The following is a 67,472-nucleotide window of genomic DNA, read 5'->3' on the forward strand; positions in this document are numbered from 1 at the left end:
AGGCGAATTCTATCAAACATTTAGAGAAGAGCTAACACCGATCCTTCTCAAACTCTTCCAAAAAATTGCAGGGGGGAGAAACACTCCCAAATTCACTCTACAAATCCACCACCACCTTGATACCGAAACCAGATGAAGATTTCACAAAAAAGAAAACTACAGGCCAATATCACTGATGAACATAGATGCAAAAATCCTCAACAAAATACTAGCAAACAGAATCCAACAGCACGTTAAGAGGATCATACAACATGATCAAGTGGGATTTATCCCACGGATGCAAGGATTCTTCAATATATGCAAATCAATCAATGTGATATACCACATTAACAAATTAAGGAATAAAAACCAGATGATCATCTCAATAGATGCAGAAAAAGCTTTTGACAAAATTCAACACCAATTTTTGGTAAAAACTCTCCAGAAAATGGACATAGAGGGAATCTAGCTCAACATCATAAAGGTCATATATGACAGACCTGCAGCAAGCATCATACACAATGGTGAAAACTGCAAGCATTTCCACTAAGATCAGGAACAACACAAGGATGTCCACTCTCGCCACTCATACTCAACATAGTTTTGGAAGTCCTAGCCATGGCAGTCAGAGAAGAAAAAGAAATAAAAGGAATACAAATTGGAAAAGAAGAAGAAAAATTGTCACTGTTCGCTGATGACATGATATTATACATAGAAAATTCTAAAGATGCCACCAGAAAACTACTAGAACTAATCAATGAATTTGGTAAGGTTGCAGGATACAAAATTAATGCACAGAAATCTCTGGCATTCCTATACACTGATGATGAAAAATCTGAAAAAGAAATTAAGGAAACACTCCCATTTACCACTGCAACAAAAAGAATAAAATATCTAGGAATAAACCTGCCTAAGGAGGTGAAAGACTTGTACTCAGAAAACTATAAAACACTGATGAAAGAAATCAAAGATGACATAAACAGATGGAGAAATATACCATGTTCTTGGATTGGAAGAATCAATATTGTGAAAATTATACTACCCAAAGCAATCTACAGATTCAATGAAATCCCTATCAAACTACCAATGGCATTCTTCACAGAATTAGAACAAAAAATTTTACATTTCGTATGTAAACACAAAAGACCCCAAATAGCCAAAGCAGTCTTGAGAAAGAAAAACGAAGTTGGCGGAATCAAGCTCCCTGACTTCAAACTATACCACAAAGCTACAGTAATCAAGACAGTATGGTACTGGCACAAAAACAGAAATATCGATCAATGGACCAGGATAGACAGCCCAGAGATAAGCCCACACACATATGGTCACCTTATTTTTGATAAAGGAGGCAAGAATATACAATGGAGAAAAGACAGCCTCTTCAATAAGTGGTTCTGGGGAAACTGGACAGCTACATGTAAAAGAATGAAATTAGAACACTCCCTAATCCATACACAAAAATAAACTCAAGATGGATTAAAGACCTAAATATAAGGCCAGACACTATAAAACCCTTAGAGGAAAACATAGGCAGAACACACTATGACATAAATCACAGCAAGATCTTTTTTGACACATCTCCTAGAGAAATGGAAATAAAAAAAAATAAATGGGACATAATGAAACTTAAAAGCTTTTGCTTTTAAGCAAAGGAAACCATAAACAAGACAAAAAAACAACCCTCAGAATGGGAGAAGATAGTTGCAAACAAAGCAACTGACAAAGGATTAATCTCCAAAATATACAAGCAGCTCATGCAGCTCAATATCAAAAAACCAAACAACCCAATCCAAAAATGGGCAGAAGACCTAACTTCTTTGAAGACATTTCTTCAAAGACGATATAGAAACACATGAAAGGATGCTCAAGATCACTAATCATTAGAGAAATGCAAACTGCAATGAGGTATCACCTCACACCAGTCAGAATGGCCATTATCAAAAAACCTACAAACAATAAATGCTGGAGAGGGTATGGAGAAAAGGGGACCCTCTTGCACTCTTGGTGGGAATGTAAATTGATACAGCCACTTTGGAGAACAGTATGGAGGTTCCTTAGAAAACTAAAAATAGAACTGCCATACAACCCAGCAATCCCACTACTGGGCATATACCCTGAGAAAACCATAATTCAAAAAGAGTCATGTACCACAATGTTCATTTCAGCTCTGTTTACAATGGAAGCAACCTAAGTGTCCATGGACAGATAAGATGTGGCACATATATACAATGGAATATTACTCAGCCATAAAAAGAAACGTAATTGAGTTGTTTGTAGTGAGGTGGATTGACCTAGAGACTGTCATACAGAGTCAAGTAAGTCAGAAAGAGAAAAATAAATACTGTATGCTAACACATATAAAAGGAATCTTAAAAAAAATGGTTCTGGAGAATCTAGGGGCAGGGCAGGAATAAAAACATGGACATAGAGAATGGACTTGAGGATATGGGGAGGGGTAAGGGTAAGCTGGGACGAAGTGAGAGAGTGGCATGGACTTATATACCAAATGTAAAATAGATAGGTGGTGGGAAGCAGCCGCATAGCACAGGGAGATCAGCTCAGTGCTTTGTGACCACCTAGAGGGGTGGGATAGGGGGGGTGGGAGGGAGACGCAAGAGGGAGGAGATATGGGGATATATGTATATGTATAGCTGATTTACTTTGTTATAAAGCAGAAACTAACACACCATTGTAAATTAATTATACTCCAATAAAGATGTTTAAAAAATAAATAAAATGAAATAAAGTAAAATAGTTGGCTGGTGGGAAGCAGCACCACAGCACAGGGAGATCGACTCGGTGCTTTGCAATGACCTAGAGGGGTGGGATAGGGAGGGTAGGAGGGAGGCTCATGTGTATGCATATGGCTGATTCGCTTTGTTGTGCAACAGAAACTTTCACAGTACTGTGAAGCAATTATACTCCAATAAAGATCTATTTTAAAAAAGAAAAAGAAAAAAGAAATCCATAGTCCAAGGGTGGTTAGTTGAGACTGGAAGGATCTTTTTTTTTTAAGAGAAAATGCTTTTTTTTAAAAATTGAAGTATGGTTAATTTACAATGTTGTGTTAGTTTCGAGTGTACAACATAGTGATTCAGTTACATATATGTGTGTGTGTATATATATATATATATATATATATATGTATATATTCCTTTTCAGATTCTTTTCCATTATAGGTTATTACAAGATATTGGGTATAGCTCCCTGTGCTGTACAGTAGGTCTTTGTTGTTTACCTTTTTTATATATAGTAGTGTGTATATTTTAATCCCAAACTCCTAATTTATCTCTCACTGCCTCCCACTATTCATTTTGGTAACCATAAGTTTGTGTTCTGTGTTTCTGTTTTGTATATACATTCATTTGTGTTATTTTTTAGATTCCACATAAAAGTGATATCATATAGTATTTGCTTTCTCTGTCTCACTTATTTCACTAAGCATAATGATCTCTAGGTCCATCCATGTTGCTGCAAAAGGCCATATTTCATTCTTTTTATGGCTGAGAAACATTGCATTGTGCATATAAACCACATCTTCTTAAGCCAATCATCTGATGATGAGCATGTGGGTTACTTCCCCACCTTCCTCGGATTGAGGCTACGAACAGTGAGATTGTGAATGGCCAAGGTAGCTTAAGACATTTCACAAAACCTTCCTTTATCCTTCTTTTATGAGATAGTAAACCTTGGCATTATGTCTATCATTTATGACTGTTTGGGGTTGATAATAATTAACTATTCCAAAAATTGTCCATTAAATGATGCCATTTATCTCTTGCTGACACTCTCTTTGCACAGCCTATGCAAAGACCTTGTTCATGTATAGAGAAATACCTAAGCATGTAACCAGGAAGTGTGAATAGATGAGATCAGCCTTGGCTAAAAGGGCCTACAGAAAAAGTTTTGAGGTCCTAATGTCCCATTAAATGACTACAACAAACCAAGCAAATTCAAGCATTGTATGACAGATTTTCCAGGGTGCCGGCAGCCTTTCCAGGTTCCCTCCTCCTTTCTGAAAATACAAATTTGATAGTGGAGAACAAAAGGGGATAAATACAGCTCGACTTTTGCCCCCAGTTGAATAAATCCATATGGTCTTTGGGTACCCCCAGAGGATATCCAGAGGATATTAGCAGAAGCATCGCAATAAGCATCCTGCACCTCTGTGAAGGATTGCCATTAAAGCTATGCTAACTGAGGAAAAAGAAATCTACCACATTAGGCATTCACATAATAAAGAAGGTGATATCGGAATTCTGTTTTTCTGCCATTACTATTATATCTACCATTTGGCATGAATATTTCTGTAAGGCTGTTTATAGTTGTAGGATTGTTTTTGATTTAGGTACTTATTCCAGGGATAGGGATTTTAATAGTTTTTCTAAAAAAAAGATACTATAGGTTTTCAGTGCAATACTCAAATAAAAAAAAATCTACAGTGGTCTAATTACTGAATAGTTGTTTGAGAAATCCTTTAGGTCTTTCCTTTTGATGGGGAAAGGTTTTAGGGATTTATAACGCAAAATTTATTAAGCTTTCACACCTAAGAACTTGGGGATGGAAAAGACTGAGACTTCTTTGTCTCGCCCTTCTTTCTAAGTTCAAGTGTAAAACACTTAAGAGAGATTGTCATTGACGCTATCCTTAAATATCTGTGAAGTGGGAGATCTCACGTCACCCTTTCATAGCTGTGGAGAAACCACATTCCATCTCTATTTATAAGCTTCACTTTACTCCATTCAGTGTAAAATTTTTAGCTATGTCTCCATAAACTTGGTCTTACTCTCTGGCGTAAGTTAGGTGGCATCAGGAGGAGTTTCAAAGTACCTGGAGAACTATAGTAAGTTTACTAAGTAAATTTAAGCATTGTATGACTACGATAAGCTATCTGATCCAACATACGTTCATCAAATGCCTGCTAAGTCCCAGACACTGGCACACAAAGATAAATTAAGTGTGTCCCTGACCTTTCAGAGAACACCTCTATTGGCCACCAGGGAAAAGGTTAAAGCCTGAAGTAAGTGAATCTCACCAATAACAGTGGAATGACAACATTTTAGCCAAACCTGAGGGTTACATACCACTGTACTCAGGTTGCTCTCTACTTGCTTGTTTGTTTGTTTCTAGTTGGCCAAGAGGAGAAGGAAGACTAAAGGTATAGAGGTAAGACGTTGAGAGCAGAGAATTTAGAGTAAGGAGAGTCTTTCCTTCAGTCCCTAATAGGTGCCAGGTTAGAACACTCTCCTAGAAGTGATAACTAAAACTTAGTGTCAGCGTGCCTCCAGAAATATGCCACAGTTGGTATGTTTGATTTACAAGGAAACGAAAGCTAGGAAACAGGATTCCCAGCCCTGTGTTCCAACCATGTTGTAATTTTCGCATGAAAAAATGTAACTCTTTACACTTGAGCTTTCCCATATTGTAGCCACTAGCTATATGTGACCATTTAATTTCAAATTTAAAATTAAATAGTATAAAAAATTCAGTTCCTCCATCACATTATCCATATATCAAGTGTTCAATGGCCACATGGGGCTCATGGCTACCATACTGGAGAGCACAGATTCTAGTACATTCCCACTATCACAGAGAGAGCTCTGTTGGACAATGTGCTTTACATCAATCACTTCCCAGATTTCCTGAAGAACAAGGTGGCTCTGGCCTCCTCATTGCTCATTTGTGTGTATGAGAGTCTCATAGGACTAATGTTTCCCTTTATCATGTGTTCCTGGTGTTATGGAAAAGTGAGCAAGCGGAACATCTCTGGAAGCACTAATGCTGCCATTATTTCCTCCATGCTATAGTTATTGAGGAGAAGACATTCTTATATCACAATGGCCCCAAAAATGACCTTTCTCTCCAAGTCCCCAGTCAATAGAAACCCTAGATCCCAAGTCCACTCTGTGTCAAGGTGGCTCACAGGCCCAGCCTGATGGTCACCAAAGGTACCACTCTTGATGCTGCTCCCAGCATCACTCACCTGTTTCTACAGCTCCAGGTATTGGATGAACCATTGATGATTCCTCTTTGATGTCAGAGATATGGAAATAGTCCAATTATTAGAACCACTGGGAGAATGAATATTAATGATGCCCATAAACCTGGGTGACTGGAATATATTCTGAAGAAGATCTGTGGAATCTTTTGTTCTCATTAAAATTCATCTTTGTGTTTCAAATCCCCAGTGGTTCTGTCTGGTACCCTAGCAATACTATTCCTTGATCTATTTGGCAATCAAGCATAGCAACATTTCCTCAGCAAGATCTGTAAATATTCACTCCAAATATGATAGATAAAGATTATAAGTAACCTCCTTCAGATCAGGCTTTTCCACCAAATGTGTCAAGATAAAGTCAAATTTTATTACCAAATAATTTTCCCCAAAAAAACTTGGTTTTCAGGACTTATTGGATTTTGGAATTGCAGAGAAGGGACTGAAGACCAGTAGCTTATTCTTATTTCTTATTAAATATCTCATCCTCTAAGGAAGCTTTCTCTGACCTAGTAGGTTAGGACTGCATTTAAAAAGCTCCCCAGGGCAACCTGCCCTTTTTTTCTCATAGACTATCACAGTGCAAGTTCTTTGAAGCAGAAAGTCTGTCTCTTTTGTTTCCTGCTGTACCCCTAGTTACCAAGTTCAATGCTGGCAAGTACGGGGCAATCGAAAAAATTCTTGGTGAATGGCCGAGGGAGTGAGCGGGACACAGATGATTCCTGTTCAGCCTCCTAGACGTGGCCTCTTTCTTCCAGTATCTTTCTACTCAGAATTATCTGGGGCCAGGACTACTATGTATTTACTGGCGTCTGTTTCCTCCAGCCCATAGCGGTTCCATACAGCCAGCTACATTTTTTTGGCCTCTTTCGCAGTTAGGTTTGGCCAGGTGGCTCATTTCTCACCAGTGAAATGCGGGCAGAAGACGTCTATGCTCCTTCCATACCTGCCCCACAGAATTCCTGTGTACCCCTTCACATGCTCTCCTCCTTCCACTGGCCAAACACAGACTCCAGTAAAGAACAGTGAGGCTCTAGAGGATGGAAAAATGGCCCTATAGGGCCACGTATTAATGTGCTAGGGCTGCCATAACAAAATACCACAAACTGGGTGGGTTAAACAACAGACATTTGTCTCGCAGTTTGAAAGCCTAGAAGCCTCTGTTCAAGGTGTTGGCAGAGTGGGTAACTTCTGAGGGCTGTGAGGGAAGGCTCTGCCCTATGTATGACTCTCTTTTGGCTTGTAAGTGGCCGTTTGTCTTCATGTTCCCATGGCATTCTCCCTGTACGGGCACCTGTGTCTCATTTTATAAAGACACCAGACCAATTGGATTAGAGGCCCACCTTACTCATCTTAAATAATTATGTTTGCAACAGCTCTGTTTCCAAATAACATCATGTTCTGAGGTACTGGGGCTTAGGACTTCAACATATCAAGTTTTTCAACCCATAACAGGCCACAAAGAAGGCCACCTGCCAAAGAAGGATGTCTTCATTAGGCGTTGTGTAAGACACTTTTGTGTTAAGCCACCAAGATTTAGGGTTTGCTGTCACAGTAGCTACTGTGTCTTACCATAACTAAGACACCATCCCATCACACTAACCTTGGCCTTGAGAGTAACAAAGATAATTATCTACTTATATATTATGCTTCAGGAATTCTGCCTAGACTTCCCAACGCTGGGCTGGTCATTGTCTGAAGAGGGTCACTGTCAGTCATGTGATGGCAGGAGAATGAGCTTTGACCTTGGAGGACCTGAGCTTCAGCTCTGGCTCTGTCCCTAAAGAACAGCATGACCTTAGGTAAATCATGTTTTTCTCTAAGCCATTTTTATTCATTTGCAGAAAGAAAACAATACTTCCCTTCTGGGATTATTGGATTAATCAAATTAAAATCTTCACAATTAGCACAGAGTCTGGCATGGAGTAAATGTGTAATGTGGCTTTAAAAAAAAAGGTAAGAGGCAGATTCCTTATCTTTGAACTGTGCTCTCACCCTTTGACCCTGGCGTTCAATGTCTGAGGGACCTAGGATTCGGCAGCTGCACTAACAAAATAATTTGAAGATATTTGAAGGGGCAGATATTTGAAGAGATGGCCTGTAGAAGAATTATACTCTGAGAGGCATACGAGGATTTTAACCCAATAAGAAGAACTTTCTATCACCCGGGTCTATCCAAACCTAGGCTACTTTTTAAGGTAGTGAGTTTTCTGTCCCTGAATGTGTTCAAGATGACATGACCCTTTGGTGGAGGTATTATGGAGGCATTTAATCAGAGGACAAGTAGTTGGAATAGATTTATAACGTGCATATTTCATGATTATAAGAATGGTTGGGCCTATTAATATAGGATTAGACATAAAACAGGTATATTCTTATGGAGTACAGAGAGACAACAAGTTTGCATGAAAATATGCCCAGGAGAAACTCTAGAGGTAGGCCATGGCAGCACGGATAATGGAATCATGGGACAGAATAGAGACGAAGGCACCAAAGTGGAAGAAAGAGGGCGGTTTATAAACTTGAGAGTATACTTCCCTTGTGAAACAATTTTTCAGAGAACTGGAAAATTCTCACTTGGAAAGGGCAGAATACTTCTCAAGCCATTTTCACTGTCATTGCCCTGCTCACATGCCTTTTGATCTCCAGTAATCTCTCCATCAAAACCAAGCCCACAGCTCAATATTCTATGAGATATCCTACCTGTGTGTCAACTTGGGCCATGCTTGGCACTAGACCACCACCCACTAGGACCTGGCGGGACAACCCTGTATGCAGGGGCCAGGCTGCTGGGCGTGAGACTCCCTCTCAAGCAGCGTGGTTCTTAGCAACTGGAAAGCAGGGTTTTGACTGCAGACATTCTGGACTCAGAGTGGGGATTGCCAACTCCAACACACCCAGGGCTTCAAAGGGGGATGCTTTTGAAAACCTTGTGGTCAGTTAAACCCATCATGCCTGGCATTCCTCTTCCCTCAATTCCTAGCTGAGATAGAAACCTCCCTGGCTTCTGTGCTCAACCCCACTGTGCTTACTGCTTCTGTTCCCCTGCACATCCTCCCACTGCTCCCTTTTCCCTCACCAGTTGCCCCTCTGTACCGTATGGAACCTCTATACCATGGCAAATACACTTGCTACCGCCCACCCCATCGCCTGATTGAAACCTGGCAGTCTCCCTGGACCCAACACGTCTCTTGCAATTGTTCGTTCTTACACATGATGCACGAGCCCAGGGGAGGTGTGCCGGGGCACCAAGTACTCCCCCAGCATCACTTCCAGATCGTTACTCCTCTGCCATAGCAGAGGAAACCTGACTCCTCGGAAGCCTCCTGCCATCTGGATCTGCTTTCAACTGCATGCTTAACTGCTCCGCAAATGGTAGAAAGGACTAATTTTAGCATTTCTGTCATTTACCAAGTCATAAATTTTGCAGCATGAATTAATCCCACTTACTCTAGATTAGAATCCTTGCTCTGCCCCTTACTAGGTCTTTGACCTTTGGAAAGTTATTTAATCTTTCAGAGCTCCAATATCTTTATCTAGGAGATGGGGATAAAAATGCCTACCAAAGGAGACTGCTATGAATTAAATGACACAATATATATGAATTCATAATAGGCATACAATGTGAATTGAATCTGAATAGAAACATCTTCAATAGTGTGAATATAATTCCCTCTGTGGTGATTAAGAGTTAGTTATAGCTATTTTTAAATATTAGAAATTATTTGGTAAGATTATTCTGTATGATACAGTAATGGTAGGTAGATGTCATTATGTATTTGTTAAAACCATAAAATGTACAACCTAAAGAGTGAACCCTAAGGTGAACTGTGGACTTTAGTTCATAATAACGTATCAATATTGGCTTATCAGTTGTAACAAATGTACCACACTGATGCAAGAAGTTAATAATAGGGGAAACTGGGAGATGAGGGAAAAGAATATATGAGAATTCTATACTTTCCACTTAACTTTGTCTGTAAACCTGAAACTGCTCCAAAAGTAGTCTATTAGTTAAAAAGAGAAAACTACTTGTATGAAGCAGGTTTGCTCATGAGTTGAGAATTGTTGAAGCTGGTGATGGGAGCATGGGCTTCATCATACATCTTCTCTCTAAACTTTCCATCATGATAAAGTTTTAAAAAACGTATTTGTTCAAACTGAATTTCTTTTTTTTAATTTATTTTATTCAAGTATTGTTGATTTAAAATGTTGTGTTAATTTCTGCTGTATAGAAAAGTGATTCAATTATACATCTATATATATTCTTTTTCATATTCCTTTCCATTAAGTTTTCTTACAGGGTATTGAATATAGTTCCCTGTGCTGTACAGTAGGACCTTGTTGTTTATCCTTTCTATATATAATAGTTTGCATCTACTAACTCCAAACTCCCAATCCAACCTTCCCCACCCTCTTCCTCCTTGGTAACCACAAGTCTGTCCTCTATGTCTGTGAGTGTCAAACTGAATTTCTTAATCAACAGCTCCAATTATCAGGTATTCACTTTAATTCATCTAAACTTTATTGATGGTCTTTTAATCATCAAACTTAGTGGTAGACTTAGTGGGAGGTTTAAGAACACTTTAAGACATGGTGGATTCCTCCTTCAGGAAGTTGAAATCTTGTTGCAGAGGCAAGAGGACTACTTGTGAAATGAGTGAGTCACACCAGAAAACAACACAGTAGAGAAGTTAAATCCCCGGCACAGAATGTAAGTTCCATGAGAAACCTGGAGAAAACTGAATAAAAGTTCTATCAATAAATCTGAAGGTTTCTAAACATCTGAATGTCAGGAGTTCTACCAGGAAAAATATATGGGTTTTTGACTGCCTTTGTGGCACAGGAAGTCACATTCTGTTCAACCTGTTTTTTGTTTTGTTTTGTTTGTTTTTTAAATTCCAAAGTAAAGGATAGATGATGCTGAAACCAGGGAGTAAGATCTCACTCTTGAATTGGGCGTAAGGAAAAGATGAAACTATATATACAAAAGCATGCTTACAGGCTGAACTGTGCCCAAAGGGGGGCTGGATGCTGTTTTCTGAGCAGAGCGCAGTAAGCACTGAGTTATTGATGAAATGATCATTCAGGTGGTTGCTGGCCTTAGACTATTAGTGTGGCCTCTGTGAAGAGTTCAGATAGGCAGTTTTGTTTTAGACCAGTTTATTTATTTGGCTGTGAGGCATGGCTTGCAGGATCTTAGTTCCCCCCTAGGGATTGAACCCGTGCCCCCTGCAATGGAAGCGCAGAGTCCTAACCACTGGATGGCCAGGGAATTCCCAGTTTTAGACCAGTTTAAAATTAAAATGTCTATGTGCATATATGTTTTATAGATTTATTTTGGCCTTTGTAAGTATCATTGAGACCTTACAGAGTACTTATAGTATATTTTGCCTTATTGGAGATTAAATGATGGTTCTGCATAAGATTCTAACGTTGATTCCCACAGAATTTATATATTAAGTGATTTGGCCCCCCCCAAAAGAAGAAATAAAAGATTGTATATTTAGATTTTCATAGAGAAGCTCAGAAATTATAACCCCTTGGGAATCAGGAACATTTGAGACTCTCTGTGGAGAACTACTTGTTATTCTAAAATTAGATCTCAAAATCAAATTTCTTGAAACACAAAGTCAAGAGCGTTGTAAGTTTCAAGTTTTGGCAGCTTGGGCAGCACACAGGTATCTGTGAGGACTTTTCATTTAGAACCTGGAAAAGAGAGTGAGGATTTGGATCTAATGAATCTTTCTTTTTTTAACTTGTGTAGTCCTTTGAATAGTAAATAAACTTTTGAGGATGCAGAAGAGTATCTCTATTGAGGAATTGCTTTTTCTGACTTCTTAGGGGAGTTTCTAAATCATTCCCCATGTTCCTAACTGCTGCCAATTCCTAGAAATTTCCCTGGTTTTAAGAAATAAATCTAAGAGACTGCAGCTTTTTATCTGGAGAGGAGAAAGAAAGGAATTTGTGAGCACATTTTCATACTACAGGGATGGAGTAGCAACCATGTACAGAACGCAAAGTGCTAGCTAGGGTTGATGCTTTCCCTGTATCGGTTCATTTAATCCTGCAGCCACTTCTGCAAGGAGCTACCTGTATTTTTAGAGGAAGAAACTGAGGGTCATCTGTCAATGTGCCTAAGGACACATGGCTTGTATGTGGCTAAGAATGTGAATCTAGATTTGTCTGACCCCCAAAGCCTTGGCTTCCCATCATGATGTTTTTAAGTTTCAGTCTGTAGACTCTAGGGCAACACTGCAAACAGAAGAGAAAACGTGAGGTTCTTATCTCATTTTCTGAAGCCATTCAAATTATTATGTAAAAGATCATCTGTATATAAAACAAAGAAGTCAGCTCTTCTTAGGGTAATGTGAGGGACATCCTCTCCAGGACTAAAATAGCCCCCTTTCCCCCAGTCTATACAAGTGCTATTCACATACATTATTGGAAATTCCACCAGTACCTATTCAATCCTTTGCATTAAATATTTCTTTCTCTTGGTTCTTCTTTTTAAAAGGAAAATATACCCAAGAAAGGGATGGCATATTAATGATTAAGACTGAAGTCTTAATAGTCACCTAATTACATACCCTTTCCCTTCTCAGAAGGAACCAGGGTATTCCAGATTACGAGAAAAGGAAGCATATGCTCTGTGGGTTCACAGCTGGGATTGTAAGGCACCTAGGAAATTAGTTACTGACAAGAGGTTAGTAAATTCGTTCTGATATTAAAACAGAAATTGTATGTTCATTGGCAAAGGTTTTCACACTTCTAGAAAAAAACATTTAGTTTTTGCTTAGCCTTACATTGAAATAACAGCGTAATGAAATTTTGTCCTGGAATGCCAGGGAGGGGTCACTGGGTACCAGCTCACGCAGTTAAGCTCAGAAGACCTGCATGCAAGGAGCTCATACCGCCCAGACACCTGGAGGCTTACAGACCTCATCACATTCTACCTTCACAGTGACTCTGAAAGAGAGGTTAGTAGACCCTCTATGCAGATGTTACTAATAATAGCCATAAACATCCTCAATTTTTAAAAGATGCAAAAGCCAATTATTCCTTAATTACAGATCATTTTACAGACAAAAAAAACCAGTGTTAGCTTAGGCATCACGGGCATATGGAAACGTATGGAATTTTAAACCAGAAAACCTGTTTTCAAGTTCCGTGTTTGTCATTAATGAGTTGTGTAACTTTAAGCTAGGCATCTTACTTTAAGCCCCAGTCCTTATCTGTTATAAAAAAAAAGAGAGAGAATGTTAATAACCTAACACCCAGAGCTTTCAGATGAAATAGCTAGTCCAGTTTATTTGGGGTAATGATTCATCACGGGTACCCAGAGGAAGAGGTCAGGAAGGGGGAGGTAGATTGTTAATCCTTCAAAGAAACCCTGGGTCTATCTCACAATCTTGCTCAAGGCCATCTCTTCCCCCTAAATATATCTTCTTTACTCACCCACACCATAGTGGTTCTTTATCCAGCTTTAACTGTCAGATTTCTATAAAACTGCCACAGATTACAAGATTAAAAAATTTAAAGGCTTACATTCTCGGTATGACAGTCTCTAAAGTATGTGTGTCACTTACATATAAATAATTTTAAAATGACTCTATCTCCGGATTAGCTGGAGGGAACATCAGGTAAACACAAGCAGAACACCCGTGACGAGAAATCAAAACCATTCGTTTCAGTAGGCTGAGTAACTCACTTCCACTGAGTATCTTGATTCCTTACCAAATAAAAAATGGACGAAAACAGAGATCACCGAAAGAGACAAGCTGCAAGATGATCTTCTGAATGGTAGACACTTTCCTGGCACAGAACACTCAGTATTTGATAAAATTAGAAGTTATATTGAGACTAGCTCTTCCAATCCTAAATGTTTAAGGTTTAAAGCTCAAATCTTCTCCCCACCTCTTCCCCGTGACTAAATGGAGAAGTAAATTTTTCTGGAATATTTCCATAACCGTTTCTCATGGCAAGCTGCTCTCCATGGGAGATCAAGGTGGTCACAATGACATGAAGTGGCCCCCTTGAATGCAGACCTGGCAATTCTAAATGGCAGTTTAGAATGTCAGCACGTAACTAAGCAGCCACAATCTCCGTGTCAGCGGGGGCTGCAGATCTGAGGCTTAACTGGGGCTGAAGGATCCGCTTCCAAACTCACCCACAGGGCAGCTGGCTCATATTCCACTAAGTTGATTATGAACTGGCTCAAAAGAAATCTAGGAAAGTAAGTGATTGCCAGGCGAAGTAAGGAATTTAACAGAAAAAGGATTCTCCCACCTCTCATCCTCCCCCTATTTTGGGTGTTAAATTGTGATAGCACTGTGTCTTTTTGTGACTAAGGAGTGCTCTGAAATGCCGAGTGTCTTGCTAGAGCTGGTGTGGGGTTCATACCATGGCCTTCATTGCTCGAATGAAGGAGTCTAAATATTTAAAAAACCCTAATGTCCACCCCAACTAAACTGAAAACTGGGGTATACAATAACTAGTTAGTATCAAGGGTTCCAGCTCTTAGGAGAGCGAGTTCAAATTATTTAAAAGCACCAAAAGGGTGAAGCACGGTGAGAACCAAGCTTTGGAGAAAAGAACTGCTCACATGGAGGAACTTGGTGAGCACTTCTAGGAAACTGCCTTTCTGGGGAACTGAATGTTAAGTCCCAGAAGTGTTAGGGTGGCTTTATTTCAGGAGAATGTTCAGAATTCCCACCATTATAATCACCAGACTTTGAATCTGGAGGGAAAATACACTTTGTCGGAAAAGTGATTTGAACACTGAAACACTTAACTTGTTTTTGAGGAAGGCTTGGGACAATGGAACCAACTATGACAACAGGACTCCCAGAAGAAGGAAAACCTCTCAAGGTTTGAACTCATTAAACACAACTGCCCTACAATGGAACGGCATTCTAAAAATGCTGATTTTCCAGACTTTCAAGAGTGAAGACTTAATTTAAAAAAAAAAACAAAGGGGCTTCCCTGGTGGCGCAGTGGTTGAGAGTCCTCCTGCCGAGGCAGGGGACACGGGTTTGTGCCCCGGTCCGGGAAGATCCCACATGAGCCGTGACTGCGCGTCCGGAGCCTGTGCTCCGCAATGGGAGAGGCCACAACACTGAGAGGCCCGCGTACCGCCAAGAAAAAAAAAAAGATTTTAATTTTTTTATTGCTTAGCTATACCCTGAATATATCTTACTTTTATTTTAAAATAATCTTAAAAGGTTACTTGTGAAAAATATTAAACAGATTTATATATTAAAATAGAAAAGCTTTAGAAATATTATACATGGTTATTTATTATAAATGCTGTGTACAAAAATGCAAGAAAAAATAGTCCCCTGTGATATCACCTTTTAAAGATAATCACTATTAACAGTTTAGTGTTTTTCCACTAAGTTTTTATTTCTAACATATTTTTGTACGTGCCAAGACCATGTATCTGAACCTTGTTTCATCCTGCATCAACCTTATCATAAGTATTTTCCTATATCATTAATTTTTCATAAAGTATTTAAAGTTGTAAACGCTTCTTAATATGGATTTAAAATATTTTATTTAACCCTACTTTCACTGGAACATATATATAGAATTTCTCTCTAAAATAATACTGCAACTTAACTTTTTTTTGCATTATTTCCTAAACAAACGTTCCCAGGAGTAAAAGTACAAGGCCAATATATGTGATACTTTTTCGGATTTATAATCCACAGTATCACATTGCTTTCTGTTCACCAACAGTGTGAGAACATCTCTGTTCTTACTCCCAAGCAGTTTGAGAGTGTGTTTCACTAAATTCCTATATTCTCACCTGAATATTCTAATATTCTCTTTTTTTTCTCCTTGAAATTCATTTTAAGTTCTTCATGATTGCTTCGCATTCTTTTTCGCAGTTAAACATTTTTTGTCAGATTTATTATCCATTTATAGTCATCTTCTGTAAAATATTTTCTCTAGTACACTTTGGAAACACCCTTTATGTGGCTTTTCCTTTGGGCTGATGTCAAAACATTTCTAGGACTGGCTCCAATAAATGTATGCATTCTCTTTTGATATGGTAAAAACTGACTAGAATCTGAAAGTGAGGATTTCTCTAATGTTGCCTTTGTTCCCGAGGTCCACACAGAGCACTTGATTCAATGATGCTGTAACATTCTGCAGGACAATTATATAGCTATAATTATCAATTCTTATACCGCATCATTAATCTTGTGCCACTTCTTATAAGAACTCTTATCACTACTTATTTTGAAATAACATTTAAAAATCAGAATTAAAATTACACTTTTCTATATCTCATTTTAAGATGGCATCCTAAAAATCAACTTGGCTGTGAATTTTGGAAAAACCCTAGCCACAGGTCATAACGTTCCTGTGTGCCAAGATAAGTTGGCTGAGAAATACTGGAGAGACTCAGACATATAGGAGGAGGCTCTTCTTTGGCGCAGAATTGGCTGCACAAGAAAATGAAAGAGGAAACCATCAATTAAGAAAGACCATTTTTTAATTTACTAAAATAGAGCTCATTTCCCAAATAGGGCTTATATACTCAAAATGTAAGCCAAAGTATGCCACTCCTCTGACCAGGGTCCTGCACTGGCTCTCCATTTCACTTGGAGTAGAACTTAGGTCCTACACATCCAGTGCCTACTTCTGCCACCTCCTCTCTGCCTCACCCTTCTCCCCCATTCCTTTCATTCATTCTGCTCCAACCCTTCTGGCCTCTGGGCTGTTCCTGGAATAAGCTGAGCAAACTCCTACCTTGGATCTGGTCTTTGTATCAGCTGTTCTCTGTCTGGGTTTTCTTCCCCTTGACATCCATGGGGTGAACATTTGCTTACTCTTTCTAATACTTGCTCAAATGTCACCCTCTCAATGAGGGCTACCTAACTCCCTTACTTAAAGTTGCAACCCGCACCCTGTCCTACCATATCTGAACCCACTTGCCCTGCTCTACTTTTTCCCCCATAATAATTCTCACCTAACATCACATATAATTACTTATTGCTTATGTCTATTTTCTCTCTCCTTGTTAGAATATAAGTTCCAGCAGGGCAGGGATCCTTGTTTTGTTCACCAACATGTATCCCAAGGAACATAGAATAGTACCTGGCAAATTCAAACAATATTTGTGGAATGAATTACAAATATTTTTAAAGGAAAATACTGTTGGAGAGTGTGCCAAGGATGGCATTTGTCTGGGTAGCTAGAAGTATATGACCTAACTTAGTCTCATGTCAACTTTTTGATAATGTAGATCAATGTTGTTGATTCATTGATTGGACACACATTTATCAGACATAGACTATGTATCAGCACTGTGCTAGACCCCAGGGACCCAAGGGAGAGAAAATATAATCTCTATCTTCAGTGAATGTGTAGACTAGCAGCACGTGGGGGTGCACTCAACCTGGTCCTACTAGGGGGTGTTCAGGAAAAACAGATCATCAGACTGAGATCTGAGGCAGGAAGAGGCTGGAGAAAGGGTACGAAGAGTGTGCAGAAGGCATTTCAAACGAAGGAGGCAGCACGTTCAAAGGTCGGGCATGATGTGGTTCCTGCTTACCCTCAGTTCTATGCTACAGAATTTGGACTTTATACTCAGAGCAGTAGGGAATCATGGAAACCCTGAAATAGAGTTTAACATGGCCAGATTTACATCTTAAAAAGAATACTCTGTCCTCTGATTCTCAAGGTGTGTTAAACAAGCCTTTTAACAAATGCTTACAATAATCAAAATGCTCTTTCTTTGTGCTATGGGGGAAATTAGAATGGTATGTCTAGGGAAGAAATTTTAAACTATATTGGTAAACTATGTCTTAAGCATAAGAATAAGAGGTATTGCGAAAGTTTTGTTTTTCCAAAGTTAATTACAATATGGAAAAGATATAAAAATCTTTTGAAGTGAAATGAATTATTGATTTTCCTTTTAGTTATTTTCTCTAAATTATTAAATAAGTTAAAGAAATTCAGTTTTATTTAGTTCTTAAAATTAAAAACTGAAAAAAAATGTTCAAAAAGCTGACTGAGAAGGAATACATTTACAACTTTCAATGTCAGAAAACTGTTGTTGCTTCAGAAATGTGCAGCAGAAGCAAGATGACATGTACTCTGAAAGCACATTTGATACATGTGACTAGAATTTACAAAGAGGCAAAGTTATGTTCTTTACAAGCTCCTGGGTTTTTCTGCTGGGAAGGATAACCATCCTGTCGGTGTCAAATCCTGCCAGGTGTGTAACTGAGGTGTAAAGAGCTACCCCAGGCAACTGTCTCCCTATAACCAATGGTGTCCTAAGACACCTGGTAGAGGGCTCAATAAAAAAATTGCTGGGGCAGAATATCCTTCTATGACCTTATTCCGCCTTTCTGATGTTAAATGACCTCTAGTCACTTTCAGGATTTCATATCAGAGAGCTGGGGATTGTGGGGAGGTGAAAAGCATTTCCAGAAGAGTTTATGTTGCTTGAGGTTGGATTTTTACATTCTTGATTGAATGTATCTGTTCAAAGTTTGTCAAATTCATAACAGTGCTAGTGATTCTGCAAGAGAGAGAGTTTACCATGTACCTCCATAGGAACATTTTTTTGCAGTGAAATCAAGATAATTTTTTATTGAGAGAATCTTATACATCTATTCGTAGATGATAATCTGTATTTTTTTGTGGTTGTTTGACTGCATTTTGTTTTTATTATTTTTTAACATCTTTATTGGAGTGTAATTGCTTAACAATGTTGTTAGTTTCTGCTGTAGAACAAAGTGAATCAGCTACATATACATATATCCGCATATCCCCTCCCTCTTGCGTCTCCCTCCCACCCTCCCTATCCCACCCCTCCAGGTGGTCACAAAGCACCGAATTGATCTCCCTGTGCTATGCAGCTGCTTCTCACTAGCTATTTTACATTTGGTAGTGTATATATGTCCATGCCACTCTCTCACTTCGTCCCAGCTTACCCTTCCCCCTCCCCATGTTCTCAAGTCCATTCTGTACGTCTGCATCTTTATTCCTGTCCTGTCCCTAGCTTCATCAGAACCTTTTTTTTTTTTTTACATTCCATATGTATGCGTTAGCATAAGATATTTGTTTTTCTAACTTCACTCTGTATGACAGACTCTAGGTCCAACCACCTCACTACAAATAACTCAATTTCATTTCTTTTTATGGCTGAGTAACATTCCACTGTATATATGTGCCACATCTTCTTTATGCATTCATCTGTCGCTGGACACTTAGGTTGCTTCCATGTCCTGGCTATTGTAAATAGAGCTGCAATGAACATTGTGGTACAAGACTCTTTTTGAATTATGGTTTTCTCTGGGTATATGCTCAGTAGTGGGATTGCTGGGTCATATGGTAGTTCTATTTTTAGTTTTTAAGGAACCTCCATACTGTTCTCCATAGTGGCTGTAACAATTTACATTCCCATCATCAGTGCAAGAGGGTTCCCTTCTCTCCACATCCTCTCCAGCATTTATTGTTTGTAGATTTTTTGATGATGGTCATTCTGACTGGTGTGAAGTGATACCTCATTGTGGTTTTGATTTGCATTTCTCTAATAATTAGTGATGTTGAGCATCCTTTCATGTGTCTGTTAGCAATCTGTATATCTTCTTTGAAGAAATGCCTATTTGTGTCTTCTGCCCATTATTGGATTGGGTTGTTTGTTTTTTAGATATTGAGCTGCATGAGCTGCTTGTGTATTTTGGAGATTAATCCTTTGTCAGTTGCTTTGTTTGCAACTGTCTTCTCCCATTCTGCAGGTTGTCTTTTCATCTTGTTTATGATTTCCTTTGCTGTGCAAAAGCTTTTAAGTTTTATTAGGTCCCATTTGTTTATTTTTGTTTTTATTTCCATTTCTCTAGGAGGTGGGTCAAAAAGGATCTTGCTGTGATTTATGTCATAGAGTGTTCTGCCTATGTTTTCCTCTAAGAGTTTTATAGTGTCTGGCCTTACATTTAGGTCTTTAACCCATTTTGAGTTTATTTTTGTGTATGGTGTTAGGAAGTATTCTAATTTCATTCTTTTACATGTAGCTGTCCAGTTTTCCCAGCACCACTTATTGAAGAGGCTGTCTTTTCTCCATTGTATATTCTTGCCTCCTTTATCAAAGATAAGGTGACTATATGTGTATGGGTTTATCTCTGGGCTTTCTACCCTGTTCCATTGATCTATCTTTCTGTTGTTGTTCCAGTACCATACTGTCTTGATTACTGAAGCTTTGTAGTATAACCTGAAGTCAGGGAGCCTGATTCCTCCAGCTCCATTTTTCTTTCTCAAGATTGCTTTGGCTATTTGGGGTCATTTGTGTTTCCATACAAATTGTGAAATTTTTTGTTCTAATTCTGTGAAAAATGCCAGTGGTAGTTTGATAGGGATTTCATTGAATCTGTAGATTGCTTTCGGTAGTATAGTCATTTTCACAATATTGATTCTTCCAATCCAAGAATTTGGTATATCTCTCCATCTGTTTATGTCATCTTTAATTTCTTTCATCAGTGTCTTATAGTTTTCTGCATATAGGTCTTTTGTCTCCTTAGGTAGGTTTATTCCTACATATTTTATTCTTTTTGTTGCATTGGTAAATGGGAGTGTTTCCTTAATTTCTCTTTCAGATTTTTCATCATCAGTGTATAGGAATGCAAGAGATTTCTGTGCATTAATTTTGTATCCTTCTACTTTACCAAATTCATTGATTAGCTCTAGTAGTTTTCTGGTAGGGTCTTTAGGAGTCTCTAAGTATACTTTCATGTCATCTGCAAACAGTGACAGCTTTACTTCTTCTTTTCCAATTTGGATTCCTTTATTTCTTTTTCTTCTCTGATTGCTGTGGCTAAAACCTCCAAAACTATGTTGAATAATAGCGGTGAGAGTGGGCAAGCTTGTCTTGTACCTGATCTTAGTGGAAATGGTTTCAGTTTTTCACCATTGAAAATGGTGTTGGCTGTGGGTTTGTCATATATGGCCTTTATTATGTTGAGGTAGATTCCCTCTATGCCCACTTTCTGGAGAGTTTTTATCATAAATCGGTGTTGAATTTTGTTAAAAGCTTTTTCTGCATCGATTGAGATTATCATATGGTTTTTATCCTTCAAGTTGTTAATATGGTGTATCACATTGATTGATTTGCATATATTGAAGAATCCTTGCATTCCTGAGATAAACCCCACTTGATCATGGGGTATGATCCTTTTAATGGGCTGTTTGATTCTGTTTGCTAGTATTTTGTTGGAGATTTTTACATCTAAGTTCATCAGTGATATTGGCCTGTAGTTTTCTTTTTTTGTGACATCTTTTTCTGGTTTTGGTATCAGGGTGATGGTGGTATTGTAGAATGAGTTTGGGAGTGTTCCTCCCTCTGCTATATTTTGAAAGAGGTTGAGAAGGATAGGTGTTAGCCCTTCTCTAAATGTTTGATAGAATTTGCCTGTGAAGCCATCTGGTCCTGGGCTTTTGTTTGTTAGAAGATTTGTAATCACAGTTTCAATTTCAGTGCTTGTGGTTTGTCTGTCCATATTTTATTTTTCCTCCTGGTTCAGTCTTGGAAGGTTGTACTTTTCTAAGAATTTGTCCGTTTCTTCCAGGTTGTCCATTTTACTGGCATATAGTTGCTTGTAGGGGTCTCTCACGATCCTTTGTTTTTCTGAAGTGTTAGTTGTTACTTTTCCTTTTTCACTTCTAATTCGACTGATTTGAGTCCTCCCTTTTTTTCTTGATGAGTCTGGCTAATGGTTTATCAATTTTGTTTATCTTCTCAAAGAACCAGCTTTTAGTTTTATTGATCTTTGCTGTTGTTTCCTTTATTTCTTTCTGATCTGATCTTTATGATTTCTTTCCTTCTGCTAACTTTGGGGTTTTTGGGGTTTTTATTTTTTTTGGTTCTTCTTTTCTAATTGCTTTAGGTGTAAGGTTAGAATTTACAGAAATTTCTTATGAATAAGAAATAAGACCTTTAATAAGACTTTATAAATAATTATTTGAGCTCTGTTTTTGTGATTCCGGTGTGTTTTCCAATACCACCAAGTAATTCTCCAGTTCTCAGCAGACGCTTACTGGGCATCCTACAAATTTAACTCAGTTCTAACACTATCTACCTGGAGACAGTGTCAGATCCCACAGGGTAAGAGTTTAATATTCAGCCCTCTCTCCCCCAATTTTCAGAGGTCGGTGGGTGGTGCTGAAGTTCCAACCCTCCAATCACTTGGTGTTTCTGGTGACCAGCCCTTTTTTGCGACTATCTAGAAGACCAAATCTAAGCCACTTCATTAACATAAACTCAGGTGTGCTCCAAAGGAGCTCCTTATGAATAGCAAAAGACAACTCTTATCTCTCAGGAAATTTCAAGGATTTTAGGAGATCTGCCAGAAACCAGGAACAAAGACCAAATATATTTCTTATTATACTATGGTATCATTCTCTTTTTTTGTAGCAGTGGATAAGAGCATGAGCTCTAGAGCCAGACTACCTGGGTCCAAACCAGGTGCTACAACTACCTAGCTCTGTGACCTTAGGCAAAGTACCTTAACCTCTTTTTGCCTCAGTCCCCTCATCTGTAAAATGGATATAATAACTGATAGTGTTCAGGACATGCTCTGCAAAATATGGCACCTTGACATGTTAAATATGTTAAACTGAAGGAATTTAAAACAGAGCGGAAGCAGGAAGGTCACTCTGACCTCCCCGCCCTTGCCCTTCTTCCCTGAAACAGGTTGTAAAACTCCCACGTGAGATGCCCTCCCTGTACCAGGAGGAAGGAAGACATTCTTATCACCAGAGACAGGGAATTGGGGGCCAAGAAATCTGTACAAACAAACCTTGTTAAACTCGACCTATTCTTCCTAATTACTTCTTCACCACTTATTACTCCTAGCCCAAGCCCTTTGTCTTGTCAATTCTTCACAAATTTATTGTTTCTTTGTCTAAAATGTATTAAAGCTTCCTGCTCTGGTCACTTCTTCAGGTCTTGTGAAGGCTCCCATGTATAGTGTAAAAATATAATCAAACTTATATGTTTTACTCCTATTAATCTGTCTTTGTCAGTTAAATTTTCTGACCCAGCCAGGGACTCTAAGAGGTTCAAGAACAAGTTTTTCCTCCTGTACAACAGTCTCCACTTGATAGCATTGCAATTAGTTAATATATGTAAGGCCTGGGAACAGTGCGCATACCGGGTGAGAGCTTTGTAAATATTATCTATGATTATCTAGCAAGTTTTACATTGTCTCACAGTGCTTTGAAGAAAAGTCAGCATTAAAAAATTCCCTGAAATAGGTGAATACCAACTCCAGATTAATAATCACATTGGACAATTGGTCACATCCTGTTTTAATTTATTTAATGGCATATGAAATGAACAAGGTTCACATCCATGTTGAAATTAACTCTGACAAATCAAGTTGGAAACTTTAAGATGTTCAATGTGTGTCCATTTTGTTTTGTTTTCTAATTGTTTCTACTTCTCTGCTGTGTTTTGTTTTTGTCTTTTTCCTGCAGGTATATTTTTTTCAAATTCAGAAGAAGCATGCTGCATTTAAATAATTTAGGCCTAACAGTTGTAACGTCTGAACACCACATTAAGGTGTTAGAACTATTAAAAGATAATTGGAAGACTATGAAAAATTTTAAGAGCTGATTTGAGCAAAAATCAATTTGAATCAGGCAGTGCCCAGTTAGGCATGGCTAGGAGCACTCCACCAACAGGAGCTGGGGGGGAAGACTTTTAGAGAGAAGATGCAGAAGCAAAGCAAGGACATTATTTGATTGGCTATAGCTTAGGCATTTGCCTTATTTGGAAAAGCCTAGTTTCCTGCTTGTGGTACGTTGTCCTTAGGTTTCAACATCTAAACCTTGAGGGATGGATAGGCTAAGATTTTGGTTTCCTAATGTACATGTGCTACTAAGGCATTAGAGCCACCTCAGTGCAATGGCCTCCTTGTTTAACTAATTGAACAAAACAAAGAAGTCAATGATGCCACTGAATTAACAGAGTGGAACTCAGACCCAGAAAGATGGCCCACAGTCCTAACAGCCTAAGCACGCCTCCCCAAAGTGTCTTACTTAAGAAGCGTTGGACTCCTTGGTGCAGTTGACAAGAGCAAGCAGAGTCACTGTAATATCAAAACGGAATCCTTGACCCCTTTGTATGGCTTAACTTGAAATGGTGAATTTTCCTTTAAGGTATTAAAGCTCCACATGTTTGGAATTCAGCAGGAGGGATTAACTTTGACAAACCAGGAATAGCTGCTCATGTTCAGAAAATGTAAGAAATAAAGCTTTTTAGTTTGGCTTCTGTTCTTTTAAAGATCTCACAAATATGCTCATGATTGGAAGCATGCATTCTTCTTTGCAGACTTTAGTAGAAAACTTTAGATTGATGGCATTTCTACCTAATTCATTCATCAAATATTTATTGAGGAGCTGTATGTCTCAGGCACTGTCCTGGGTACTGAAAAGAGCAATGGAAAAGTCCCTGCCCTCATAAATGATTCATTGTGGAGTGTATATATTGCACAGTGTTTGCATAATGGAGTGTATACATTGTGGAGGGAGACTAAGAGAAAACAAGTGAGGACAATACACTCTGTGACAAAAAGAAAACTCATTAAATAGAGTCGTCAGGGAAGACTTCATCATGAGGACATTTATTACTTTTTTTTTTTTTTTTTGCGGTACGCGGGCCTCTCACTGTTGTGGCCTCTCCCGTTGTGGAGCACAGGCTCCGGACGCACAGGCTCAGTGGCCATGGCTCACGGGCCCAGCCACTCTGCGGCGTGTGGGATCTTCCCGGACCAGGGCACGAACCCATGTCCCCTGCATCGGCAGGTGGACTCTCAACCACTGCGCCACCAGGGAAGCCCACCATGAGGACATTTAGCAAAGACCTCAAGGAGATGGGGTTGTCTAGGGGAAGAGCATTCTAGATAAAGGACCCAGAGACACAAAAGCTCTGAGGTGGGGCATGTGTGGCGTGTTTGAGGAACAGATAGTCTGGCTGGAGCAAAGTGAGCAAGGTAGGGTGTAACAGGATGTGAGTTTAGAGACATAAGGACGTGAGGGGAGAGCATGTAAATCATATAGGAATTTGGGCTACTCTAAGGGTTTTGCTTTTAGTCTGGATAATGGGAAACTTGGGGAGTTCTGAGAAGAAGAGTGACACAATCTTACCGTTTAAAGAGAGCAGTATGGCTATTGTGTAGAGGATAAACTAAAGGTGACAAGGGAGAGCAGCCTATTTCTATAATTCAGGTGAGAGATAATGGTGCCTTTGGTTATGCTGATATTAATGACAGTAGTGAGAAATGGATGGATTCTGGACATTTTTGGATGTATAACCAACAGGATTTGCAAATGGATGGAATGTGAGGTGTAAGAGCAAGAGAGGAATCAAGAATGACTCCAAGGTTTTCAGCCTGAGCAACTGAAAGGCTGGAGTTGCCATTTGCTAAATAGGGAACCTGCTGGGATAAACAGGTTTAGAGAGATGGAATTAGACATGTGATATCAGACACGTTAAGTTCGAGATACCTATTTATTAGCTATCTAAGCAGCAATGTGGAATAAGCAGATGGCTTTCCGATTCCTCTGCCTTCTGAATATAGTCCTTCCAGCTAAGTGCTTCTATAGTACTGAGACATATTTGAATTGCTGCTTGATATAAAACATGTTTATGAACTTCTATAAGAAATTCTGAACCTCAACGCTGCTTTCAGAGAAAGTAGAACACTAACAGGAAGAATATAATTTGTATGCTTATGACGAGTAGAAAGAGTCCCAAACAGAGCTGACTCTCCTACAGCAGCTGCAACAGGCACCAAAGGGCGAAAGAGAGCAGATTTAACTGCAGTTTGATTTCAAACAGGCCGTGGTCTTGAGGGTTTCCACACTCTTTGGTACTGTATAAATCCGTTTGATTTTCAAGCACACGGGGAAACAATGTTTCCTGTGCCAGATATGTATTTTTGCACAAAACTAGTTTGAAAGGCCTCAGCATGAATACTCAAATTGCAATTGACCTCTGTCAGGGATGGCAACAGCACCAAGAAATGGAGCATAAGAAATGAAAAAGAAATGAAGAGATAAATTTGGAACAACAGGGAATGGCGGTGAGGAAATTTCAGGAAATACAAAACATAAAGTAGAGGTTAAAAACCCAGATGCCTGTTGGTGAAAGGCAGGTAGTGTCAATGGTAAAGTCAGCCTTGTGCACACACACATGCACGATAACAGGAAGTGGTAGGGACTGTGGTGATCCATCCGCTGGGCACAGGTTTCCTCCAAAAGGGAGTTGGGGTGTTCTTCATTGCCATACAAGACTGGGAGCACAGAGCAGTAAGATCTTGTCTGATTGCCAGAAATCTAGATATTTACGTGAAATCTCCTGATTTTTAAAATTTTTTATTTATTTATTTTTATTTTTGGCTGCGTTGGGTCTTCGTTGCTGCGCGCAGGCTTTCTCTAGCTGCGGCGAGCGGGGGCTACACTTCGTTGCGGTGCGCGGGCTTCTCATTGTGGTGGCTTCTCTTGTTGCAGAGCATGGGCTCTAGGCACATGGGCTTCAGTAGTTGTGGTGCGCAGGCTTCAGTAGCTGTGGCACGTGGGCTCAGTAGTTTTGGCGCATGAGCTTAGTTGCTCCGTGGCATGTGGGATCTTCCCAGACCAGGGCTCGAACCCATGTCCCTGCATTGGCAGGTGGATTCTTAACCACTGCGCCACCAGGGAAGCCCTGAAATCTCCTGATTTTTTAATGTTGGCATTTAGTTCACATTTCCAAACAGCACTATGTAAGCCAAACAAAATGTATGTGCAAGTTGCTTTTGGTCTTTAGGCCCCCACTTCACAACTTCTAACACTGCCATTTACATAAAAATAGTTTTAATTATTGACTAAACCAAGCCATTAAATTCCAACATAGTTATGACAATTATTTCTCCTCCACAGGATAAACCATTCTTTTTTGTGTGTGACCTGGAGTTTCTGTTTCAATACGAAGTCCTCATATTCAAATACAAGAGTAAATATAAGGTAATAATATAATAAAAATAATTCCTTTTCGGTTTTTTTAATAATGAAAGTTATTGACTTTTGTTACTATCCTTGCATAAATCTTCTCAAACTGAAGTCTACATCAAATTAAGTATGATGCAGAATAAGACAGTCATGCCCTGCTGCTTCTAAAATCGGTTGACATTTTGAAAGATTCTCCTGAAATATTTTTCTAAGGATGTTCAGCTTCAGAAATTATATAGGCTGATGGGAAAGGACTGGTTCTAATGGGAACGAACAAGTAGAGAGAGAAATTTTCATTATGATTAAAGGCCAGTCTTCATAGTCTTTCCTATAACTCATTTTCTCCATCATTCAATATAGAAATTTCCATTAAAAAGCAAGCATACTGGATGAGTGAACAGTTTTAGGGGAATGCTTAAAATCCTTCTGTTCGGATCCTGGTGTCCTCTAAGCTGGGTTAACCTAAGCAGACAGCTGGACCAGTGTTCAGGTGCTGTGATTTGAGAAAGATCTGGGAAGAGTTTTATCTTCCAGGAAACTTTCCTTAGAGACTCTTGCCCTATGGTGGCTTCATTTCTACTCACACAGATAGATTGGGTGTGGGGGTGTCTTCATTTTTATTTTTTGTAAAATAATTGAGAAAGATATCCCCAGAGTGGGGTAATGTCTTAAAACACTTACCAGCTAACACCTGGTGCAAGAGACTGACTTTAAAAAAAAATTTTTTTTTCCCCCAACAGGGGCAGGGAGCTGAGACAGCAAGAGCAAGAAGAAAGAACAGAGGCTGTAGAAGTCTGGAAAGGAGATGAACTGGAGGTGTGAGGTGTCACTTAATTCTACCTAGTGCTAGCTCTGGTTCCCAGGAGAGCGAGGGTGCAGATGGAGACTTCAAATCACTTTCTATGTGGTCCCACCAGTGACAAATCAAAATGTTCTCAGGTTTTTGGTGGGGATTTTAAAAAAGTATCTTGCTCCAGATGAAAAGAGAAAATGACTTAGAATTTAGAGAGAGGAAGGATCATTTTAGTTAATTTCACCCACACCCCTATTTTGTAGATAATCCCAGATGCCTTCAGGAGAACGTTTCACGACTAGGGAAAAGATGTGTGGAAAACTATGGAGGAAAAAGTGAAGTGGAAGAGCTTGGCTCAAGGGGAAGCTGACAAATGTGTCTTGGTCACTTACCTGTAAATGGAACAGGTCTTACTTTGCAAACTTTGGAGAGATTTGCTGACATAGGGCTAAGAAGGGGTAAACCTGAGGTCAGAAGCTGCTGCTGAAAATGTAACCCTTCTCACAAATAAGGAAGTTCTCTGCCGTGGGCTGTGGCGCAGATGCCTGCTAGCCATGTGTTTGCTCAGTGATTTCTTTGGCACTTTGTAAAACCCTGTAGGATTTCAGGATATTAGTGCTTCCCCCGATTTACTCTTTGTAAACAGTCCGTTTAGATACCCTTTACTACCAGTTAGCTTCATGTGAATCTCCTTTTATTGAAAAAAGGGGAGAAAGGGAGGTGTCTTTCTCTTTTCCCTTGCCTTATCAGGTTATAGATTATTTCTTTTTAGAGGGTCATTGTATATTTTATTCTTGCTAAATAACTGGGTTATGGATGTCTAGTCATCTAATGAGATCTAACTGCGTTCTCAATCCACAACAGCTTTAGATAAAGGTGTGCTTACAGCAAAAGATTACGTTGACGTTTTATTTCTCAAGGAGGAAAAATTCAAATACCATGTGGTAGACACTTTTTTGTTTGTTTCAAAGATCTGAAAAAGATAGTAGGTTCTTGGTGTTGGATAATCTTTCTCTACTAAGTTAGATTATTAACATTTTCATTTACAAACAAGATGATACTTGACTGAATCACATCAGAAACGGGTAATTCTCTACCAGTTCACATAGCTGATACAGCATTTCACATAGTTGATACAGCGTTTTGTTTTTGTTTTTGTTTTTTTGGCCACGCAGTGCAGCATGTGGGACCTTAGTTGAAGAGTCTTAACCACTAGACTGCCAGGGAAGACCTGATACAGCATTTCTTTGCATAAATCCCCTGGGTCTTGCTTCATCATTTCCCAAGTGCTGTTTTAATCGCTCAGTAGTTAAAGGAAGCAATTCTGTTCAACTGAGATAGGCACACAAGGGAAGGCAAAATCTGGGCCAAGCCGGGAAACAGCACCATGGAAACAGACCTACAGCAAAAGAGGAAGAGGCCCTGGATTCTGCTTGGGTTGAGCACGCTGATGGCAGGACTTCTGTAGAGGGGATTTCTCTGCTTTTCCACTGCCCAGCTATGGAGGGGAGTACAGAAGTATCAGCAGGGAAGTGAAGATGACACTGTCAGGTTAGAAGGAGCTGTGTGGGCATCCTCTATGCCCCACAGCAATATGCAGTCTGAGAAATGTATGCCATCTCCCTCTTAATCCGTTCTAGGTGGATAAGAGTGAGCTTTGGATTTCCCTGAATCGAAATCTGTTCACTGTCCATTATTAGCAAATCTCTGAAGCCTCCCTTTCCTGGTCTCTTAACTCAGGATAATAATATAGCTGCTTCATTGGGTTGTGTCAGGATTTAAAGAGATGGTTCAGGCAAAACATTAGCACAGAGCTTGACACATAGCTCCAGGAGAAAGCGATCGAGGAATTCTTTTCTCTAAAGTATGTATTACATGAAACATTTGGCAGGTTTAAAGATAATAAAGCATTGTTGGGAGAGGAGAGAGAAGGGAAATCAGAGAACTGGAATGGAACAACCCCAGTGAGAGGGGGACCACAGATAGCTCTAAATGGAAAGAGGCAGACAAAGCAGCAGAAAGAACCCTTAGCTAAGGTAAGCCCCAGGCCCAACTGTGTGTATTATAAGAAAATCATTTGATTCGAGCATTCTGGTTCTACTGCAGGGTTATGTTTTGTTTTCTCACTTTTATCTCATACTCAGCCTCACCTCATACATTTCATCATGTCCCCCTTCTTCCTTATAAAAATTTCTGTAAGGTTTCTCCCCCTTCTCCTCTCTCTCTCTTGCTCACACCCACTTCTTTCCTCTTCATTCTTACTGGTACTTGCATTACGATTTACTTCTCTTTTGCTGTTCTTTACAAACATTACTCTCTCTAGCCTGCCAGCTACCTTCTTTTTTGTCCCTTCCAGATCATGAGAAAACTATATTTTCTTTCTCCACAAAGCAATCTTCTTTTTACTGACCACTTAACAAACTCCCTTTTAATCCCTTCTCTGTATCTGTTCTTATCTGCCCACCAGTTGTTCATTATTTCTTGGCCAATTTTTATTATTTATGCCAGCTGGAGATGCTGATCAAGGACCATTCACCTGCACATGTGCTAAATGCAAGTGTTTGTTTACTGGACTTTAGGTTTTCCATATTTCAAAACCTTCATTAGAGAACGTTGCTGTGTGAACAATGGGCCTGTCCATTATTACGTAGTGAGAGATAACTAGCAAGCACAATGTATTGTCTGTAATGATATTTAAAGTGGCTTTTCTTCAAACCAAGATATTTTGGAATATAAAAGTGATAAAAATTGTCCAGGACTATTTAACAACTACCCAAATTATCCAATGACCAAAAATGATTTCTCTCGCTTTTGCCAAGGTAACTGAAGACAAAAGTGGGTTTCTGCCTTAGATGATCCACTGACTGTTTATACTATCTTAATGAACTAGAGCATTGTCAAGTCAGACTTTAACCTGAATGTGTGTAGATATGCGTAAATGTATGATTTAATGGAAAGCAATTCCCCAGGAACCTAGGGTGGTCTAGATTCCACCATGGGAAGGCCATATTGGTGGAGAGAACCCACTTCTATTGCTATAGATTCCTCCTCTTTTCCATTTGCTTGAGGCAGAAGGGCTGATTTGCTACAATAGGATAAAGAAGAAATAATTTACTTGTCTTTGGACATTTTGTGAATTTGGCAAAGTTAAGTCTTTAATTCTGGTCTTTAATAAAGACCAGACTCAAATCATTCTTGGGGAAGCCACAATAAAAATTTGTCCCCAAAGTCCCGATGTATCAACACTTTCCAGTTATGTGGCATGTGCTTTTAGGAGTATCTATCCCTTCATCTCTGAAGTGGAGGAAATTTTATAATAGTTTGGGAAAAAAATGTGTTAGCAGTTGACAAACTTGGGTTCTAACACTAGTGCCTCCTCTACCCTTACCTGTGGCTCTGGGCACGCCACTTTGCTCTTTTCATTGCACTGTTCTCATCTATCACATAAGCTTGCCTTGAGTTATTGGTTACTGTGGATAACCAGAGAGTTGGATGACCATATAAACATGAGGCTTCCCCAAAAAGTTCATTTAGTGCATGAAATATTATTGATGGTAATAATGAGATTGAGGTCATCATGGAGGTGATCTGGTCAAATCTCTACCCAGTGCTGAAAGCAGCACCCACACAGACGCTAGAGCCAGAGTACTTACCTTGTCATGTCTTAGCTGTGTGACCTTGGGCAAGTTAATTAACCTCTCTGTTACTGAACCAGATTTGTTTTGCCTGATGCACAGCAAGCCAAAACACTGAGTCACAGAGGTCAGCAGCCAAGCAAGGAGAAAGTTTCAACTCCCGCCTCGCAGGCCAGGGGCTCGGGGTATTTATGGGATGAGGAGTGAACTTGCAGGTCGGTCCTAAGGCGTGGGGAACGTAGGGGAAGATGATTAGAAAAAGGGGCGGTAATTGTGGCTCTGCTCAGGCACAACTAAGTTCCAGGCCTCTACAGGTTCAAACACGGAGGTGCTTAGCACCACCTGAGGGTGGAGTTTTTGGCCCTCTGAGGTCAAAAGGTCACCCAGCAAACACTCGCGCATGCGCTGTTGGAGGGTCTGTGGGCCTACCTGGTCCTAACCAGCTGAGCTCCAGCTAGACACAGCTGACTCCAAGTTCCCTAAAACAATTCAGGCAAACATCTTATTGTTTAGGCTACTGCTGCTTGGAGGACATGCAAGTCTTGAAAACAACCTTGATTACTGAAGGCAGGTGAAATGGATTTGACTAATAATTACCCACAGTTTCATTTCTATGCTTAAGTTTCTTCATCTCTAAAATGGGACTAACAACAGTATCTACCATGCAAGATGGTTGTTAGAATTACATTAGTTCACAGGGTTAAAGTTCTTAGAATACTGCCTCGACATACTGCTTATATATAAGTATTAGCTATTATTTTGAGGGTTCTCAGGTAGCTGAGGTGTTACCACTATTCTCTGGGAGGGTGCCTCAGCCTTGGACCCCAGGTCTAACCCAGGTCTAGGAAACCCTCAGAACCAGAGTTAGTCTAGCATCTTTGGGTTTCCCTGATTATAGCAGGGCTATAATGAATATTATATAATGAACCAGACTCCTCTGAACTCTCCCTGTCTCAGACCTATTGATATATCCAAAGGGGACCAAAAGTTGTTTCTCAGGACTTGGTTTATGGAGACCTGGAGTTACAGGGTCCAAAGATGCAGGAACAGCCCATACCTCCAAGGTGTATGGGACCTTAATGTCCAGGGCTACTTAGTGAACTGGGGCATGGATCATTGCATATCTTGTTGGTGTACCTGAGTGTCCCTCGCCTTCATCTCTTTATAATACCTCTTTAAAAGCAAGATAATAAAGTGAAAGGGGTGGGAGGGGGAGGGTTGTCTTCAGAATTTTGCATTTTATTTTAATGACATGTGCTCCTTAGTTGGAATTTCAGCAATCTGTACCAACATCAGACAGAAGCCAGTGTACCAGTCCTCTCCATAGATGAGACAACAGTTAATAAAGCTGGCCTCCAGAGCACACTATTTATTCCTTATTTATTATACCTCATTTTCTCCTTGACTGATTGATAAATTCTTAGTGGTCTGCAGACCACTAAGAAAGGACGTGATGGGGGAATCTTTTGGAATTCCAGGCTTTCCTGACCTGTTATTTCTTAACTATGTCTCACTTTTAGCAGGTCATTTTAATGAGCTTTATTGCAAAATGCTTAGATAAGCAGCTTTAAGAATTGTGTATGCTTTTGAAACCCAGAGGTAGCAAGGCAAACATCTGGCCTTTCCATTACTTCTGGCTTCTTGTCATTTCAAAGACCCCTCTCTTGGGCTCTAGATAGGGCATCAAAATAAACAGTATCTGCCCCTGCCTCTCCGTGGCACACCCCTCAGCTACTTATGGAAACCACCTCCAAACTGGTTGTTTCAGTTTCTATTTCTTCCCCACTCCAGTCTCTCTAACACTCTGCAGCCAAATTGATCTACATTCCTTGCTTAGCACTTTTCTCAGGTCACTCAATGCTCGGAGAGCTCCAGTGGTCCGGTGTTTCCATCCACACCAAGTGGAAACTCTCCTGTCCAGCTTCCACTGCAATCCGGGACCCGGGTGGGTGCACCTTCTCTGCCACCCGCCATCTTGTTTTCTGTCCTCCTCAGTTCCAGTCTCTACTCTTGGGGCTGCTGCTTCTGAAGTACTGATTCCCGCTTCTCTGCCTTCCCTCGAATCGTTCCCTTGGCCTGGGAGTGCTTTTTCTTCTGCCTAAGAGAAGCCCGCCCATTTTCTGAGGCCCAGATCAAATTCTATCTTCTCTAGGAATCCCATTCTGACTCTTCCAACAAACACAGATTCTCCTAGCCCTCTAGAGTTATATGGTATCTAGATCCCATAACCTACACTATATAGGACTTATATATATATATATATATATAATCCTCTGTATTGGTTAGGATCCAGCAAAAAAAAAAAACATGGCACAATCAGAGTTTAATAGACTACATACAAGAGTATGGGTGGGGTGAAGAGAAATCAGCAAGGGAAAATGAAGGGCCATGGAGCTTGCAACTGCAGGAAACCCTTACCACCTGTAGGCTTGAAGGGGCAAGGGGACTGAATGATGTCCAGAACTCCAAGCTGTAGCTGTAGGAAAGGACTGTCTGATAAGAGCTGAGGTCAAGGGACCTGGCTGGTCTGTGGCAGGCTGGCATGGGGAAAGCCAGGGAGATCAAGAGCTTGATCTCATTGTCCTGGAACCTTGGGTCTCTTACCGGAAACTTCCATTAGCTAAATCCACTTGGAAGCCCGTGGGCCTGGGAGCCCATTGATGCCATCTGTGAAGTCCCGTGTAGCCCAGAGCAGGGTGGGGAAGAGTGGATCTGAGGGGCAAAAGGAAAACATGCAACACATGCTCTTTACTGTGGGTTTGAAAGGTTTCCTGCAGTGTGAGTTTTCTCCCAAACGAGACTCACAGAATAGAGACCACGGCTTGTGTTTGGTCAGCTTTGCCTTCCACAGTGCTTAGCTCAATGTGAATTAGGAAAGGTGTAAAAATGCATATACATTGAGACTGTAAAAAAAATAAAGGGTGTGCAGGGTCGGTTGTAACCTTCCACTCTTGGTTTGGTACCTTTTGAAGCATCTAAGCCTTGGTTTCCCAACTCACTCAGAGTAAAATTCAAATTCCTTAATGTGGTCTTAACTGTCCCTCTGACCTTATCCCTGTGAGTTCCCAGCTCTTGCCCATGTCACTGCTGCAGCCACCTGCCCTCTTGCTGTGCCCCAAATCTTTCCACTTCAGAGCCTTTGCATCTGCTGGGCCCTTTGCCTGGAGATTTCCACATGCTTTTTACTCCTTTCGAGTCTGCTAAAATGTTACCTTATCAGAGAGGCCTTCACTGATGACCCTAACTAACATAGTACCGTCTCCCATTTCTCCCTATCCTCTTACATCATGTCATTTTCCATATAGTACTTACTTATCACCCTCTGACCTGTGATATATGTATTGTTCATCACTTGTTATTCTCCTTGCGCTAGAAGACAAGATCCATGGAGCAAGGACTTTATTTGCTTTGTTCCAAATACCAAGATCAATGCCTGACATGTAGTAAGAGCTTGATAATTGATTATATACGTACACGTATAGTTTTCCCCCACTATTTGAAAGTACAGCATTCCTTTGAAACCTTTCATAAGCTGGAATGGTGTCAAGCAAAGAAGCAATTACCTTAGGACTCATCTTGCTAACAAATGCACAGAATAAATGGAGATAACTCACAGACACTCACAGACAAGTTCAAAGCTAAGGTGGCTTGATGCGGAGATGCAGTTCCAGGGGAAAGGGCTTGGTGGCGCCACTCTCACTGCTCGTGTGTGTGTGTGTGTGTGTGTGTGTGTGTGTGTGTGTGTGTGTGTGTGTGTGTGATTTCTCTATATGGGACTCACTGCAAAACAAAGGCTGAATGCTATTTTTGCTTTTCGCCTTTTTTGTAAAAATGAAAATCCTCTTCGGATTTCTTTCGGTTAAGGAAAACAGGTACTCTTGTAGGTCTTTTGTAGAAGTGGAGTCCCTTTTCACTGTTTATAAGCATTTTCATTGTTTATAAGTTTGAATGTGGATGTTTGCTCTTAGCCCATCCTTGGCTAAAATAATGTTCCATTTCGTATGTTTTTTATTGAGTCTGTGCTTAGGTAAGCCAGAAGCAATGACCAGTGCAACTCTCACGATGCTCATAGAACAGACCTCTCCTTCCCACTGGCCCCTTCCTAGCTTCTAGATGGCATTACTTTTGGTTAGAGTGTCACCAAAGATCCCAAGACCTGGAACCACAGGTCCTGTCCCCTGCTGTTATCTGGTTTGCAAAATTGCACATTGTTTCTCTTACAGCGAGCTTCCTAATAGAGTTGCTCTTAGAGTTGCTGTACTATTTTTACTCATTCACTCCCTGGCAGGTTCAGGGTCCAGTACGATGGTCGGTGCCCTGGAATCAGCTCGCTCCTGGCTGGTTGCTCACAGTGCAGCCTGGTGGGCCTGTCTCCTGGGGGCTGACTGTGTGAGTTGAGCCAGTGGTGTGGGAGGCCTTGGCCTGGGAGCCTGCTGCTGGGGGCCCTACCTAGTGATGGCCCTCCTTATCCCTTTGAAGCTCCCGGACACCCCAGGCACCGCTCTGCTGGCGTTTGTCCTGGTGGTGTCAGAGGCACGGGTCCCACTGGGCTCTTCAACACAGTACTCCCCACATCCAGGATATAGCCTTCTCTTTTCTCTGCTTACTACTTTTCTGTCCTTAGCATGCAGCTGGAAAAAGCAGATGAACTACCCCCAAGAAATGCTGGACAGTATCCCCAGCCTTTCCAGATACCTAGCTCACCTAGGGGACAAATGCATCTCCTCCCTACCCACCGCCCCCAGGATTAAGGAAACTGGCTCTGTAAGTACCCTGACCACACACCACCAACCTGCTCTGACACTTCTGATCACCAACTCTCTAGTGGTGATCTGATAGACATTTCTTCCTGATTTCCATACCAGCAGTGGCCACAGAGGCAAAGGCAAATACCAGTGGCCATTTGGCTATGGCATCCATGCCCCCTACATCTGAGGAGTTAACATTTCTAGACTTCAGGCCATATGGTCTTGATGTTCTTCTCTAGGTGGTTCTGGACCTTGGTGATGGATACATGGAAGATACCGTCAGTAAATGGGATCCTTCTAAGGGGCAGTAGGCCCAACTTACAAGTCTGTTACCCAAAATGAGGCAGTTCCTTAGTAATTTACCTTAGTTGTTTTAAAAGACTTTGTACTTTGTTTTCACATTTCCACAGCTGGTAAAGTTTCAGATAATTCTTATCCCAAATGTATCATCCGTATCCCTAACCTTATAAAGATAGCAGTACCAACCCTCTCCCTGCCACTTCGAGCTTCCTCTATTCTGAATTGCTTACACTTCTCCCAGAGTACACTATGCTTTCTTCTACTTGGTGCCTCTGCACATCCTATCCTTCTGCCTAGAACGTCCTAGCCTGGCTTGTCTGACTGGCAAACTCCCAAGTCTCTTTAACATCACAGCTCTTTTGAGGCCAGTCACCACTTAAGTAGAGCTCATCACTCCCTTCTGTGTGCCACCATTGTGCCTCCTACATGCCTTGATTTCTGCCCCATCACATCATTAAGGGTCTTGCCTCTCCTACTGGATTGTGATTCTTAATAACCACTACCAGAGCCAGGGATTATTTATTTAAATGTGCAGCCCCAGTACGCATAGTGTCAAAAATATGTTAGGTGCTTACAGTTTATTGCTTGATTGAATAAAAGAATGAGGTCCTAACAGATTACCTGACTGAAGCCTCACCCACGACATCTGATGATTCATCCTATCCCCTAGGCCCAGCACACACTGAATTCTTTGTAAATGTTCCTGGGATAAAGAGATTAAATGAGTGAATATGTTTTGAAACCAGCAATTTTCTTGTTCATTTCCAATTTTCTCTGTGATCAGTACTTTTCTCAGTGAAGAATCGACTTCCTTCCACAAGACTCCATTCTGAATTCCCCAAAGTTTCTTTCTTTCTCATCCTGCTACATCCTGCCTACTTGTCATTTGAAGCTGGATTTTATAAATATTCAGAACAGATGGAGTTTTTACAATGGGCAAGAACCAAAGACCAGACTCTTACTAACTGAATGGAGCCCCCTGAGGAGGTTACTGTTAACAGCAACACAACTCTGATCTGGTTATGAGTCATGACGATTAAACATGATAGTATTAGTGAAAGGGTTTTATACAGAGATTAATGTAGTATAATTGATAATGATGCATTAGAATAATAGAGTTTGAGGGTAATAGCTACTAGAATTCACCCAGTTTATTCTCCTTGAAAGTTCAGGGAGTGCATTTGTACATTTTTCTATTTGACATTAATACAGGTTGAGGCCATCAATATTTAATAAAATGAGAGAAATCCGAGCAATTGTAAATACTAATTTAGAGGTCAGCAAGAATATAATTTTGAAAGGTGTACCATTTATAATTAAAATAGCTAAAGATATTAGACTAAATGCAAATTTTCCTCAAGGTAAGAAACCAAAAGATAAAAAATTGAAATTGTACTTATCGTGTCATAAAACAACATATTAGGAAAAGTTCTCTAAACAAGCAGTTTTTCTTTGATTAAAGTTAATGATTCATTGTGTCCCTTTGTTTACAAAAAAGGTCAGTGTTCCTTTTCCTCATATTTAATGTGGAAATTAATATTTCTAATTTGGATTTCACAAACTATGACTTCCAGTAGTTAGCATTTTTCTTATTCATGAAAAAGCAGGAGAGTATTTAGCTTCTGTTGAAGTAATGTAAGAATAATTTGAGCGAAAGCTGGGTCCCGTTATATTAAAATTGAATTTTTGGCTTCACATTTTTCATCTAAACATCAGTTGTATGGAACACTCATTAATAAAAGGAAGACAGTATGAAAATAATTGTTTGAAAGGGAAGGAAGGAAAAGAGGTGTGATGTTTCTTAAAAGCCAAGGTAACACAGAGCAGAGTGAGATTAAACTGAGTCAGAAAATGAGTTCTAGCTTCAATTCTGCTGCTAAGTAATCCCTTTTCTTTTAGTTAATTCTGAACACTGAATATGTTTCCCCACGTGAATTTGAATGTGATCGTCTCTGATGACAAGCAAGGCGGAATATCTCTTGCTGGGACCAGATCAGGTCATCACTCTTCTTTGTAAAGGTTTATTATTGGATTGATTGTTTCACTGTGTTTCTACTTTATTGGGAGAGGGCACCAAGAGGATTTTTTAGAGGGACATATTACTAGGCACAGTTCTACTCTTTGCCACCTGTTCCCTCTGCCAACACCCTCAGTCCTTGATGCCCCTGTAGGAGCCCTGGAGACTCTTGAGAGGACCACACTGTAACTCTGAAACACTCATTTTGGGGCATTTGTATTTAGCTGAGGGTGATCTTGCTGGGAGGTTGCTATGACAATTTGCAAACAGTAGAGGCGACGGTCCCCATTCTGATTTGAGTCTGCACTAGCTCAGGCCTGCACACTTGGTCTAGCCAGGGGCGGCAGATACACAGGACAGATCATAACGGACCCAGGTTCGCAGGAGAACTTCAGAAACCAGGCACGTCTGGAGAAGAAAGTGCAAGGCAAACTTTCGGTTCTGTCATCCGGAATTGCCGGGCTTCCCCCCCGCCCCCCACTCCCGTTGAAGTCACAAAACCTGTGACCTTTGGACAAAGGCATGTGCCACAGACGACAGGACGCGGGTGTGAGATGGGCAAGTAGTTTTTCAGTCTGCAAGGGAAAGGGAGGCTGTATATGGCAAATTCAAAGGACAGGGAAATTCTCCGTGTCTTGGATGGGAAGGGGAAAGAGACTTGTGTCTGGGGAGGAGAGGAATTAAAGGTGTCGCTCGGGAAGGTGTACCTCTCCCAGTGGCCGCGCAGGGGAAAGGCTCGGAGTTGTAAGGAAATGGGAGGCGTCTGTGATGTTTATTTTTGCCTAGCAACCCACAGCCAACTGCTTCCCCGGCAACCATCCACACGCGCCTCTCTGCATCCCCTGTCCTAGAGACTGGAGAGCGGTCACTTGGTGTCAGTAAATCGAGGAGGGGCTGTGTGTGGTGGAGGTGGAGGTGGGAGGGCAGCCCCCTCCTTGGCCCACACTCGGGGTCCCCAGGCTAAAGCGCGGCCCTCCAACGGGCTGGACTTTCCTTACCGAGGTGACCCCCGGCACAACTAAGTTATTTACCTGATCAATTGGGGAGAGGAGGTGCTTAAGCCACTGGGACCCGGAAGGCGGGGGGGGGGGGCAGTATTGTCTGTGAGCAGCCATCAGGTTCGGAAAGCTGAAAATGCATATATGGTTGGGGGTGCGCTCGGAAGGGGAGGGGGGTCTCTGCAGCGATTTCGGTGGGAGGGAAGCAATGCGCTGCAGGGAAGGGGTGGGGTGCTGCAGGGGCGGGCGAGGCCGGGGAGGGGAGAAGGCCGTTAGCAGGGGGAACCGTGCAGAAGGCCGGAGGGGGAGGCCAAGGGCGAGCGGAGGCTGCAGAGTTTTCGGGGGAGTGGAGGGGTGGCTATGCCGACGACTGGGGTGCGTGCTGGGGAGGAGGAGTGGGTGGGAGGGACTCCGGTGGGCGGCTGGGTCGGGAGGGTGTGCGCGGGAGTCTGTGGCCGGGCCTGGGGTGGGGTGGGGAGTCCGGGGGCGGGGCCTGCCCGGCGGCTGAGGGAGCGGGGGCGGGGCTGCCCTTCCCGGCCGCGCGGTGCGCGGGCGCCTGGCGAGTGTGCGCGGGGGCGCGCGTGCGCGGGCCCGGGAGGAGGCTCCCGAACCAGTCGGCCGAGGCGGCGCAGCCAGCTCCCCCGCGCCCTATGTGAGGGAATCGGGGAGGCCCGCGGCGCGCCGGGGAGGGCGAGGCATGTGCACGGGCCGGAGGGTGCTGCGGCCGGCCGAGGAAGAGGAGGACGGCGGCGGCGGCGAGGAGAGCGGGGGGCTCGCGGCGGCGGGCCCGGGCCGAGGGGATGCAGCGGACTGTGTGTGTCTGGCTGTAGCTGACGGGAGGTGGCGAGGAGGCGCCGGAGATCCGCGAGAGGGGCGACCAGGAGGCGCGGCGGTGGCGGCCGCGAGGAGTAGCAGCAGGACGGGCGGCGGCGGCGGCGGAGACGGAGACGGCAGCCCTGAGATGCATTTTCCTCTCCAGCGGCCATGTTAACCAGGAAACCTTCGGCCGCCGCTCCCGCCGCCTACCCGACCGGTAAGGAGGCCCGAGCCCCGCGCCGCCCCGGGCGCGCAGCCCCGCGGCCCCCGGGCCAGCCCTCGTGGCGTGGGCTCCCGCTACCAGCGGGACCTCGAACAAAGTCTGCGCCGCGGCGGGGCGGCGCGGGGTCCCCCGGGCGGACGGCGTGCTCTCGCCTCGGCTCCGCTCATTGTTACACGCGAGCTCCGAGGCTCCTCCGAGCCGGCCGGGGGCCGTCCCGGGCCTCCCCCGCCCGGGACTTGGCGAGGCGGCGGCGCCCGGGTCGGAATTCCAGCCCAACTCCAGGCCTGCGGCCTCCCGCAACGTGAGCCGCCGGCCCGCGCCCGGCCCGGCTCCACCGCCGGGTCGCGAACTCGCTTGCGCGCCAGGGGCCCGACTTAACTTTGCAGCCGCCTGAGCCCCGCCCCGCGGGAGCGCCGGGTGTCTGCGTCCCCGGCCTCCTGCCGCTCCGGGACGCCCGCGTTCACGGTCCCCGGCTCTGCCCCGGGGAGAGCGGGCTCGGCAGCCTGGAGGGGTGGGGCGGGGCCACCGGGTCCGGGTGACTTTCTCCCCCTTGACCCTCTTTTGTCTCCTCCCGCGCGTGGCTGCCAGGCCGAGGAGGGGACAGCGCCGTTCGCCAGCTTCAGGCTTCCCCGGGGCTCGGTGCGGGGGCTCCCCGGAGCGGAGTGGGGACCGGCCCGCCCTCCCCCATCGCCCTGCCGCCGCTCCGGGCCAGCAACGCTGCCACCGCAGCCCACACGGTAAGACCCAAGCCGCGGGCGGCGGGGGGAGGGGGGCGGGAGGGATCCGGGGCACAGGCACCCGGACTTGGGGGATAATGCGGCCGGGAGAGAGTAGAGAGGTCGAAGTGCGAGTGTCTTCACGCCAGTGGCCTCTCCGGGACGCCGCCCTCTGGAACTTGAGCGAGCCCAAAGCTGCAGCCACAAAGGAGGATTCGTGGCGTGGGCCCCTCACTTCCCCTCCGGAGCCCGCCCACCCCTGCGCTCCTCTTCCTCGGAACTTCCTCCTGGTCGCTTTCCTTCTCTCTTCGCTCCCCCCCACTTTTTATTCCGTGCTTGCTTCCTCGAGCTCCTTTTCCCTGACCCGATAAACATCCCTGCCCCTCCACCACCACGTTGGGTAGTGGGTATTTATAGAAACAGATATGTGTTAGGGGACAGCCAGGCCGTCCTGCCCGGAAAATCGATGCCCCAAAGAGCATCCCGGGCCTGCCTCTACCCAGCAGGGAGCACCGACAATTGTCCTCCGCGTGTGGAAGCATGTTTTACGAGTGCTACAGGTTTGAGCACAGCAGAAATCGTAATTAACATTAACAAAAATAAGAGCCGCAGCAGCAGTCAAAACAACGCGCCACCCCTGTAGGATTCTGCAGTTGGATATTATTGAAAAGAAAAGGGCCAGCTTTGCCTCCGAAGGAGGTGGGAAGGGATGGGCACCTGACAGGTGCTGTGGTCCCTCAGAGGGCCAAGAGGGAACTGGGAGCTCGGCGCGGGACTGGTGGCTGCAGAGATCAGCAAGCTGGGCTTGATTTCAGTACGTACCTTTTATCGGCTCCCAGAGATAGCCCTTGGATGGTGGCTGACAGCCTAGGGGAGATGTGCCCTGGAGGAGTTGATGGCTTCCAATGTCTTGTTTACGATTCGATCTTCCAGAGGAACTGCCTAAGATGGTTCTGTATGAGGGGTGCTTGCTAAGGATATGGCTTTGGTTGCCAAGTGAAAGTTAAGTTCTTGCAGAAAAGGCCATTTCTAGCCTTCAGAGGAGCAGCTCTGAGGGTCATGTGTTATGGGGAAACTTGTTTATGGGATAAATTTATAAGCGGATGGCTAGAGTGGAATATTTTCTCTTAGACCTGGACATCTGTGCTTCTTACATTTTCTTTCTCTCTCTCCTCCTCTTTCTGTCTCTCCTGACACATCTAGACCCAGGGGCTAAGAATTCACTGCACAGAAGTTAACCAATCTGTTGGGCTGTGGTTAATGGAAGAGCGTCAGTAGGCTGTTGATTCTGTGTGTTAGAGTTGAATGTTCTTGTCACAGTGATGTTTTAGTTGAGAAATTGCCATTGGGTTTAGGTGTTTCAGTTTGGTTTGGAATCATCTGACAATTTGGAAAATATAACATCCAGTTTTTTTCCATGTGTGAATGTAATCACATGAATTGGTATGACCTGGAAAAGAAATACTACTTGGTTTGCATCCGGCTTCCAGTTATATAAGGGTGGGCTTTGCTTGATCAGAGCCTCTTTACAACTGAAATATGTAATGAGATGACAGAAAATGATACTAGAGGAATAGCCTGTGGTGGAGCAGAAATGAGAAGATGTGTGGGTGCTTCTCGGGACTCCTAATGATGGTGCTTGTATTTTGCTGTGGTATCTACCAGATTTACCTGTGCTTAACTTACCTAAACTTCAGTAAACTGTTGATCACTAGAAGCTTGGTTTTGAAAGTGTGAATTTGGGTTTTGGTTGTTCTTTAGTTTTGATTTTATTTGCACAGCATTGCAGACTTCCTCAAACAGGCAAGTAAAAGGACCACAGTTTATCTGGTTCTACTCCTTCATTTTACAGATGAGGAAAGAGTCAGACAAGTGAACTGGTTTGGTCAAGACTCCTGAGCCAACTCCTATCAAGGCTGGAGCTAAAGCCCGGGCCCTCCTGAGTCCAGCTTTAACACACTGCTTGACTGCTAATTCTAGGAAATTGTATTAGTTTTGTTATAAATGCAAGAACCTTAGCAGATCCATGTGTCCATATGTCTTTCAGGTTTTTGTAAGCTTTTAGTTTTTAATTTCACAGCAGTTACAACTAGGAAAAGCTATTTTTGAATGGGTGGGGGGAAGGGCATTACGGAGAGGAAAATAATCTTGTTGTGTTTGCCCATATTTTCTCTTGTAAATGATGCAGTAGGTAGATAAACATATGACTATAGGGATTATAAACTTCGGAATTTATCTAGTGCGTTGCCCTTTTGTACCCTATCTCCATGGATATATCATACTTAGTCATTTTATCTCTGTCCTAAAAGTGTACCCAATAACTATTTTGATTCCTATTAGTTTTTTTTTCTTTTTAATGTTGTATGGGAGATATTAATGTGCTTATTTTTTAAATTCTGAAATATTAGTATTGTATCACTTTCATAACTGTTTAACATTTAAAGCACTCTCCAATTACCGGTTTTACCTTTATAAGATAATAGGAGTCAAAGAAGAATGAATATTCCCATGTAAAAAAACAGTAATGTTTGATAGAAGAAAAAGACATTTGATTCAGGGCCACACAGACCGTCAGTGTGTTTGAGGAGGAGCTAGAATTCCGATCTTTTTGGACTCAGTTCTATTCCCATAACACTATACAGCATTTCTAAGATGACTTCAGCAAAGTTTTAAAACTCCCAGAAATGTTAGCACAGTGAGGTATGTGCTGTTTTCCCTTTTATTTTTGGAAGAGATTAAAACTACCAAATTGACTAGACTATTGTTCTTAAATAATTTTTAATGCTAAAATGTGTCATGGTCAAAGAGGGCTTTTGGAGGTCTCTCTGCTTCAACCCATACGTTGTAGGTATCTAACAATTACATTCATTCAGTATTTTTAAATTTGAGAGGCACTGTGCTAGGTAGGCATTGGCAAATAGGAAAACGTGAGTGAGAGGTTTTAAACATTCTTAAGTTTATGGTGTTGTCCTGGCATATGTCTTGTGGAAATGTTTTGGCATTTCTAGGGCTTTTTTCCTCCCTTTTTATAGATCAGTCAATTGCGCTTCCGACCTGGGTTGTGATTGTAGAGTCCCACAGTGTTTAAGACTCAAAATCCTCCTTTACTAGGGCCTCTAAAATGAATCTCCCTAACATCTGGAAAGTTTTTAAGATTCCACATGTCACTTCTAGGTGTTTAGTTGATCTCTTCTGCTACAAGTACTCTTTAATGGGCTGTCATTTGCTTCCAAGTCTCTGCCAATGCAGTGCAAGCCTAACATCTTGTGACTTGGGTCACTGGAGACAAGTCCCAATTCCCTGGGTGTTAACTTCATGTTTTCTTATGAAGGTACAAAGGTAGTTCTTAAGAATAACTCAGAGAGGTGAGAGTTAGTTCTTCCACTCAACAGAAATTGACTGAGTACTTCCTGTATGTTGGGTTTATGTCAATAAGGACTTAAAAAGATAAGAGGTGACCCCACCCTGGAATTGTTCACAGCCAGGTGGGTACATCACGTGTGAAAACAGGTATGTAAAACGAAATAAGTGTTTTAATATATCAGTGCTCTATGAGCACCCTGGAAGGGAAAGGGACCATTTCACAGAAGAGGTGAGAGTTGAACTGCGCATTGAAGGGTGAGTATGAGTTTACCACGTAGTCCTGGTTAGGAAGGAGATTCCAAGCAGCATTTGGAAAGGGCAATAACTTTAGCTCTCCTTTACTCAGTACTATAGTAAGCACTCTATATCTTTTACCTTATTTAATCCTCCTAATGGCCCTAATGAGGTCGCTTTGTTACCTTCTTTTTACAGATAAGGACACTGAGGTTTAGAGAGATTAAGTAAATTGACCAAGGTGACACAGTAAGTGGTGGAGCTGGGATTCATTTCCCATGCATCTAATTGAAAATCCCTGGACACCTAACCATTATGAAACATAACCTCCCCAAAAACAGAGTGTAAAAGAGCGTGCTGTCTCCATGGGTCTTGGGGAATCCAGCTTGTTCTCGGAGAGAATATGACAGTGGTGGGTGACACTGGAAGGACTTGGGTCATATAGGCTCTGCATTTGAGAACCTCATGTTCTTGCCTGTGAGGTCTCATATTATCTGTGGAAATGGGGTGCCTGTGTGGGCCTTAAGCAAAAGCAAGGACAGTGTCAGAGTGACACTTTTCAGTGGTAACTCCAGAAGCACCGTGGAGAGAAGAGACTTGAGGAATTCTAGACTTAGAAGCAAGGGGACATGTTAAGAGGCTGCTTCGGTTGTCCCAGTGAGAGACAGCAGGAGTGTGAGGTGAGGCAGCGTGGATGGAGGGGAGTGGGGTAGATAGGAATGACGGGGCTCCGCGGTGACTTGGGAAGGTGTGGGAGATGTGGAGACAGAGTGATTATTCGGGGGTGAAGCCTCTTGTTGACCAGAAATTGAGGGTTGTGGGAGGAGGAAATGGTTTTGGTAGAAAAAGCGTGAGTTGAGTTTGAGTTGCTTGTGGGAAAGGTAGCTGATCTGGAGTTGGATACAGGGGATCTTGAGCTCGGGAGACATAGATTGGGCTCCTTTTAGCTAGAGGTGTACATGTGGCGGATGTCAGCCCCTGGGGGGTTGCTGGAGCCCTGGCTGTGGTCATAGTCGACCAGGGAGAGTTATGGGAGTGAGAAGCCTCCAGCCACTTGAGGCTTGAACCCTGGGGAACTCTGGAACCCTTCTTTGTTGCTGTTGTGGAGGAGACCAAGAGAAGGTAGTTGGAAAGACAGGAGGTGATCCAGTTAATTGGCAAACTCTCTTTAGTTCTAGTCACTCAGCTTTTTTTTGATGATATTTTGAATTATGCAGAACATTAAAATTGCTCTTGCAAAAATAAGTTGGTTTCTGAAGCTCAGAACGTTTTACTTTGTCCTCTTTTTAGGAGTTCCTAAAGCCCCAACGTTAATTTTGTCCCCAGTGAAGCCTCATGCTTTTTGTAGCATGTATGCTGGTAATGTCGGTTTTTCTTCTGAAATCTCTCCAAGCTGCCCTGAAGAGAATGGTTCTCTAGGGGACATATATTTCTAATTTCAGGTCCTTTTATTCCCGGGTGCTTGAAAGACCGTAGTGGAGAGGAGGAGAGGTTCAGAGACTGAGGCTTGGGAACAAAAATCCATGGACAAGCCTGTACCGCTTTTGTATATACCCAGGACTTCCTAATGCCTTTTTATGAACTGCTTTGCTTTTGGCATAGAACGAGGATAAAATAACCTGTCCAGCTACCTGACAGAAGATAAGTTCACTTAGCGTGGAATATCATCTGTGAGTTTAATAAAAGGGTTCAACTAGAAGTCTTCCAGAAATCTGAGAAATAAAATCTCTCAATGAAGTCATACTTCAGAAAGGCCCAAGTACTTTACTATATTCTACTTTGTTTTAGAAGATCGCAGAGAGAAAGTGCATGCCTCAGATAGTCCCTGTGCATGCTGTGTGTCAGTTAAGGAAAATTTGAAGGTCTTGGTCTCCTAGTAAGAAGGACTTGGAATTTCATTTTATAATCTGGGTAGTCCCAAACCACTTCCTGAATTATATTACATATACAGAGCACTTCTACGCATTTAGTGATATGTAAAGCCCGAGAGGTAGGATTTCGGAGGAGTTGATGGGAAAAATACTGATAGTAGAGGACTTCAGCTAGTTGATTGTAAGCTCCTGAAGGGCAGGGACTCTGCCACATGTGTGGTTAGACCTCAGCTAACACTGGCTGAATGAATGAGGTGGATTGTGAGAGGCAAGTTGATCTTTAAGCTTTCATGTAAAAATCATCTAGTGGGATGCTTTTAAGACTTGTGAGTGATTGTCTGAGGCTGGCAAGAATTCCTAACTGGGAGGGGATCCTGGCTGCAAGTCCGCTTCTACCCCTCACCTCTTGGCCATAACAGTGCTTGAAAGAAATCCCAAGTAGATTCTCAGTAGGAAGGCTGGGGCCCCTTGGCTTATGCCATCAGTTTTGTTCAGACAGGAATGTTTGTGGATGGCATGTGTGCCTGAAATAGAAATTGCTACTTTGTATTCCTTGTCAGAAAGCTGAGTATCCCAGCAGCCTGGAGAAACACATGTCTTGAGAGAGCCAAGCCATTGACCAAAGGAAGGCCCAAAAGAGGGTGGCGGTTGGATTGTGGGGCTGAATGGCCTTAAATGGTCATCACAGCCAGTGAAGCCCAGAAACTTAAAAATAGGTTTGGGGTTTACAAGATGCTACAGAGTGCATGTCTACATGGGAATCTTTGCAGCCTAAAAGTACAGTTTTCTTTGCTTCTGGATCATGCGCTTTCCTAGGTGTAATTAGCTCGATCTTCAGGTAGTGGAGAAGACCGAGAATGAAGACAGTAGTGTTCTCAGAATAGAGCTAAACGCTGGAGAAGGAGTAGTGAACAAGACCGGCCTGGGCCCTGCCCTCACGATAACAGAGAAGCTACTAAGTGAAGTGTGAAAAGTGTTATGATCTGGGGGCGGGAGAGCCAGTAGAGTGCCGACGTGTTCATGCTTTTTCTGTATCCTCTTTCATCGTGATATCAAGTATGGGCTGCATGGCACCTCTGTGATATCCCAGGCCCTGTGCTGAATCTTAGGTAGAGAATGACGAGCAAGAAGCATGGTCTCTGCCTCCACTGAGGACTTACTCTAAGAACCCTGAAAACACGTACAGCAAACTCTTTGTTACGTGTAGCAGCTATGGGGGTCTTTTCCTTCCGGATCCCAACTTTGATCGCCTTCCCCAGCCCCCCAACCTCTTCTGCCTTTACTTCTGTCTGAGGCTGTCCACGTCACGTCCGCTCTCCCTGCCGGGGTGTTCGTGAGGTCCCTCCTGTGTGCACAACTCTTTCCATTTAAGAAACCTGATTCTGGCTGTAAATTCAAACCAGATTGGATTTTGTAAAGGTGAGGGTGGGCGCCGATTTATAAAATATCCCTTTTGAACAGCCAGACCTCTTCCATTCTCTTGATGTTCCCTTTCTGAATTACAGATTGGCGGCAGTAAGCACACAATGAATGACCACCTACACGTTGGCAGCCACAGCCATGGACAGATCCAGGTTCAGCAGCTGTTTGAGGATAACAGTAACAAGCGGACAGTGCTCACAACACAACCAAATGGGCTTACAACGGTGGGCAAAACGGGGTTGCCGGTGGTGCCGGAGCGGCAGCTGGAGAGCATCCACAGGCGGCAGGGGAGCTCCACCTCTCTGAAGTCTCTGGAAGGCGTGGGGAAGGTGAAAGCCATCCCCATGACACCCGAGCAAGCGATGAAGCAATACATGCAAAAACTAAGCAGCTTCGAACACCATGAGATTTTCAACTACCCTGAAATATACTTCTTGGGTCCAAATGCAAAGAAGCGCCAGGGCATGACAGGCGGGCCAAACAACGGTGGCTACGACGATGACCAGGGATCCTACGTGCAGGTGCCTCACGATCACGTGGCTTACAGGTACGAGGTCCTCAAGGTCATTGGGAAGGGGAGCTTTGGGCAGGTGGTCAAGGCCTATGACCACAAAGTCCACCAGCACGTGGCCCTGAAGATGGTGAGGAACGAGAAGCGTTTCCACCGGCAGGCAGCCGAGGAGATCCGCATCCTGGAGCACCTGCGGAAGCAGGACAAGGACAACACCATGAACGTCATCCACATGCTGGAGAACTTCACCTTCCGCAACCACATCTGCATGACGTTCGAGCTGCTCAGCATGAACCTCTACGAGCTCATCAAGAAGAACAAGTTCCAGGGCTTCAGCCTGCCTTTGGTTCGCAAGTTCGCCCACTCCATCCTGCAGTGCCTGGATGCTTTGCACAAAAACAGGATAATTCACTGTGACTTGAAGCCCGAGAACATTTTACTGAAGCAGCAGGGTAGAAGCGGGATTAAAGTGATTGATTTTGGCTCCAGTTGTTACGAGCATCAGCGGGTCTACACGTACATCCAGTCCCGTTTTTACCGGGCCCCGGAAGTGATCCTCGGCGCCAGGTACGGCATGCCCATCGACATGTGGAGCCTGGGCTGCATCCTAGCGGAGCTCCTGACTGGTTACCCCCTGTTGCCTGGGGAAGATGAAGGGGACCAGCTGGCCTGTATGATTGAACTGTTGGGCATGCCCTCCCAGAAACTGCTGGATGCATCCAAGCGAGCCAAAAATTTTGTGAGCTCCAAGGGTTATCCCCGTTACTGCACTGTCACGACTCTCTCAGACGGCTCCGTGGTTCTCAACGGAGGCCGTTCCCGGAGAGGGAAACTGAGGGGCCCACCGGAGAGCAGAGAGTGGGGGAATGCACTGAAGGGGTGTGACGATCCCCTTTTCCTTGACTTCTTAAAACAGTGTTTAGAATGGGATCCTGCGGTTCGCATGACCCCTGGCCAGGCTTTGCGGCATCCCTGGCTGAGGAGGCGGCTGCCAAAGCCTCCAACGGGGGAGAAGACGTCAGTGAAAAGGATCACCGAGAGCACTGGTGCTATCACATCCATTTCCAAGTTACCTCCACCTTCCAGCTCAGCCTCCAAACTGAGGACTAATTTGGCACAGATGACAGATGCCAATGGGAATATTCAGCAGAGGACAGTGTTGCCAAAACTTGTTAGCTGAGCTCAGTCCCCCAATGCTGGTAATTCTGAAAGATACGACATTGCTGAGCCTTACTGGGTTGAAAAGGAGTAGCTCAGACCTGTTTTTATTTGCTCAATAACTCGACTCATTTGTATCTTTTTGGCACTTATTTTAATGTAAGAAGGTTGTTTGTTTTGTTTTTATAAAATACATGGGGACAATGCTTTAAGTTTTTATACTTTCTGAAACTTTTTGTGTTCTAAAAGTACGATGAGCCTTACTGCATTTAGTGTGGCAGAGTAATAAACATCAGTGGCAGGCCATTGATTACGTCATGACTGCCGCGCATCTACAGATTGGTGTCAAAGACATTCACTATGTGTTCATGGTTCATAGTATATTCTCCCCAAGGTGATTGCCTCCGAAGGCCCCCCCCTTCTCTCTCCACGCTTCAGGTTCATGCACAGGTGCAGCCTGTCCTGCTTCCGTTTTCCATAAGTTACCCAGGTGGTAGTGATGGTGGGAGGAGAATGGTCAGGATGAAAATGATATTCTAAGAAAAACTGCACCTTAGAGATTTTTCCCTAAAATAGTGCTCAGAGACAAAATAAAATCCCCACAGTTGAAATGCCCAGTTAGCGTTCTGACATTCTAACGGCCGGCCAAGCAGACCTGGTGGATGAATGGAAACGTGTGTTCTTCCAGATTCTCCGATGTGATCAGCGAGCTGTTTTGCAAAGAAGCCTTGTTTAACAAAATTGGTTTTGCACCTAAATTTAGAAATGTATTACATGAACTGTTCCTCCCCTCTCTTTGCTCTTCTCCCTGCTGTTCTTCTTTCACCACACATCTGTTGCTTGCATTTAATTTCTTTTTCTTCCTTCAAATATATATCCCAGACTCCTGATACAGAAGAGAGACATTTTAGCTGTGATTATGACCATCTTTTCATATTCCACTTTAAAAAAAAACAGCCTAGCTACTTAAGGTGGGGATTTCCATAGTTCCAAAGACGGCTTAGCAGATTAGACTGAGTTCACACTTGTCACGTGCCACAGTAAGGTTCTCTTAGCCTGGCAGAGCATCAACTCTTTAAAAAGAGAGAGAGTTGAAAATCCTCTTCGTGAGCAGAAGTCATTGTGCTTGTTCAGCAAGGCCAGTTTTAACAACAGGTTCGAAGGAGGAAAAGTTCGGCCTCAAGTTAAATGGTTTGATTTACTCTATGCATCATTAGAAGAACCACAGGCATTACACTCCTCTGTTTTATTTTGCTTCCGTTTGGATTGCACTGATTGTTTTTGTGGGAATGACACTTTACCTGGAAAAGTGACTGAGAGTTAGGTAAAAGAATATTTTCTCCTCTGAATAATAATTATTTTCACAGTGAAAATTTCAGTATTTTATCACTAATGTGTGAACAGTGGTATATATCAATTTCAAGGCACGTGGAAAAAATTTTTTAGTATGTGCAATTTAATATAGAAAGATTTCTGCCTGTTTGGACAATAGGTTTTGGGTAGTATAAATTAGGATAAATACTCTTTTATATGCACAGATATTATTGTATTGATTGCCTGTAAATTGATTTACAAGTACTTAAAGCATGGTCCCCAGTGAGGCCAAGAAAGTTTCCGGTTAAGTTCTTTTAATATTAATCCTACAGTTTCTCTTTTAAGAAAAAAAAGGTAGTTTTGAACAAAGCACTTCACTTATCTTGAGGCTTTGTCAGTTGATGGTGGAGAAAAATGCTCAGGAACTATTACAGATATTTGCCAAAAAAATCAGTAATAAGATTAGTTTATTATAAGATAGTGGTGTTGATATTTGCTTTACTATTTAAGGGTGTCACTGATAAATTAATTTATACTTCTGTTTTTAGAAATTATAGCTTCTTTCCCCTAGTCAAATTCTTTAGCCTGTTGTACACATTTCTGTGTAATCTGTGGAAGTGCAATAATGTTAGTAAGTTGCATTTTAAATGATGCTCATGTGATGATACCCCCCCATCAGTGGCTTATGGAATTTAAAGATTGTGTATTTATTATTAAAATTCTGGCTTAAAGGCATAAGAAGCGGTTTTGTAAAACCACAAGCCTCCTAAGATGGTTAGCGTCTTTAAGTCATTAGAATAAACAAAACATTAAGGCTGTTTTCCCCTTCCAGTGTTCCTCTTCCATTGTATCCACTCTTGAGATTTTCACTTTTAGTTTTAAATATATGAACCTGAGCCTGCCATTAATATGAATATCCCTATAAAATGATTATCCATGTGAAAATTTATAAATGGGCTAATACTGCTTGTCTTCTCCCTCACCACACAAAACTGGTCCTTAAGATGCCAACAGTGCATTTGTGACTATCTTTATTCGCAAATGTAACCGGAAACTTTTAAGCCAAACTATAATGTGCAGCACTATTGGGGCTCCCCCAACACCGCACCCCCTAAATACAGGGAAATTTCCCTTCTTCACAAGAGCCGCCGTGTTCAGTGTTCAGTGATAGAGCTGCTTTTTAATTCTAGCTTAATTATAATGTCAAAAAAACCCAACAAAACTGTTGCATCCTTGTGATTTTAAAACACAAATGAAGGGCTCCGATAGGCTACTAGGAGTTGACTTGGAAACAGTCCTTGGTCTCACAGGTTACCATTGTCTAGGGATGTCTGAGCTGTTTTCAGATTTAGGAAGAGCACAGTGTGGTCTTGTCTTTGGTTGCGGTCTCATCCGGCTCCGTTTCTTGCACCCCCAGAGCGTGCATTACCACTTAAGTGTATTGCTACAACAGTGGAACAACAGTGATGCAAGACAGTGTAGATTAACAGTAGAGGAGAAATTGTGCCCTTAGTGATAACAATGTGCCTTTTGTTCTGAATGCCAGGTTGTAGGGCATGCATTTTTTGGCCTCTTTAACCCTTTGAATACTAGATGGAACCCACCTCTGCAAAGATACATCTGTCTTAAACATCCAGTTACTTACAGGCCTTAATAGAAACCATAAGGCGCGCATCATCGTCAGGCACCGAGAAAGGTAACCACTCGTTAGTTACACAGGGAATTCCTATGTTTAAGGGGTTAAAGATGGTCTTTGTTGTATCTTAACATCAGACTGATTTTTTAAACGATATTTTTTTTTGTTATGCTAACACTAGACAAAAATCAACTGTATTTGTAAAAATTTACCTCAAACCATTTAATTTTATAGTGTGATTAATCCCAGGGCATTTGGTATGAACCAAAGTGCATTCCTTTTATATGTGCCTGGCTCTAGTAAGGATGGCCAGGGATTTTTACAATTTGGGTGCAAGGCACTTAAGCCACTTTTAAACTTACTAGGTGGTTTGGAGTCATGTGGAAGGACTCCATCAGAATGTTAGGAAACACTTTAGGCATCAGTAGCATTGGGCCATATTGGAATCTTCAAAGTGTGAATTATTTTCAAGAGAGCATTCATTTTTGTAATTCTTTTCATCAAGAATATTCTGGTAAGCAGAAGACTTTAAAAAAAAAACTGATTAGGTTGGTAAAGGTTTTAATATTGCCCAACATAATGCTGTGGTAGCATTTAAAAAAAAATAGTATTTGTGAACTCTGTTTCTTAGGGGCTTGTACATCTCTCTGCTATGGACATAGATAAAATTAATTGTAACTATACTCAGCTCAACTGCTACAGTGATGTCTAGGCAGTGGCTTGGGTTTCTATCGAGCAACAACTTAGACACGTGACTAATATGCTGCAACTGTGTGTACTGAAAATATGTGAAAATGGTTGAATGTGGACTGTGTATATATGTATGTAAAAATTTCTGTGGGATGCTGCTCTCGCCACTTAACATGAAATATGTTCTAGTGGATTTTAATCCTAGTGGCCAGTTCTATGATACTGTATGTATTGTACAGCTGATGACAGGAGTAAGACTGTTCAGTGAATATTTGTTAAATTTTATTGTCGTGGCCAGAGATAATTTCAGAATAAAATTGTAATGTCCTACCTTACTTTTCTCCCCTTTTCTAACTATAATTTTACTCCTGATCTATTTCTGGTATTAGTCTTGGTCTGGTAGCCTGGAGGGAGTTTAGAATACAAACATTTTTCAGCAATCACTGATTTTCTTTTATTAGTTCAATATAAATGTACAAATTCCAAGTCAGAAAGACTAAAGTTTTAATAGGTAACTCTTTCTTTTCTCAGGATATTCTGTTCTTCTACCTTTAGTATTTCTGTGTTAATTTTCCTTTATAGAGCCTCTGCTATGTTCTCTATCATATAGATCTAGTATCTTGCTAGAACTTCAAAAAAACACTTTTTTTAACCTTCAAGTTGATAGTTAAGCTGTTGGAGCAGAGTCTAAATTATTTCCCACCAGCCTTCATTCTTTCCTGTACGCAAGTCCTGGTAAATTACTCTTCTGTGCTCTCACCAGCTCCCCCATATGCTTTTTAAGGCTTATGCTTTTGCAGTTCTCCTACTTGGTGGTCTCTTTGGTTCACATTTTTGGGAGTTTTAGTGGCTCCTCTAGTCATGGCTGGATCAGAAAATAAGGCCTGTGAACTGCAACTAGCTCATGATTTGTCAAGTTCAGTTAATACCAAGCTAAGAGTTTACTCACAGATGACAACAAGCAGATGCTCTGGAAATTTGTCAGACATGTGCGGGGATATTACGTAGACAAATATTTCCCACTTGTGGAAAGAACTACCTCACGTTTTTATTTACACCCCTCCTGCCACCAACAGTCAAGGAATTACTTATTGTGGCTTCCTGCAGCAGAAGTGGGATTTGCTAAAACAAGGGCGTACTGTAGGGGTTCCCAGTTCCAGACTTGGTTTTATCATAGCCCAGGTCATAGACTTTCATAATTGCTTCTCTCGCTTCTCAGAGTTCTTACCCAGTGAAAAAATACCAACCAACCGAGAAACCCAATATATTTAGATATAAATTTTTAAGAGATGTACATTATGTATAAGTTGAAAGTTGATGCTAAAGCAGCAATTTAAATTTAAAATATTGTCCAGATCTGGCAGACCAGATGATAGTTCCCCACTCATTCTCTATCACCAGATCTTCTCAAAGCTCTTTCTTAAATTGATGTATATTACATTCTATTTGAATTTCTGTGCTCTTCCCTTTTGGAATAAATAACTACACAAATAAATATTCTTGGAACCCCACAGTTGCCTTCAAACTAGCACTGGCAGATGTTCCTAGCTGGCATTGGTATTGGTCTTTTAGAGAAAAGGGAAATCAGTTTATTTTCTGTTTTGGAAAGAGAGCGTTGAGAGAGAGATTTGAAGAAAGGGTATTTGTGACTTTTCGTTGTTTTAAAAAAGTTTGAATTACACTGCGTTTCCTTTGGGCCATTAGGCAAATAAACCCTTGTCATTAGTGATGCTTAACACCTTCCAAAATGAAAAATGACTTGCCAGTGTGTTACACATACATAAGAAAACTGCATCTTACTGCAAAGGATTTGGTTTATTTGTTTTGACTTTCTCTTAGTGTTTTACTGTGGTCATATCCTTAATATCTGTGCTACATTTCATGTATATGGGGGGGGGAAGGGACATAATTGCCATTCCTTTGCATCTCAAGGAAGTTTAATGAGCAAACTAATGAATTAATGTTCATTCCTCCGAGGAAAGCTGACATTTTAGGAGTATTAAGCAGCCATCTATAGTAGGGAGCAGCAGGATACATAATAACTCTCACGTGTTCCAGGGCATTGCTCCCTATGAAGGAAGCTTCCCAGATCTCATGGTGTTGTATGAACATCAGTTCAGCCTTCTACATCCCTGTGAGCTATAATTACCCTCATTTGATATTTGAGGAAACTGAAGTGACTTGCTCCAAAGTGACCTTGCAAAAGCAGTTTGGGCCTCAGGTTGCAATCAGATAAAGAACTTTGGTCTGGGACAGTAAAAGAAAATCCCTAATTGTACATCACAGCCAAAAATTTAGAAAGGGGAGAAAATTTGAGCCAGCAGTGGGCATTTCTATTATTTGAATAAATTGTATCGGTTTCCAGGAATATTTTTTAAAACGGGAGAGAAACTACAAAAAAACTGAGAACTAGAGCATCTTAGTCTCTTTTGGCTCATCTAACAACTAAAATGCATTGTGTACACACCCCTCAGTTAATTTAAGACAGAGGGACTTATATTGCCATATGTGGGGAGATTAATTAACTGCAGTGGTTTTATTCTTTAGTCTTTTGTTCTTAAGATATGCTTTTTACATTTGAATCTATGAAAATATTTTTGACTTGTTACTAAATCTCAGGGATTAAAAGTTAAATTTTACTGACTGTAGCAGCAGGTAAATCTCTTAAATTCAAACTTACTCAGGCTTCCTCTCCTTTGCCTCCCTCTTTAAGAAAAATAGAATGCCGGCCAGGGAAATATATAAAAATTAAAATTCCAAATACAATTTTAAAATACCAAATTGTGAATAAATCAATTTTACAAACAGAAATACTGTGTCTTTCCTTGCTTTTTATCCCAAATTATTTCCCCTCCTAAGTTTGAGGAGTTTTAAGTATCTAGACTATTTCTTGTAAAAATGAAGTGTGTTATTTGCAAAACAAAAACGCATGAGCAGGCTCAGGTCATTTAAAGTAAGAGCTTATTGAATTGCTTTCAGTTGTCTGGGGGGAAATGTGATTAGTGTACAAGCAATTTGTGTACAATGTGATTAGTGTACAAGATGTACAGGAAATAAGCGTATGGGTAAGTTTGGGCTGATTTTTTATCCTTTTATCTGAAGAGGGAAACCCAACCTAATTTCCCCTTTCCCTAGAATTCAATTCTTTGGAAATTTTGGCTTGAGTAGGCTTAAATTTGAAAAAACAAAACCAAAGCACCTGTAGCATCCATCTTATTAATATCTATTGTAGATTCCATTCATTTGTCAAATATTTATTAAATGTCTACTACATGCCAGGTATTATTTAGGCACTAATGATATATATTAGTGAACAAAACAGACATAGTACTATCTTTACAGTTTTTAGACTGGTTGGGAAGGCATTATACAAGTATATATGAAAAAAATACATATTTGCAAATGTAATAAGAGCTGTGAAGGGAAAGCACGTGGTGCTGTGCGTGTGGATAATGGAAGGGGGGAGGTTGCATTGTCTTGTATGGATCAAGAATGGCTTCCCTAGTGAACAAAGAGCTTTTGAGCTGAGGAAGGAGATCATGGACAGAAACGCTGGGCTAAGGAAGTAAGGTGTGTGTGAGCAATTAGAGGTAGGTCCTTGCAGCTGGCACTCGCAAGAACCACAAGAATGAGAGAACTTGGTGGGACATGAAGGGAGCTAGTCGGGCCCCAGGCCATGCCAAGCCTTGTAGGTGCTGTCAAAGGTTTTGGTCTTTATCCTATGTGCAAGCAACCATGGGATACTGAGGAAAATGCTCCCTGGCTGTCTTTAGCAGAATGTGCTGAGAAGGGTCAGAGTAGATGAAGGAAGACCAATGTGAAGTGTTCGCAAGAGACGGCAGATTAGACCAAAGGGCAGGAATGCAGATTTAGAAAGAGGATGGATTGGAGGGCTTTTTGGATGCAGAAATATTCAGGTAGAAATAATAGTGGGGTTTCTTTGTGCATAAAATGTAGCTGTTGCTCTTTTAGTGTCTGATTTGTTACATTGCATCAAAAGGAATTACAGTCTCTGATTTGTTGGAGAAAGGAGAAAGGTTGAAAACGCCTTTTGTTACATAGTTATTATAAAGTACTAGCAAACTATTTATCTCTTGCTGAAACTTGAGGCCTTTGAGTCAAATTTCATTTATTAATTCAATTAAATTTTTTTCAGGAATTTTATGTTTAAAAAAGAGTTTGTAAAAAAGGAAAAAAAAAAAAAGATGGGAAGAGGGGATTACGGAGGTCAGCTAAGCCAAAAAACTTAGGCCAGCCTGGGAGAAGGCAGTGTAGACCACGTTGAGGAATTGGGAATTTGTTCTGATTTGCCCCAGGAAGCCATTGAAGCATTTAAAGCAGATTTTTAAACAGTCATTCAGATTTCCTGTGGAAAAACACTGGAGGGGAGCCAAGTGGAAATGGTGAGACTTCATGAGACAGCGGAGCCCTAACTGCCCGAGAGAGTGATAGGATTAATAATGGCCTGACACCATGGGTTCTGCTTAGGGAGTGAAACGACTCCCTAGCTTCTAGGGGGCTAGAAGACCATGCAGGTTTCTGAAGGTACCATTTGTGTTGTTATTTTTATAATTAGAGTAGCATAGACTGAAAAGAAACGTGTATTTAAAAATATGACTGTATAAAAATTACAAGTCAAAGGTTTTTCGCTGACAACTTTGAGAGAGGACTATTTGACTATAAAATCTAAAGGTGCACAGATTCAATTTAATTAATCTATAAGGACTTTTTAAATCACTAAGGAAAACACACTAATAAACAAGTGAAATAAGGGGACAAATGACATGTTTGAAAATTTTATGTGAGAAATATAAGTAGACCCTCCCCCCCAAAATTTAAAATTGTGACTCAAACTAATGTAAATTAAAGCAATGAATTATTTTTCTTGAACCCATGAAGTTTCAATAATTAATAAAACAACAATCCTCCATGCTAGCAAGGGTGTGGGATGGCACAAAACATTCATTTATTTCTGCTGGCGTGTAATTAGCAGAACCTTTCTGGAGGGCAACTTGGCGACCTGCATGAAGAGCTTTAGAAAATCTCACTTGCTTTTACCTACTTGCTATTACCTCCTGGAATTCTACTTCCAGGAGTATATCTCAGAATAATCCATGATGTAAACAAAGATTTATGCACAAGGATAATCATAATTATATCTAGCACTACAAACTAAGGAAAAAAACTTGCATCCATCAACAGAGGATTGCTTAATAAAGTATGAGAAATTTATGTTTTCATGGACAAAAAGTTCACATTGACATATTAAGGCAAAAACTCCCCCCTCCAAAAATAAAATAGGACACAAAACTGAATGCCCTTTCCTCCAGAAGAGGCAGAGGCAGAGAGATGGCATAGGAAAAACGAAGGGAAGTAGACGAGTGTTTTGACAGGGAGCTGATTTTAGTTTTAATTTCCTTTAGGTATTTTTAATCAATTTTCACAATGAGCATTCACATTTTATTTATTTATTTTTTAAACCCAATATGTTATTAAGAAAAAAAAATTGTAAAGGAAGAAGAAATAAAAGAAGAAGAGGAAGTTGGCTATGGACCCAGTGAGCACTTTAATCATGGGGAGGAAGTTCACTTCTGGTCTCACTGACCCATCCCGGGACCATTTCAGCTCACACCCCTTGCTGTGCTCTTTCTCATCTCCAGTTTCCACCACCTGGAATGTAGTTCTCCTCCTTTTCTTGGCCTGGCTAACTCCTGCTGTCTTTCGGTCTCAGGTGGCCATGCTTCCCCTACCCACCCTGTTCGCTACCTCACTCAGGCCTCCCCAGGCTGGCTGCACTGCCCACGCTGCATCACCCACAAGCCCTGCTCTCATAGACCTTCAACTTCCTCGTTAGCACTGGTTTGACTATTAGCCTTTATGTCCCATGAGGGCAGGGACTGCCTATCTTGCTTACCATGGTATCCCCAGGGACAAGTACAGAGTTTGGGGCAAAATGGGGCCTCAATACAAATTCTTGAGTAAGTAAAAGTGCTTGGAGAGGGTCAAAGAGAGATGTGTGCATAGGGTTTCAGGAGAGTGCAGGAAATGGAGTGTTCTATCAAGTGGCTAAGGAGGAAGCCTGCGAGAGGAAATGGTGTGGTGGGCGCAGATCCACTCCCAAAGGACGGTGGTGAATGTGGGTAGACGCAGAGAAAGACGATTGGCAAAGGTGGATCAAATGAGAATCTTTTTCCAAGTAGGCAAAAGTAACTCAGACCATGGCAACTTCTTCTACTTAAATTCTCCAATATCCTCTCATCATACTGGTAAAATGGGCAATTTCCTTGTCATTACTTCGAAGCCCTCCACCATCTGTCTCTTTCCGACCTTATTTGATTCCATTCTCCCCGGTTCAGTATGCTGCAGCCCCACCTGTCTTCTTGTGCTCCCTGGATGTCTCAATCTCATTCCTGCCTCAGGACATTGTACTTCCTGCTTCCTCTGCTGAAATACTTCTCCCCTCTTTGTGGGATGCTTGACACATCTAACCATTCATTAGCTCTGACTCTACTGCTCAGATAGCACTTCCCTGACTACCCTACCAATGCCCATTCCCCCACCCCTAGTCCCTCTCCATCGTACTACCCCGTTTTATTTCCTATAAAGCATGTATCAGTACCTGGAATTATCTTGTTTGTGTGTTTAATGATTGTTTATTGTCTCCCTCATTAAGTGCAACTTACATTAGACTAAAAATCATACTAGTTCTTGCTATCTCTGTATTTCCTATTGCCTTAAATGGTGCTTGGCACAAAATAGGTCCTCCATAAATATTTGCTGTTGAGAATAACGTCTATGTATGTTTTGAGGAAGTGAGGAAGAAGATGGTAGAGAGGGAGAAATGAGAAATATTACAGGTCAGGAAGGCAAATAGGTATCATTTTTGACGCCAACCCTGAATGCTTGATAGTGGCTACCTAGAATCTTGCCCTAAGACTGTAAAGTTTCCTCTGGGTTCATAGGAAATAATGCTATGATTGATTAGCAATGTCTGCCACGGCCATAGGAAAGGTTTCAGAGTCGAATAGACTTTTCTGTATTCCAGTGGGCATTGCCTCAATTCTTATCTTGATGCATGGATGTTGTGTTCAGGACATGGCCAAGACTAGATCTTAGTTAATGTATAGGTGTTTGGTTTTCTCTTTTCCTTTAGGAACCAACATAACAAGAAGAGCATAAATGCTTTTATATCAGTACAGCTTACTAATTTGTTCTTTAATAAAACATTTGTATGTGTGTGTGTGTGTTCAGTGGGATAGGAGAAGGACAAGAAAGTATTTCCTTGTTGCCATAATCTCCTTTCTTTTAGACTTTCATTGTTGGATCTTTCGGGTGATATGAGAATGGTAGCTAATTCTGGGTAAAAATTTATTGCCAAGTCTCTGGCCAGCAGTAAGAGGTGGTCTAGTAGAGCTGACAGGGAGGAAGCTGCATGTTTTCGGTTTTCAGATACTTGCTGTCTGCTTTTAGGCTTGGGATCTGCAAATCTCTTACTCCCTGAGCTAATTATTTCCTCTGGAGAACAGTAAGGCCTTTTATCAAGATGGCCACATCCTTGTGTGTCCTGACACACAAATGATGAATAATGAGCCTGATTAACCCAGTGCCCTTCCTGAACGATAAAAGGGAAATATGCACATGGGAGGTTTCGCCTGCTCTGGGAATCAGCTTCTCCCTGGACTTTTCAGAGGCACACTCCTTTATAACAAAGAGTGTACTGCGCTCATTTCTTGTCTTTTTCATGCATCATGCGCTCTCGAAACGTGGATTTTAAAACCCAGTACAGAGTGCTTGACCCCCAGGCCCTTCCCCAGGATCTGCTCAGCACACACCATTTAACAGTGTTCAGATTAACCCCTGGGCGCCCGCGAGTCATCTCAGTGTTGCAACCATCACAGCCCCAAGGTCTAGAGGGCCCGACACCACTGCCGCCTCCACCTTTTACTCTAAGTGCTCGCGTTGATCTTCCCCTGAACCAGTGCCAGAGAGGAAGGGAAGCCGGTCCTCTGTTTGGAAGCGGCCCAAGCATCAATGGCAACCACTTTGGGGAAAAAGGCCAAAGAGCCACTGTCCCACACAGCGTCATTCCTCTTCCCAGTCCTATCTGTGATCACCCATCATTGCCCCCTCATTTGCCCTCAGGAGCATATTATGGGGGGCTGCGATTCAAAGGACAGCCCTGTGGCAGGCAGAATAATGGCTCTACCAGATATGTCCACGTCCTAATTCCCAGAGCCTGTGAATATGTTAGATGACATGATGTTATGGACTGAACTGTGTCCCCCTCCCCCTAAAATTCATATGTTGGAACTTGTGATATTGTGATAAAAGAAGAAATACGTCCTTGGTTTTAGTCCCCAGTTTCTGACACAAGAGCTTCTAAGACCCTGGGAATCCCCATCGTGATAAGAATGTCTTTTTTATGCTAATGAGATGACTGGTGACTAGGGGCCCCTAGATGGTGTCAGCATAAGGGCTGGTCACTGGCAAGACCAAGGTGTGAACTTTCAGGCTGCCCCCTGACCTCAGCGGAGGGGAGAGTGGCTGGAGAGTGAGTTAATAAATTATGATGCCTATATGTGAAAAAGCCTCTGTAAAAATCGCCCAACTATAGGCTTTGGAGAGCTTCTGGGTTGGTGAATGCATCCATATGCAGGGAGGTTGGTGCACCCTAACTTCCAAAGAACAGAAGCTTCTGTGCTTGGGACCCTTCTAGACCTCACCCTATTGCCTTTTCATCTGGCTGATCATCTGTATCTTTTATACTATCCTTTACAATGAACTGGCAAACTTAAGTGTTTCCCTGAATTCTGTGAGCCTTTATAGCAAATTGAACCTGGGGAGGGAGTGGTAGGAACCCCCAACTTATAGCAGGTTGGTCCGAAGTACAGGTGACAGCTTGGGACTTATGACTGGTGTCTAAAGTGGGAGCTGTCTTGTGGGACTGAGCTCTTGACCTATGGAGTCTGCACTGCCTCCAGGAGCTAGTGTCAGAATTGAATTAAGTTGCAGACACCTAGTTAGTGTCTGGAGAGTTGAAGAATTGGTTGTTCATAAGGGAAAAACCCCATCCTTTTGGTAGAAGAAGTATTGGAAGTAGAGGAACAGTTTTCTTTGGTAAGCCCTAACTGTCAGTGTGACATCATTGGAGATCGAGCCTTTGAGAAGGTAATGAGGATTAAGTGAGGCCATGAGGGTACGACCCTAATCCCATGGGAATTGTGTACTTATAAGAAGAGAAAGAGATAGCAGAGCTTTCTCTCTCTCTCTCTGCACACATGGAGAAAAGGTCATCTGAAGACTCAGTGAGAAGGCACCTGTCTGCAAACCAAGGAGAGAGGCCTCACTAGACACTAATCCTGCCGGCACCTTGATCTTGGACTTCCTAGCCTTAAACCTCCAGAACTGTGAAAAAAAATAAATTTTTGTTGTTTAAGCCACCCTGTCTGTGGCGTTCTGTTATGGCAGCCAGAGCAGACTATACACATGACAAAGGAGGATTAAAGTTGTAGATGGAATTAAGGTTGTTAATCAGTTGATCTTGAGATGGGGAGATTACTGTGGATTATCCAGGTAGGCCCAATATAATCAAAAGGGTCCTTAAAAATGGAAAGAGGCAGAAGAAGAGAGTCAGAGGAAGATATAATTATTGTTTATTAGTTTAGAGAGATATAAAGAAGAATCTTCTCCAGCTTTAAAGATGGAGGAAGGGAGCTACGAGCCAAGGAATGCAGGCAGCCCCTAGAAGCTGGAAAAGGCAAAGACATGCATTCTGTCCTAGAATTTCCAGAAAATAATGCAGTCCTGCTGACACTTTGATTTTAGCTCAGTGATACTCGGGTCAAACTTTTAATCTCCAGAACTGTAAGATCATAAATTTGCGTTGTTTTAAACCATGAAATTTACAGTAATTTGTTGCAACACCTAGAGAAGATCAGTATAAGTATGTTAAGACATAATATCTATTAATACTTTTAAAATTATATTTTGGATATACGTGTATATTTGGGATTCATTTCCTCCTGGAAAAAAAACCTGATGTGGAGAACAATAAAATGACAAAGTGTATTCTGTCTTGAACCCAAATAAACTGCTGCTTATTTGGGTTCAAGACAGAACCGGTAAATGGAACCAAGGAGTATAAACACTGCTCTTCCAGTTTACCTGCTTTGCCAAAACTAAAACTCACAATAAGCAAAAATATTAAAGGATTCTCTATTTAAATGTGATTCACTATTTAAATAGGGCAAATTTTTTTTGAATTTTATTTTATTTTATTTTTTTATACAGCAGGTTCCCATTAGTTATCTTTTTTATACATATTGGTGTATATATGTCAATCCCAATCTCCCATAAATAGGGCAAAATTTAAGGAAACATAATACCTGCCTTTTGAATAGGTACTTTTGAATAACAGTTAATTCTGTCCTTATCGATCGTTACTTTTGAGAGTGTGTGTGATTCCTCGGGGACCAGTTGTGGTTTCAGGGTGCACAGCTACTGAAGACAGCTTCCATTACTGGATTTTGAAGGATGGCTTCCCCATTCTTTCTGGCTTTCTATTCCCTCTTGTCAGTAGTAATCTGTTTTCATTAGTTGTTTAAAAGCAACAACAACCCTTACAACTATGCTGATCTCCAAAAGGCCAACTTTCTAAGTATGCCTGGTTCCTAATATTTCATCATCTCTCGGGAAATTTTCAAAAAGCAAGCACTCCTGGTCACGGGGATACACATTCTCTTGCTCTCGATAATTGGAAGGAGTATGTTGTCTTCTTCCAGCCATCTCTGTTCTTCGGCCCACTGCACCATTTTTGATTTGTATCAATTGCTTGCAGTCACTCTTTCCACACCTTCCTTAAGACCTCTAGCTCTTCTGCAGCTTTAGATAATGTTTTTAGAATTCTCCTTCTCACAGAACATACATTTTGAAGAACTTTAAAAGAAAATATCAGTATTTAAAATCGAGACCGAAGATGATTATGTGCTTGTAGGCAGATATAAATGTTGAGTAATTTTAAGTAATTTAAAATTGAGTAATTTTAAGCAGTGCTGGAAGTTTGGCCATGGTTAGAACTGTTTTATAACTGCAAACAGTTTTAATGGTAATATCCTGAAATGCCGTTACTCTGTACTCATATATAAAGGGTAGCATAAAACGATGATCCATCTGAGAATACGCCTTCCCCTAATTTTCACATCTCACTTATTTCAATATTGAGACAGAGTTTGGCTGAAGTACTTAAGATTTTCTTATGGTTTTGAGTTGTTTAAATGTTGATACATATATTTCCAAACATGACCTCATTGGAGAGTCAATGTATGTGGCTAAAAATTAAACAAGATTTATAAGCTTATTTAAAAAATCATACTACAGCCAAGTTAAAAATAGAATACTTGTGCACAGAGCTACTTGGCTTATTCTCATTGGTCTGTCTTTTGTGACGTCAGGTGGATAGTTTCATTATATCTTTCTGTTTCTGCTCTTGGGCAAATGAGCATGTTGCTGAGACTTAATCATATGAATGTTTAAATTTTTGTTCTCTGACATCAGCCATTGATGGAAGCCACCTGGGTATCCAAAATGATATTTATAGCTTCATTCTATTATGGTTTTGCATTATTCATCCAGTAAGTATTTATTGAGTGCCTTTGTTTACCATTGCATCTCAGCGTCTAGGATAGGAATAAAAGTCAACGCTAATAGTTCCCAATAATGAGTAACGTTAATTATGTGCTGGGCACTGCTCCCCATAGTGTTATGATGTAGGTGCTATCGGTATTCCAATTTTACAGATGGAGAAGCTAAACCATACAGGAAGTAATTCACCTGAGGCCTCACAGCTGTAAGTGGTATAGCAGGAATCTGAGCCCAGATTCTGTGCTTCTAACCAATAGTTGCTGAGTGAGTGGCTGAGTAAGGCATTAAGGATTCCCAAATATCTCAAAACAGAGTGAAAACTAGACGGGAAAAATGAAACTTTCTGGCCTCTTTAGGAGGACTCATATTCCTCATCTGGTTCCTCCTATTCAAAAAACACACCCAGCTTTGCTCTGCTACACTGATGTGGAAGGACTTCTGCACACAGCCCTGGAAATTGGGACAACAGTCATCCCAGCACCACTGACTTGCCACAGAAGATGCCATGAGGAGGACTGAATGTTTGTAATATGCTTAAGAAATGGGTGAAAGACTTGGAAAAAAAAAATAGCAAATTCTTATTGCATATAATAATTATAATTATTGCTCATATAATGTCATAGTCTTTTGGACATCTTTGCTATCGATGTACTGCATTCTTGGCCTAGCTCTGAGTTTGTAAAATAGGTACAAGAGCAGAGGTGATTGCTAAGAATATAGCAATGACCTCTATGTAAAATTTATAGGCCTGGAACACACAGTGCTGAGGCTTTTGATCAGGATCTTTGAAACTATTGCACGCATGCACTTCAAGTAAAAGATCATGCTAATTATTTTATAGTCATTCTTCACCCAAAGGATCTTTGTGAGTAACTGGAAACTCTTTAATGAGCTTTGATTAAAAACACTGTTTTTAATTTGCAACTTTATATTATTATAATCCTAGTGATTTTCAAAATAAGGACTACGGTCGATCTAGCATGAGATTCTGAGTTCATGCCATTCCCAGGTGTGACAGGAGAGGAGGGTATAGAAGGCAGTATTTACTGAGTGCTGTCTGTGTGCCAAGATCTCTGTTTGGGGTCTTTACTGTCACCATTGTATTTTATCCTCAAAACAGCCCTGGAATGCCTTTGTATTTTATCGATGGGGAAAACGAATGTTTAGAAAGTTTACACAACTCCACACCTGGTAAAAGCTAGAACCCAGATCCATTTCCTGGTCTATCTTTTCTCACAGTTGTTCTACAACGCCACTAAGCAGACGAGCCAGCCTGGGGGCCAGTGACGACTTCCCAGAGGAAGCAGTGTTTGACCTGCACGCCAAAACCTAAGTAGGAGGACTCCAGGTGAAGGAGGAGAGGAAGGGAATTTCGGGCAAAGGAAAGGAAGTATGGGAGAGCATGGTGTACACAGGGAACTAAAAGTACCTGTCCAGGCCAAGAGCACAGCGTGTGTTTTATGAAGTTGTTGGCGAGCCAGCTGTAAAGATGGGGGATCCCACAGGGCCATCAGTGCCAGGTAATGCCAGGTGCTGCCACACACCTATAGAAACTGGAATACCTTCCCCAAATTCCCACTGACTGAAGAAAGTAAATATTGGTTGATCAGAGGAAGCAAGAGGGGGATAATAAATTTTTCCTGAGATGACTTCTTAGCTTCCTGCCAACTTTTCAGCTCTGATTCCTCATAGTCAACATTCCACAAATGTTACTGACATAGTCCATTTGGCCCAGAGAATGGAAAAGATACTAAAGAATGGAAAAGATTCTTGCTTTCTAGAGGCTGGTGGCATCACTTCATTTACATCTGATTCCATCTTCCTTAAGCAAAGTTGTAGAAGAAAAGGCACTTTAATAAATTTGAATATGAAAATAAATTTAATAACTTTGAAGAAATAGACTCCATGAAATTAGAGACTGCAGATCTTTCTGGTGTATTATTGAACTGCTAATACCTAGCACATAGTAGTTTCCTAAATAACTCTCTTAAACAAACAAACAAACAAATAGATTTTGAAAGCTTCTATAAAATTCCTGTAAAATGCTTTGGTCTTTCAATTCATCAGATTAATAAATTTTTCAGATATATTAATAAACTTGGAAAACTTTTTTTCTTTTATAGTTTTAAAATGTGCTCTTCAAGGAACTGGGGGGCAGGCAATATTCCAAGGAAGGTACACATATCAGAAAAATATTTGTGTTAGCTGAGAACTGTACCATGTAATTTTGTCAGACAATATTTTATTTAAATTTTAAAACTCTGCTAAAAAGGGATGTCATCATAGCTGTGACGTTTTAAAATGGTACAAAGCTTGTATTTATCTTCTTTTTATTGATTTTTAAGTTTGTGTATATATATATATATATATATATATATTTTTTTTTTTTTTTTTTTTTTTTTTTTCT

General features: G+C 41.7%; 1 protein-coding gene across 1 annotated transcript; it reads left to right on the forward strand.

The window, feature by feature from the left end:
* The first annotated feature begins 40,036 nt into the window (after positions 1–40,036).
* DYRK2 (dual specificity tyrosine phosphorylation regulated kinase 2) lies at positions 40,037–56,206 on the forward strand. The gene is made up of 3 exons (XM_029206007.1): positions 40,037–40,504; positions 41,099–41,247; positions 48,200–56,206. Exons 1-3 carry the CDS (start codon positions 40,456–40,458, stop codon positions 49,805–49,807), a joined length of 1,806 nt encoding a protein of 601 aa, XP_029061840.1. The 5' UTR covers positions 40,037–40,455; the 3' UTR covers positions 49,808–56,206.
* Positions 56,207–67,472: the final 11,266 nt, after the last annotated feature.

The sequence above is a fragment of the Monodon monoceros genome, unplaced genomic scaffold (assembly GCF_005190385.1).
Source record: "Monodon monoceros isolate NGI ecotype Baffin Bay Population unplaced genomic scaffold, NGI_Narwhal_1 Super_Scaffold_6, whole genome shotgun sequence".
Lineage (NCBI taxonomy): Eukaryota > Metazoa > Chordata > Mammalia > Artiodactyla > Monodontidae > Monodon > Monodon monoceros.

Coding starts and splice junctions, on each gene's coding strand:
- DYRK2 (XM_029206007.1), top strand. CDS start 40,456: ATGTTAACCAGGAAACCTTCGGCCGCCGCTCCCGCCGCCTACCCGACC. Junction 40,505..41,098: donor TCCCGCCGCCTACCCGACCG/GTAAGGAGGCCC, acceptor CGTGGCTGCCAG/GCCGAGGAGGGGACAGCGCC. Junction 41,248..48,199: donor CTGCCACCGCAGCCCACACG/GTAAGACCCAAG, acceptor TCTGAATTACAG/ATTGGCGGCAGTAAGCACAC.